The 72089-nt window shown below is 38.8% G+C and overlaps 4 protein-coding genes across 4 annotated transcripts in view; 1 reads left to right on the forward strand and 3 right to left on the reverse strand.

The window, feature by feature from the left end:
• Positions 1–431: 431 nt before the first annotated feature.
• Positions 432–22584, reverse strand: fbxl2 (F-box and leucine-rich repeat protein 2). Its single transcript, XM_028035992.1, has 14 exons — positions 21989–22584; positions 15552–15613; positions 8157–8211; positions 6894–6968; positions 6584–6678; positions 5213–5377; positions 4960–5086; positions 4361–4435; positions 4107–4237; positions 3878–3938; positions 3176–3220; positions 2862–2918; positions 2550–2762; positions 432–575 (listed from the first exon to the last, which is right to left on the reverse strand). The coding sequence occupies exons 1-14, from the start codon at positions 22016–22018 to the stop codon at positions 468–470; spliced, it is 1299 nt and encodes a 432-aa protein (XP_027891793.1). The 5' UTR covers positions 22019–22584; the 3' UTR covers positions 432–467.
• A 6446-nt stretch (positions 22585–29030) lies between these two features.
• LOC114155473 (uncharacterized) lies at positions 29031–32074 on the reverse strand. Its single transcript, XM_028035375.1, has 2 exons — positions 29878–32074; positions 29031–29337 (listed from the first exon to the last, which is right to left on the reverse strand). The coding sequence occupies exon 1, from the start codon at positions 31851–31853 to the stop codon at positions 30426–30428; it is 1428 nt and encodes a 475-aa protein (XP_027891176.1). The 5' UTR covers positions 31854–32074; the 3' UTR covers positions 29031–29337; positions 29878–30425.
• A 24266-nt stretch (positions 32075–56340) lies between these two features.
• On the forward strand, positions 56341–67881 carry susd5 (sushi domain containing 5). Its single transcript, XM_028035200.1, has 5 exons — positions 56341–56663; positions 58848–59016; positions 61086–61195; positions 61542–61730; positions 62864–67881. The coding sequence occupies exons 1-5, from the start codon at positions 56576–56578 to the stop codon at positions 64780–64782; spliced, it is 2475 nt and encodes an 824-aa protein (XP_027891001.1). The 5' UTR covers positions 56341–56575; the 3' UTR covers positions 64783–67881.
• A 1224-nt stretch (positions 67882–69105) lies between these two features.
• crtap (cartilage associated protein) overlaps positions 69106–72089 on the reverse strand; it is a 4622-nt gene continuing 1638 nt past the window's right edge. The window contains exons 4-8 of the mRNA XM_028036633.1: positions 71362–71533; positions 71140–71268; positions 70914–71059; positions 69834–69917; positions 69106–69395 (exon numbers count right to left, since the gene is read on the reverse strand). Of these exons, the coding sequence (XP_027892434.1) occupies positions 69348–69395; positions 69834–69917; positions 70914–71059; positions 71140–71268; positions 71362–71533 (579 nt within the window). The 3' untranslated portion in view covers positions 69106–69347. The remainder of the gene's footprint in view (positions 69396–69833; positions 69918–70913; positions 71060–71139; positions 71269–71361; positions 71534–72089) is intronic.

Genomic DNA, 72089 nt, shown 5'->3' on the forward strand with positions numbered 1-72089 from the left:
CTCTTTTTTTGTGTTTGAAAATAATGCATTTTATGCATGTTTTTGATGTTCCACTGCAGTCTGTTGCACCAAAAGGTTGGATATCACACGGTGCGTGATTCACTATGAAGTGGAGAACCTGTTTTTGTCTTTGGAGAATGAAGGAGAGAACAAGACAGAAATAAAGAAAGTCCTTCCAATCGTATCTATTTCCTTCAACCTCTCCAATCCCCCCGCGCTGCTGCAGTGCCGACTGGTGAGCAGGAAGAGAGAGGAGGGGCGGTTTAAACCGATCAGGGATCAGTGGAGATCAGTGCATGTATTGATCTATGATCAGGAGCAGTGAGTGGGTCCAGCCCCTCCCCTCTCCTACACCGCCTACCCTAGCCCCCCCTGTTCCTCCCTCCCTCCCACCCGCAACCCCTTTGGAGCCCATATCAAAGCAGCAGGACCTGTAGACAGAGGTGGCCCCCTCTGGCCCTCCATTGTCAGAGGATGATGCAGCAACGGCACAGACGCTGGCCTCCTCCATGCACAGAGGGGGGAGGCGTTACTGGGGCAAAGTATGCGTGCACTTTGATATCCGGAAGCTGGGCCTGTGAAATAAAGAAATACATTTATTAGTTTGGTCGCAAGTTTAAATCCACTTATCATAAATGTAATTTATTTGGAGCTTTTATTGTTGCCATGAGTTAAAAAGTCCTGCCCCTTTCTTCCAAAGTTTCTGAAATTCTGAAAACACTTTGAGTAGAATTTCCTTCCAGATGCTTTCTGTAATTGATTCGCCTAGTTCAGGGTCTTCATGATACCAATGAGCTTGAAGTGGCGTCATTACCTCGTTCTATCTTTTTCTGTTTCCTCACTGACCATGGATCAGTTATAAATTAATTACAGTTCTAACCTCAACTTGTTCTTAGAAAATTTGATCAGTACAATGGAAACCACATGCTCTATGCCCACCCACCTCATCATTAGATTTAGCTAATTTACACAGTGCATCGGCGGCTGCTTCCAATCATTACCCGTCAAGTCAACAGACTGACATATAACAGAAACAATACAAAGAGTTTATTTTTTTTACTTTTATTTTATTCTGATTGTACAATTTTAAAATGTGTGGACTATAATTATGTAGCCGCTCCTCTCTGCCCCAAAAGGTCCAGGGGCATGTGCCCAGATTGCCCATTTGGTAAATGGTAGGCAGTTTATTTTTATGTGAGGATGGCAGTTTGGGCAAGCTATCTGTACATAAATGGATGCTTCAACTTTATAACAATCCCAAACACACATTAGAACAGGTTTTACATGGCTTAAAGTAAGATAAAGGAGTGGCCAATCCCAATACCCAGTTTTAAACATGATACAAGGTTTCACCCAGAAAACTCGCTAAGCCCAATGGTTAGGTGCTAGGGCAGTCAACCACGGCCCGTCATGTTTTTGAGTTAAAAAATATTTAAAGTTGACATGAAATTTGAAAATATCACTTTATAATTATGCATATTTGAAAGATTGGAAGATTGATACCTGAACACCAACTATAAAGTCATTAAAAATGCAAACATTTAAAAAAAGACTTAAATAAATAATAGCACTTTTTAGTCTGGTGGGGGCACAAGTAAAGCCTGTAGACCCGCCAGGCTTATAAAAAATGTATGAGCTAGTCTGTGAGAACAAAACAAAAAACAGTCCAAATGAATTATACAAATTCTGCCTGTATGAGTGGAAAAACATCCAGCCAAAGACCTGACAAAGGCCGGTTAATGGCTAGAAAAAGTATGTGGTCAAGTATGAACTTGGTAAGAGAAAATTAGCCCAATAGCAGTGGGAGTGCAAGTATGCATTTCATTCCACATGTATACATTTTGACTTTGTGTGGAAGAAAATATCCATAATAAATTAAAATCTTGCAATGGCAGACATGCTCATAACCAATCTGAACGGTATTAGCAGAAAGTAGGAGCTTTACATAAGCTCACCTTTTACAATACTAACATATTTTTACAGTGCTTTCTGTAACATATACGCATTTCTACTGGGCAAGAATGATAAACAGCACAGGATGAGACTTGCTTGCATAGACAAAACACTCAGAAAGGACATTAACTGAATGATGTTGAAACGTGTTTATCTTCTGTAAGGAACTATCAGCCTTAATGCCCAATGTTAGAGTCAGTAAAGGGAGATAACCTCAAAATCCTCATGCAACATCGACCCACCAATAAGTTAACTGAAATGTTGACACATGTTAATAATTACCCCACTAAATCCAGATCTATAATTATGTTATTTCAGTTTGTCAAACTAAAGAAGTTTGATTTGCTAGTTGAAATTTATGCAAAGTTTGCCCTATTTACATTTATGAGCCTGTTTGTAAAATGTTGCACTTTGTTGATTTTGAAAAACTATTTTCCGCACAAAATTAGAAGCCATGTAAAAATCCTTCTCACCCAGAAAACAATGTTGAAAACAAACCAGGATTAATCTAATCAAAGAAAAATCCCTAAAGTGTAAATAAACTGCACCCTTTTCACAATAAGAAAAGCAAAAACATCTCTGTTTGTGCTGTTCACCCTGATGCGTTTGATGCCAGCCCTGGTGACTTGCTGGCAGTCGTAGAGTTCAATCCGTTCCAGACGGTGGCAGCTCTTGAGGTGCTCCAGGGTCACGTCAGTGATGAGGGGACAGTTGTCCAGCTCCACCACTGTGAGGCGCTCCTGGCCACAGGTGCTGTTGCTAAGAGCTCTGATGCCATCATCGGTAATCAGCTCACAGTGGGACAGGGACTGCCGGGGGCATGAGAGAACGGATGAAGACACATTGATATATAGCCAGGCTGAGAGGGTTCTGGTACAAATTCAGACATTGCAGGTCTAAATGTTTACCAATGCTTGCAGCCGTGGGCAGTGGATTGACAGTTGAACCAAGGTGTTATCGGTCACCTGTGGGGAGGAAAAGCTTGATTAGAAAATGTCTTCACATGTCTACACACAGCTTTGAGGCTGACATCTCAATGTGGAGTGATGTGCTGTAAGATAATGTGTTGCAGTGAATCTCTCTCTGTCCTGCTCGCTGTGTTTATATTTAACATAATTACATAAAATTTGTTAAGACAACAATAAATCAAAAACCTTATGATGATAGAAAATGTTTCACAATAAATGATAAGTGATACATTAAATGCCACACATTCACTTACCAGAATACATTCCTCTAAGTCCATTTTTTCAAGCTCATGACAGTTCTGTGAAAAAAATGGATGGGTTGTTCAGAAGTAAATTCAATTCAATTTAGAAATGGTAAGTGAAATGGATGGTTGGCTCAAGACCCTTCACATTGATGTAAGACCCCACCCTGGCATCAACAATCAGCCGGAACGTGGATGACTATTACTTATGAATGCAAAATGTATACATCATACTGTCAAGAAAAGGTTCAGGCAATGTTTTTAGCTGTGAGGACAAAGTATGAGGAGGAAAAGTCATGAGCAACAGGCTTTATACCACAACCACACAATACACCCATTGCAACTCATAAAAAAAACAGCTTGAGAGCATTGGTGTGATCAGATCAGTGATCAGGAGAAAATATACCAACTTTGAATGTTGTGCAATTCGATTAAACAACTTTTTGCACTCAGTAGTGCACAGTGTTCAACACATAAAGCCCTCCTAACCTTCTGCTGATAATCTGACAAATCAGTGGTGTTCATTTTCCTCACAGAGTAGCTACAACTAATGGTGGAGGCGCAGAAACCTACCATAAACACAGGTAAATTCCACACATTGAGAAGTAGTCATGTCCAGTAGTACTGTTGTCCAGAAGACCATGAGTATGTCTTAATCTGATGTGAAAGGGATCGCTAAAGGAGTGATCAGTAACACAAACTAGTAAAACTCACCCTTGCAAGAACTGTGAACCCCACATCAGTCACAAGTGAACATCGCGCAGCCTCAAGGATTCTTGCAAAACAGAAAAAGTTCCGATAAGCAATTGGAGGCGGGGCAAATATTTCCATTAAAGAAATCTGTGACAAGGAGGGGGTACTGAGACCAATCATAAGCTTCAAATTCAAATTACAATTTTATGCCTTTAGATAAGCCAGTTACGTTTAAAGTAATGCTACTTACTTGAGTTGAGGACAATTAAGTCCCAGTGCAGTCAGAGAGGCATCAGTGACATTACTGCAGCCAGATATGCAGAGGATCTGCAACTTGTGGCATCCCCGACACAAACTGACCAGGCCTTCATCTGTTATTTGCTGGTGGTGTCAGACACAGAAAAACAAGTTAGAAGAGCATTCAGTCACACAAACATTTCCCTCAGTTATCGCTAATAGTTAGTCCATTCAATAAAACAGCCCTTAGTGAAATGCTTGACTTACTGTGCAGGACTGCATATTGATGGTGGTCAGTTCAGGGCAGTGCTTCTGTAGGTTCTTCAGTGCGCCGTCGTCCAGCTGGATTATAGCAAACACATTATTAGTGAGATCTATTTCTATAATTTAGGTGTGCAATGAAATACTTAATGTCACATTTCTCAAAAGAAAAAAATATATAAAAATGTATATATTTTCCTAAAGAGATTAATAATTATCAGAAAGTGTGTAAAAAGGCACAAATCTTTCCAGCAGAATCTGTTATAATTTTTGTGAAGGGTGGAATTTCACTTAATCAAAAATTAGGAATTGTAGATAAAAAATGTAATTTTCAGTCAAAAAGTCCCAGATTTGTTTTTAGAAAAAAAAAAATCCTGGAAATTTGTGAGTTTGAAAAGTCAAAGAAATTGGACTTTTCAAACTCAGAAATTCTTTTGTTTTTTTTAAAGAAAATTTTAGATTTTTTGCCAGAAATTTGCTCCCTTTTTTTCTAACACTCCATAGTGGATATAAAATTTTATAAAGGTAATTCATACAAACAACTATATAATAATGAACTGCAAAAAGAAACACGGTAATAAAATTAAATAGGTTGTGTGTTTTACCTGTGTGCAGCCTCTGAGGAAAAGTGCTCGTAAACCAGTGCAACCTCTAGCCAGGGCCTCAATGCCGTCACGCGTGATCTGGTCACACCATGACAGATTCAACATCTCCAGCATTCTGCAGCCGTCGCTAAACAACATCAACATGAAAACAAAAAAGGTATGAAAATCAAGGCACTTTGACAAACAGCGTTTGCAAAACATTTAAGTGTGTAAGACCTGCAGAGGTAAAAGTAGGGCTAAAACTCAGAAATACCTCAGGGCCTTGAGGGAGTGGTTGGTGACGGAGACGCAGGAGGTGAGATCTAACTGTTTGAGCTTGGAGCAAAACTTGCTGAGGCTGAGGCAGGTGCTGTCTGTGATCTTGGTGCAGCCGTTCAGGTTCAGCACTTCGATGTTTCTACAGTTCTGAGCAAATGTCCTGGGAAGCAGGTTAAGTGTTAGAAAGGGAATTTCTCAAGAACTGTTTCTTTTTTTTTTTTTTTACTTAAAAGTCAGATTGTGGGAGTGTGTGGGAGCCAATTCACAGTCTAAATGGCACTCTTCTTTCACATGTTGCTCTTATTTGAAACTTTCAACCCTTAGCCACATATTTAACTTCTTTATAGTGCATTTCAAAGGTTTTTATACCCTTTGAAAGTGTTGTTACAAACTAATGTATTTCATTGGGACTTTATGTGATAAAGGAGAATAACTGAAAGCTTTAAGACTTTTTCTAACAAAAATCTGAAAAGTGTGCCATGCATTGTATTCACCCTGATATTTCTGAATAAAATCCAGAGCAGCTAGGAAAAGAAAATCTGTTTCTGCAGTTTTCAAAGATTAATGTAGGTTAGAGAGCAAACAGGCTGAAGAAGGCTGTTTGTTCAGATGGGACCAATATTGAACTTTTTTTGACCCTCGTCTGAAAGGCCATCCTAATGGCAAAACAGGGTGGTGGCAGCCTCATAATGTGGGTGTGCTTTTCTTCAGCAGGGAGAGCACAGCTGGCTAGATTTTATGTGGAGGTGTCTAAAGTGCATATTCACAAATTTCATTGTCCCATTCAAAGTCCAGATCTAGATCCAATTGAAAATCTGTGTCAAAACTAACATTTCTATTTACAATGTTCAAAACAATCTGAGCCATTTTGTGAAGAACAATGGCTGTACAAAGATGAACCACATTTTTTCTTATTATTTATAACACTTGGAAGATATACTTCTGTTGGTCTGCCACGTATGAAGTCTCAACAATCCTACAATTACATGACAAATAAATGAAATGCATGGCAAAATATGTGAGCAAATTTGAAAACGTTCAAGGAGTAGGAACATTTTTGTAAACCTGCTTTTTATAGGAGCAATAGAGCCCATCATACAAAAGAACTGTATAACAAGAGGTTGTTTTTCCTTCTTTTTTTTTAGTGCGTACAAAGTAAACTAGGATGAAACGTAAATAAAAGAGCTCCCAGTAAAATCCCCAAGGAATGAAGAAGTACAAGCTGCTTAAACTTATAATCACAGAGGCAATAGCAGCAAGTAAACAAGCCAACAAGAGAATGAGTTTTTCTTTTATTGAAAAAAAGATCAAAGCTGAAGTACACTCATCTAATCAGTGTGTGCCAGAGAGACAATGGGAATCTCACTTCATAGAAGCATCTCCAACGCTCAGGCAGCCCCTGAGGCTAAGCTGCCTCAGGAAACCTCCACAACGCTTCGAAATGTTTTCTACCACCCGGCCCTGAGGGACACAAGGCCAAACAGAGAGAGAGAGCAATGTGAGTGGGCAACAGGACAGTGGATCAGCTGAGACGTCACAGTCCACACCAAAGCCTACTGACCCAGAACTAAGCCTTCGACTGGGTAATGCTACTCAACCAATGTTCACATTTACACATGCAGCGAATACATTACTGTCCACTCTATCACCTTCACCATCAGAAACACAGGACTCACTTCTATGTCAGTCTGGAAGTTGAACAAGTCGATCTTCTGCCAGTTGCTGCCATCTAGAGCCAGGACGTTCCACGCCTGAGAGGGGGACACCAGAAACGGACAGGGAAGTGGGTCAGACAGAGGTGGAAAGGGGCGATAGACATTTCCTGTAGCATGAGGGAAGCTGGTAGAGAGCCAGCCTAATGGCAAACTCATGAAACTCAGCATTAATACATTAAATACAATTTACTAATAATCTTTATAAATGTGAATACTTCCATTCCTTTAATGGTCAATTTTACTCCCTTTGGATCCCCATATGGCCAAAGCAAATTACTATAAACAGCATTTTTTTAAAAATAAACTTGATAATTAAAATATCAAGTTTATTTATTTATTTATTAAAAGCTACATATGGGAAAATAAGCTAAAAAATAAACTGCAATAATAATTAAAAATATATAATTTTTTTATGTATAGATCAATCAAAATTATTACCATTTTATTAGCAAAAGTTTTTTTAAGATTAAATCCAATTTGTGTACCTAAACACATAATGTATATACATTTAAATCGATATCTATGTAAGTGATATCAATGATAAATTGAAAGTACCTTAAGAAAATGTAACTAGAATGTCCAAAAAACACTTTGTGATCTACATAACTTTTTCTAATTTTAGTTCCTCAGTAAATATCTCTCTAAACTCTGGGAAGGTCATTCTAAAAGCGCAGATGATGTTAATCATTCTTCACTAACTATGACAAGATGTCCAATACCCTGAATAATTGAACCACAATCAGTCCAAATAAGAATAAAAGGAAGTATGTTGGGACGAAAAGGCAGCATAAAGCTATGACACTGAGAAAAGTCTGTAGGTGTTGAGAAAATTGGTTTTCTCCCCGTTCTTATGACCTCTGAGTCAGGTTACCTTGTCACTTTGAGATCAGCAATAAAAGCAACGAGGACTGACTTATAATGTTACAAGAAAAACACCAGTAGCTCCAGAAAAAGAAATATATCCCTGTGCAGAATTGAACTTTAGTGTTTTTTTTTTTTTTTTAATAGATGATTCAGTTCTAAACAGTTTTTAGTTTTTAGTAGACTATGGCACTGTTAATTTGCTTAAGGCCAGCAGAGGGCACTATATTATTAACACTAAAAGGAAATTCAAGACTGGTCAAAGAGTTTAAATCGGATCAAAGAAGTCATTTAAAAAATATTTGCTGGAATCAGAAGTGCAAGTGGGTACATTTGCATAAAGTTTTGATAGATTGTGCTTACCTTTGACACCTGTGCACATCTGCAGAGTGTAACCACGTCTAAATAGGAAAATATTCTGGAAAGAGAAACAAAAACTTCATCTTAATTTTGACAATTTTCACAGCTGTTGCTATGGTTAAATGCATTTTCTCTTCTATGTCATTAAAACTCTTTTTTTTTTAATCCTCTCTAGTGGTACATTTTCTTCAGCTGACACATTTACTGGCGATATAATCATAGCTGGTTCTGATGTATGGATTTTATAACAATTTCATAAAATGCAAAGTTTTAAAGGAAAGCAAAAAACAAAAAGAAAAATTAAATATAATTTCTCCCCCATTGTATTGATGATATCACATGAGGCACAAGAATCAAGATTTGATCAGCAGTCATTACAAAACAATATGGCAAGTAAACAATTATGATTAGTCGCCTTATGCCTTTTGTGATGTCACCAGAGGAACTGGCATCTGGAAGCTTAGATTTAATCTTGAAAAAATAATCTCTTACAATATAAAAACAACAGAAATCAGAGATGTTCTATAGATACTAGCTTGACTTATTTCATATAAAAGTCTGACAAGTGGCTTTAAAATAAGGGGTAATCTGTTAGATTGGCAGCAGGAGAACCCAACATTGAGGCGGTGTTTGAGCCGAGGGCCGGTCAGCCACAAAGGGCCGCATGCAGCCGGGCTACTGGGTCAGCTCAATCCATTAATCTGCCAATGAGTAATCTCTGGCACTCAGACAAGCTGGGCCACAGACATCCAAACGTACAGTACATGCATATACATGAGGATCCAAATGAGCCCAAACACAAACATGAATGCGTTTGCCGCCCCAGTTGCCTGTAATGAAACTACTTGTTCCTTCTCAAAGAAGCTGTTTTATAGGAAGAACGTATAGAAAATATAGTTTTAAAAGATTGTCACGGTGCCAAGGTTTAAAGTACAGCTGTCGTGTGAATGTCCTTTAAAACCCTGTGAACATGAGCTGTCCATTGTTTTCCTCTCTTCACCCAGACAGAGGCTGTGTGTTTTGAGGTGTGTTGGGTTGGGACATGTTCAGACATGTCCGTGTAATCTATACCAGAGTTTTTTTGTCAGCAAAGTAGGACCACACAAACAGTATAGCATTGCTCCCAGTTCACAGACAGCACATGCACACTTCCACACACATACCACTGTACAGGAACACACAATCAGTCATCACTGCGGCTGGCCAATCAAGCTCCCGCTCATCGATCCCCCTTCTAATAACTGGTTAATGGCCATGACACTGATTATTGATAGAATGTCTGTTTTAATCAAATACAATCTAACTTTCTATTAAGTGTGTCAGAGAGGCGTTTTACCACCCACAGAATTCAGTTTCTAAACACTCAAATGAAAATCAATCAGATGCACAGAAAATTGCTTGTTGTCCCAGCCGTTCTAAGATGTGCAAAATAGAGAACATTTATGTGTAATTTAATATTATCTCAAAATTAATCCAGCAATCAGTCCAACATATTGAAGTATGTAACTGCAGAGCTGCACAATACTTCAGCTGCAGTTGTCATCACATCATCAGTTTGCAACAGATGATTATATTTTATGTACATGTAAGGCAATTGTGTCAAACTCATGGCCCGGGGGCCACATCTGGTCCACCACAGCTTTTTATGTGGCCCGCTCTAAAGGGATACATAAATAGAACCGACAAAATAATAGGGTGCTTAAATATTATTTTATCAATCAATTTAAAGCAGTTTTTATCAGTTCACTGCCAAATTGCATCAATCAGTCCCTACATTTTTTTGAGAAATATTGTGGAAATTTACGCAAAATCAACAAATCCTTTTGGACTTTTTTGCACCAATAAGTGTGAGTTTATTGCAGATTTTTCGCAAAAATTGTGAAAAACATTGGATCCTAGTGATGGTTTACTCCCACCTGCAGGTGGCAGTATTTTTTACTTCTACTAAACAGCTGCATCAGCCTTATGTTGAGTTATAATCCACAATGATACGGCAAGTAATAAAAAGTCACATTTACCATCATAGAGAAGTGCAAATATTTCTAAATTACTACCGCAAACACTTTTTTATTGCAAAAGAAAAATCAGAAAATCATGGAGGAACTGAAAAGATGTTCAATATTATGCAATTTTAACAAGTTATTTCTAGTTTAACAGTTTGAGTTTGATGGGTTTTATCAATACATTCTGGCACCACTGGCACTTAAAAAATATTCATGATCTCGATTTGGCCCAAAAGGAAAATGAATTTGACACCTCTGGTGTAAATCAGTTAGCATGTTTAGGGAGTTAAATTGATTTTTGACTTCCTTTAATGACCACTAGTTTGACATTATGGTGCATCATGTGACTATATAGATAAATAAAAAAACACAGCTGAAAAACGTGCGTAAAACAGAACCAATACTGTTGCAACTTTCAGAAGTTAAATGGCAATTTTATGTTGCACAAGCTACAACAAAATGCGAAAAATGTCAGCAGTTATACTGCATTGTGTGACAGTTACAATTTCATAAAGGAGACATGACAGAAAGGGTGGGGGGGGGGGGTCAAAAACATAGCACAGCTAAATTCAGAGGCATAACATCCCGACATCTTTAATAGGTTTTCCACCTGAATACACATAAGAAAGCCCTAATCCAGAGATTCAGTGCGAGAAATAAGCTAATAGTCTTTGATTGCTCTGTCAAATCCTTCCCTTTTTCTCCAGACAGGATCTTAATAGTTTACAGTGATGAAAAAAATTAACACCTGACCCTTGAAGCGTGGCAAGATAAGAGCTAGTCCAGCTTTCGGCACAGTTTGAGGCTGGTTGCTACAGTAACAGCTCAGACATAAATTTGGGTGCTGCTGGTGGGGAGCCTGCTGAGTCAGCCCTTCTGCGTAAGGAGACCCTGAACGGCTCCAAACTCTCTCTGTCAGACGTAGTTCTTGTATATCGCAGCTGTTTTTCACAGTTTATATGCACAGCGAGCCGGCCTACATAACAGCTGCTTATCATGCACCAGCTGAGAGGCAGAGGGACAAGAAAACAAAGCGGCGAACTCAGGAACATCCACAGAGATAGATTAAACATGAGCACAAACACCAAAAACAAGAGCAATTATACAGATTAACAAACTTGTAAGAAATTTTGGCACTACAGTTACCAAAATACAGCACATGAATGACATACTACAAACACAGTGTTTGTTATGAAGCAGCAAACTAATAAACCTCCCCTAACCCTAGCAGAGAGTTTTAATTCAGACCTGCTGCTGTGTCTTTATTAAATGATAGCCTGAAAACTGAAAGCTATTATTATAATCAAATTATTACCCAAGCCAATATTCAGGAAAAAGTACCCAATGTTCTGTGGAGATGTTGTTCCTCATATCATGAATAATGGGTTTTGGACTACTGACTAAAAAAAAAAAAGCGATGTGAATAATTTCCTCGCGTTACTAGGTGTTTTAAGGACAAAACAACAAAACCAAAAAAAGAAGCAGATTAAAAAAGAATCTTGTGTTTCCTAACAAATGCTTACAGATGATTAAACCCTTTAGCCCTCTAATTTAATTAGCATGACTCTAATTTAATTAGCATGAGTTATATTCCCTGGTTCATCATGCAGTTGATCTTGAAATGACACCCTTTGTGATGCTAAAAAGTGGAGTTTCCAATCCAGGTTTATTTATGAACAAATTAAATCGTCACACAGGACTAAAAGATAAATCAATCTAAAACCACCTTTAATATTCTTTACAACCCTACTTCTATAATTTTGGCTTTCAGTCTTCTTTCTTTTGAGTTTATTAGCATGTCACAAAGAATAGAATAGAATTCAACTTTATTGTCATTGCACATGTCACAAGTACAAATCAACAAAATGCAGTTTTGCATCCAAGTTTTTGTTTGTTTGATAATTCGATGTGTCTACCTAAGGAGGATCGGAGGTTTCCTTGCTAGACCATTACAGATCTTGAACTTTCTTCTGGGAGAACCAGTCTTTATTTGACTTAAATCAGAAGAAAAGTAACTATTTGTGTTCTTCTTGTGATTAATAGCGCTGCTTTTTTTTGTCAAATGCGATCTGTAAAACTGTGACATAAAAGTTTTAGTTTAGTTTCATTAGACCATCAACTTTCGCCCACAAGAAATTAACTTGTTTCTAAAATCCAAGTGAATCAGGCTTCTAATATAATTAATAACTGAGTTTCACTAGGTTATTTCCTATTTATGTTTTTTACAGACTGTTAGGGATTTGACTGAATAATTTTCTAGATGTATTCTTCCTTCTACAAGAGAAAATATTACCAAAGGAAAAGCACAAACCAAAGCGTCGAGCATGCTAACCGGCTACATACCTCACAGTTTGAACAATGATTTAATGAGACTACTCCCTGATGTCATTCAAAAATGCGTTTGTCCTTTGAAGCTAAAATATTTGACAGGGCCACATTCACAGATCACTGTCATGAATGTCATAGTTAACTAAGGAATTTGGAGCATTCCTTAGATAACTAAAACCTTGTTTTGTTTTACAGAGTGGAACTATGATAAAACAAACAACTTCAATGGATTAAAAAAAAAAAATAGAATTGGGCGCACAAGAATTTATAGTATGTGGATACACTCCCTCTAATTGGACAAACGTCCCTTTACAAATTACACATCATTAAACATCCTGTTGGATCGTTGTTTTAACAATGTGATCCAAGCTGTCACCCTCAAAGAAAGGAAAGCTGGTTAGAATAATAGGAAACAACAAAGGAACCACTAAGGCGCAAGCCTCTCATAAAGTGGAAGACACTCCAGCACCAGAGTCCACAGCAATTTTTACATCAAAATGGAGTCACTATAATAAAATAAACACCTTCAAGTTCAACTCAAATTTTCAGTAATCGATATGGACAAGGTAGGTGCCTTCTGGAGAAAGATTTTATGTCACAATGAGAAACACATTGAGATGTTTGATTAAACTGCATTTATGAACACTTTAGCAAAGTGTGTGGAATGGCCTCAACCCTTCTGTGAATTAATAGTCTATACAAGCTGCGTCTGTGCCAGGAAATCAATCGATTTAATTAATAACCTCTCATAGCAAATCCTGATAGAGAGAGCAGTCAAATATTCAAAGTCTGACATTAAAGTCTATGATGAGAAGAATTCATCTGAAGACTTTCACTAAACAGCAGAGGTTTGCACCACCATCTGATCTTCTGGACCTGTTCATGAACTCTTCCGTTCCTATCCTTATTTCCTAATTGTGTAACATAATGAGAAAAAAAAAATTCATACATCTCATTTGATATAAACTATCAGTCTTGTGGCTGATTTCCAATCACCTGTATTTTTAAAGTTCTGACTTTATGAAGCCATTTTCTCTTTGGACAGATTTCACACTGTTTTTTCCATGTCCTCATACCATGAGAGGTCATTAATTATTCATATTTGGAAAGGAGGGACACTATGCAGTGGACCAGTTAGTAGTAATGCTGCCTTGCAGCAAGAGGGTCCTGGGTTTGAAATTAGGTCAACTAGAGTTTTTAAATAGCTGCTAGGTTTGAATGTGTGTGGACATTGTGGTTTGTCTTTTGTGTTGTCCTATGATGGACTGGAGACATGTCCAGGGTGTACCTCTTGCACAGTGTACCCCACCTCTTGCTCAATGTCTGCTGCAGATGGGAACCAGGATGGATAGATGGATGTCAAACTGTCATTAGCATCCCATATAAGCAATTCACATTACAAACAGTACATGAAAAGTAAGGGAATGGTGAATTGTTTTGGTCTTTAAGGGCCGGTATTCTGTACATTAGTTGTCTCAAACGCCTGTCCTAAAGGGCTGTTGTCCTTCAACTTTTAGATATCCTTCTGCTGCAGCACACCTGGTTCCAGTACTACCTCATTAGCATGCAGTCGTGTAGCTCAACTGAAAGCTAGTAAGGCAGTTTTGCCATTTAATTCAAGTATGTAGGACAAGGGACACATCTACAAGTTACCAAACCTTGAGAACTGCAGTTTGAGACAACTACTGTACATTTCAGATATCTTCCTGCTGGATCATGCCTAAAAACAGATGATTTTGTCATTATCAGGCTCCTGTAAAAAGGCCTATAAAACACCTATAAAACACTAGAGCCTGTCCCTCAAGGACTAGCATTGCCCAGTTTTGCTGCATGTTTATAAGAGTATGAGGTTAAAAGCTCAAAAGGACAAAATTTGAGATTTCTTTCCTCAGTGAGAATGTTTACACCAAAGAGTGTTGTTATCAAAACAATCAGGTAATCCATACATATGATGAGTTCACTGTTTGGAAAAAGGTTATATTTTTGGTTTTCCATCATCCAGTGAATGCTCATCCTGCTCATTTTTTGTCATATTTCTAGCAAGAAAAGGGAGTCATGGTAATTTTTTACTTTAAATCTTTTATGCTTTCTTTTTTACTTTCTATCAGCAATTTAAAATTCATCGCCATAAATCAGTTGATTGAAAGTATGAAGCTTAGCTTGTGCTATAAACAAACTGTAAATCTTAAATAAAAAATTAAACATTAAATCTTACATTTTAAGTCTGATAACTTTTTCTTTTCATCATAAAAGAAACCATTTCAAGCTACTTTAGAAACTGTTTTAAGCACATGGACATCATAATGTCTTTCACTGAGAAACAAAATTATAAACGAGAAAAAAAAGAAGCTCCATCTAAACCACAATCCATGGTTTACAAACAAGATTTACTGCTGTCACAATGAGTCCCCCTCACAGCTGATGTTGTGCAACTGTCTTGATATGACACATGTGACAGTGGGTCATGTGTTGCAGCTGGAAAGCGCATTCTACCCTGTCCGACCAGTGAAAGTGTGATGGTGCTACTGGGTGGACTGGTAGCCTCTTTGGAGTGCAGATGGAACAGCAGAGGAACACAGCACTGCGGAATTCCCCACAAGCTAAGACAAACTATTTATAGCACACACTCACTCTCTCTCACACACACACACACACAGATATACAGCTTACACAGGCCTCAGGAGTGTTTCACACATGCACACGCAATCTAGCATCGCACAAGCACAAGCACAGAAATAACATCATGTATCAGAGGAGGTACCTGCAGCTGTGCCTCTTTCCAAGACATAAGCTAACCCATACGGCACATACAGATCACCCTGGGAAGATGAGCACGTGTGAGGCCGTGCATAATGCCAAATTTATGGAGCCTGTGCAGCTGGCGTGAAACAAAATATTGGTCTGTGGGTCACACATTTAAATATGTCAAGGTAAGGGGCTGATATACATCACACAGGCTATCGGCTGATTCAGCTAATGAATAACCCTGACCTAAGAGTTCAGTCAAGGGCAATTTGTGTCGTGTTGTGGGTGAGAGATTGAATTACTGCTGTGTTTTCAACCCTACCTGAGAAGAAGCTCTTTGGGGAGCTTCTTGTTAATTGGTGCTTCATCGCTGTTTGAGAACACCTGCAGAGACACAAGATAAATAGCAATAATGGTGAGAGGATTGTAAGTTTAACAAGCTCGTAAAAATGTGAGGGAATCTGTGTCCTACGAGTGTATAAACAGAGGCAGCAACCACAACCGTTTAAGGTTTTATTTATGTCAAACATGAGCAGAAACAGAGCCCTACAACTTGTTTACATTAGTCATCCAAAACTGAGCTAACACATCTTTAATTTATACTAATAAACACACCAGAGACACATTTGGCTTCTCATGTCCCCTCCCTGCAACATTATAATTCTGTCAGCCTGGTCAGCTTGTTGGCATGCTTATCTCAATTAGCCTACTCGCTGGATGTCTGGCCATCTGCTGAGCGGCACACACATACACACGTATGCTTAGACACACTCGTAGGTTATTAAAGCCTGACCGTTCTGGGTGAAGAACAGTTTCAGAACATTCCCAATCGAGCTGGGCCATGAATTCAGATTAGGACAAACACCCGCAATCAAACAGCATCTGCAGGCACACGCACATCCTGTCAGTGACACGCTTGGATCCTAAAGGAGTCAGCAAGTGTATCTAACGTGGAGGACTCCCTGCTGTGTCACATGCAAACAAGAAAACAAAGGGGAGGGGAGTGATCGCTGTGCAGGATGAGAAGACATAACCTCTTTGAAACAGAAAGCAGTCAAAAACAGCGAAGAGACAACTAAAAGGGGAAGTAAAGATCAGAAGACAGAAACTGAACTACCGTGAAAGACCAGAAAAGAAAACAAAAATAAAGATTATTTGTTAAAAATACATAAACGTAAAAGAAGAACCAGGAGACAAATAAGGAGACAGAGTTTAAGAGTTTGAGAGGTAGAAGAGACAAAGGAGAGAGAGATTTTCTGCAAAATATTAACCAAACTGGTTTGAATGTTAACGGCTCTGCTATGGCAACAGCAAACTAGACAAAGATGCTTGAAATGTGTAAGCGCACTTAAGGTGTTTCATCACAGCTCACACCCTTGCTACTCCATAAAGCTCTGTCGCATTTTTTATGACTAAAACACATCATTATATTGAATTTAAGCATCAACCACTGCAGTGTGCCAATTTAAAGCTTTTTAGATCACTTCAGGCTCCTCCCTTATAGAAAAGTTTGCTTGTTATCATGATGTTAGAAGTCTTTAGTTTAATTTGACTATAAAACACTGGAAAGGCAGAAATGTTCCTAAACTTTGATGTTTGAAACATTTAGTCAAGAGAAAGGCAAAAAATATATAAAAGTGTTTCTTTTCAGGGTTTTGTGACAGACCAAAACAAAGCATCACATAGCAGAAGTGAAAAGAAAATTATACACGTTTTTTAAAGGTCTTTGCATAAAGAAAATCAGACAAAAGTGGAATGTGTTCAGTACATTTCCTCGGTCACCCCTGAATAAAACTGCAGCTAAATGCAACTTTTAGATGTCACATTATTAATAAGCAAGGTCCAATGACGTGGACAGGAACACAGCAGGCAGGTATGTGAGAAAGTTGTGGAGAAGTTTGAAGCGGTGTTATGTTATAAAACAATATCCCAAACTTTAACACTTTACTGTCCGAATTCACTTATAATTATATGACAAAGTAGTTCATTTTTGACTGGGAAGCAGAGGCTATTCATATTAAATTAACTGGAATATAACCCATATAAAACTTAAAAATGACGCAAAGTAATTAATAAAATGAGCAATTAAATTGAATATCAAGAATCCAGTATCTAGATTACTTTATTGATGCCACCATTGCTATAACATGGCTTTAACAATCAATTACAACATGTGTCTGTACAATCACTCCACAGGTGTTTTGAGGAATTGAGTATTATTCTGTCAAATATCTGACCATGAAAAGAAAGTAGAAAAACTGCCTAATCCATTCACCTAAAGCTGGCATCCTGGGCAAGGTGAGCATCAATTTAAACAACCGGCCAAGAAACCCACAGTAACTCTGAATGAGCTGCCAAGAGCCACAACTCAGATGGGAGACTCTAATCTAATTTTGCACCAAAAAAATCTGTACTTTATCAAATAGTTGGAAGAAGAAAACCACTGCTGAAAGAAAGCTTTCATGCATCCTATTTTAAGTCTTCCACAAGCCATGTAGGGGAAACAGCAAATATGTGGAAGAAGGAGTACTCTGGGCAGATAAGACCAAAATTGATTTTTTTTTCTCCCCCATCTACATCTAAAAACAAACATTGCACATCGCCATAAACACACCATTTTTTCAGGAGCTGGCTGGAGTTTATGAGAAAAATAGATGGATGCAGGGCAATCGTGTAAGGAATACTGCAAAATATTAGAGACAAGCATACAGGTTCCAGCAGAAAAACAACCTCAAACATCAATCCAGCGCTAGAATGAAGGAGTTTACCATGGTTGAGGATCTGTGGCAAGACTTGAAAATTGATATTCACAAAAGCTCTTCATCCAGTCTGACTGATCTTGAACTATTTTGGAAAAGAAGAATAGGTGAGTACACTCGTTTTGTACTTGCAAAAACGAGTGTCTATGATGTATTGAATCGAGGGGATAGAATACAAAAGCATGCCACTCTTTTTGTAAAAATATTTGAAAACCCATGCATCACTTTCCTTCCACTTGGAGAATGTGGGCCAGTTTGTTTTAGCTCAATAAAACACATTGAGATCTGTGAAAGACACTGTACTTTACTTTTTGCAGTTGGTCTTGAAATGTTTTCAACAGCCTAAAAATCCTCCAGTGGAGATGATAAACAGAGCGCACACACAACTCTTTCCCTTAGGTCTTACAGATGACAAATGTCAAAATAGAAGCTAGAATCTTCAAGTGTTTTGACGATGGAGAGGATACTCTAAAATCTTTCAGGAATTGAAAGTCCCAAAAAGCACAGAAGCCATTGAAACATTTTGTAAAACAGAAAAGCAAACGCAGAATGGTCTATAAAAGGTCTAAATAATGAGATCCAGAGGGCCTTAATGGAAAATGAGTCAGACTTTTATGACACAGTTGCAAGACAAAAGTCATAAGATGATTAAAGGTTCATGACAGCCTGCTGAGAGGAAGCAAATTGCCTTCTGAACAACTCTTAGTGTAGTTAGGAGCAAACTCCCGTTGTCAGATTAAATAAAGATTAAACGATACGATCCCGTTTCCTCCAGCATCTGCAGAGGGATATGGGCTGCTCAGAACCACCTTATAATTACCATCTTTGCGGTCTGAAATGGTGTTGGCAGCATCCTGCTGTGGAGATCATTTTCTGCAGCAGGTACTTTGTGATTGGTCAGAACAGAAGAGAGAAAACGTTGGAAAAAAAACATCTGGGGGAAAAAAATTTTGATCTCTGACTGGAGACGAAGCTTTTTGGGGAAACGTCAGCAGTGATCCAGCCTTATTCTGGAACACCACAGTACTAAAGTGCACAGGAATGCATACTGCCACTTGCAACTAATCCACATATATTTTCAATAAACAACTCTATAAGTATTTTATAATCTAAAGAAGAAATTATGTTGTCCCTGCTACAAGTGTTTTACCTAAATGCTCCAAAAACAAAAGTAAATTGCGTTAAATAAGTTTTAAATCTTGTTTGTCATATGACAGAATGTGGAAATTGTGAATCTATTAAATAAAAAAGTCCTGAACCTCAACAGGGAACATAAAATATTGAGGTGATAAAATGTCTAAAAAAGAAGACTGGAGCTAAAACCACCTCTGAAACATGTCACTTATCTTTTACTTTAGCTTAGAAACTGAACATTTTATTGAGTTTATTTCATTTGTATACAACTAGTATGCAACAAATGACCTCTAAAAGCACTTAAACTAAAAAGATACCATTTATATACAGAAATGCACTGTAAAATCAGTCCAATCATGTAGAAAGGTTCAAATTTAATGACGTACATTCCAAGTTGATTCTAGACGGAAAACATTGCAGATAGTTTCTGTTTATTATGACAATAGATAAAATATTTCCATCTATTGAAATGCAACCAACTGTACTGAGGCACTAGCTTTGCAGCTGTCCGTCATACTGAACACACATGTGATAGCAGTGGAGAGGAAAGGCCACATGCGCTAAACAACAACGAGATAAGCAAAGAATTGGTCGATTTACAGACCTAACTACAAACTAAATTCTTCATGCGATGCGTCTCAATTTTAAAGGATTTAAGAGCAAATTCCTAAAATAAAACCAAAGAGAAACACAGAAAATCACAATGAATCAATGGACAAAAAAACAACAACTTGATGACGAGTTTTGGATGGAGACTTTAAAATCTGCATTCTAAGTTGATTATGGAGCAGATAAACCTCAGCAACTGGTTATTTTATTTATTATAACAGCAGTGCAGCTTCCCTAAGCGGTGATGTGGCGTTCCTGTTCCTAGAGAGCTTGCAGCAAATTTGGACAGCCTGGAATGTTCTTTTACCAAATAAAAACTGCTTTAAAGAAATTACAGTTGTACTACGTCAATAACGGAGCCTTTCTGTAAAACCGACTACAAAATATCTCAGGTTTCTAATAGTCAGCATGATCTTTTCTCCCACAGTTTGTTTGTTTTTTCCACAATACACTGGTTTTCATGCAAGAACACCAACAAGTTCTGATTCACTCCCACTGAGTATGTGAGCACACCCAACTGAGAAAGTCAAGTACCATCAAGTCAAACCCTAAAGAATCTCAGCAATGTGTGAACAGCACATCAGATAAACCGCGCTCAGCGCCTGTCGGACTGGGTGATATTAGGACTGAATCCGCTGTGAAATCAAATGTTGAGAGACCAAAGTGTTTTAGTGGGCCTGTTAGGAATAAAAGCTTGTGTTTTGAACCGCTTCCCTGTAACAGTGGATTTTGTGTAGCTAATCTAAAAAAACACTCAGTGTGTTTAATGAAGCGTATCATGGAGTCATTGTTCTTAAAGTCTGCAGCCAGCCGTGGATTTAACAAAGGAGTTTGTAAACTAGTTTAAAGATACCATTCGACTTCACACTGACATGTCATTGGCTGTGACGGCTCCTCTGTCGCGGCTTTTTTGCAGCAGACAGTGCTGAGACTGTAAATATCACTCATAAAATACTGAACCAAGATCAATGCTGATCAGGCCCAGAGTTTCCATAAAAACTCTCCCTTATCCGGCTAGCTTTTATGCTAACAGAGCTGCGCAGTTAGTCGCATGGTTGCCTCACACGAGAAGGTCCTGGGCTCAAATCCCAGGCTGGGATCTTTCTGCATGTAGTTGTATGTTCTCCACATTAATTGTAGGTTTAGACAATGGATAGATGTATAAACTGTGGAGGAAAAAAGTATTATATTTGTCTAACCTACTCATTTGGTCAGGTGACCATGCTTTTCAGTGTAGACATCTGGCGCAGTTCGAATGCATATGTGAATGCCGAGTGGACCGGAGTCTGCTCCAAATGTAGGAAGCGGACTAAAGCGCAGTGCGTTCTGGGTAAATACAACCAAAACAAACGGTAGCAGGAGAAATGCCTCCTGGTTTATTGCCAAACACACAAGAGAAATCCTACAACCACTAAAATGTGACACCGCTCTATTTTTGTTTTCATTTCATGAGGTAAGGCCCTTGTGCTCAGTGTCTTGATCATTTCCTTAAGTAGTTCTTGGTGCAGCGCCACTATAGGTGGTAAGCAGGCTTTTCAAAGTGTGTCGCTTGTTAAGACACTGTGCAAAGTAAAGTCAAGCCTCACAAGCTGAAAATGTAACAGATGTTGTCACTTTTGTCCCCAATCAAATTGAGTCTACCGTACCATCAGGTGTGAAAACACCCTAACAGATTTTTAAAAATCCAAATTAAACCTTAAATTTAAATGAAGTTTACATTTGTTTAAATAATCTATAATATATGAGAAATGAAGAGCTCTTGGGCCCCGTGCTGGCCTCAAGGGGTCATAAGCAGCAGCTTAGTTTGCTTATACTTTGGGCAGGCTCCGGCCCTCATGTGTAGTATGTCTTTTTTCTGGGAGGGGGCAGGGGGGGCTATTGGGGTAATCCAGCCCGTGACTTCTGCCCTATCAGAGTGAAAACTATATAAACGCTGCAGCTCTCTCTGAAAGCCTGTAACCTCAGGCGACAGACCCTGATATATTGACTGTACACTCAGCCACAGCCCTGCTGTCTGTCCAGCAGTCCCCAGCTCCGTGTTTTCACTGTCTGCTGCTGGTGCGGGAGGACAACAACAGGATTTCGGATTACCCTTGACCAACAAAACGCCTCAGCTCCTGACTGCGTGCACAAATTAGGAGCAAAGCCCCACGCACACACACGCACACACACTCAAACACAGTTTGCTTATACAAGACTCCCTACTGGAGACAAACAGTTTAACCGCTGGTGGTCCACTCCCTCCCTGTGTCATTACCTCGAACCGGCTCTTGGTGATACCGTTCATGTCTGCGGCGGCACCTTCCTGCTACAGACAGAACCAGTGGAGCCGCTTCTACGGCCGATTTCGTCGCCGTTTTATTTTCGGGAGCGTAGGAGCCGAGCTGAAGCTGGGTCTTCACAACCTCCTCCTCCTCCTCCTCCTCCTCCCCCCAGCCGCCAGCGAGGCTCCTGTCTCCGGGTCAGCGAGGAGGCGGCAGCGGCGGCGGTGATGGTGGTGGTAGCGAGGCGCGGTGTGGGCTCCGGAGCGGCCTGCGGTACCGTGAGCGCTCGCTGTCTCGGAGAGCGAACGGCTCCCCAGCACGTCTCATCACAGGGCTACCAAAATAACAATAATAACATGGACGGTTCTGTCAAGTGACTTCACTTCCGCCTCTCCCTTCATCGTCGCGTACCAGAACCAGTCAGCTGCGCGCACCGAAACCGTAAAGAAACACTCGGTGAATGGGGGGATTAACGCCCGTCGCTAACGCCCCATCGCTTATTTCTCACGTCGAGCTCCGTTAACGGCGGAAGACACGAGCGCTTTCCTCGCTCTTTTCTGTTTACTTGCTGGGGGGAAGAGGAGGGGCAACGTGACGTCATTGATGCGGGAAAAGCACGCGTGGTCGATTTGTTTTGATTGTGAGGACCTCCGGGGCCTGTTTCTTCACAGCGATAAGGGACACGGGACGAAAGTTGGGTGTAGCAGAGACGATCTGAGGGGAAAGAAGCAATGATGAATTTATGCTGTTTTACTTCTGGAGACATCCAGTTCAGAACTGGGTTTTTATGTCTGAAAAAGACAATGACCGCAAGTCCCTGAATGCAGTCGAAAGACAAAATTAACCCTATTAAATTTTCTTAAGCGCACAAGTAATTTTTGTTTTGCAATTTAAAACTGTTTCCTCGCAGTCAAAATGAATATTGAATATTACCTCGCGGAAAGTTGGAGTTGTCCTAGAAACAAGACAATTATATTCGTTGTTTTATACTTTACAGCCATAAAAAAACAAATAACTGTGGCTTTTATTTCATTAAGTATGCACAGAGCAGAACAAAAACCCTGAACGCTAAGCTAAAGCTACAATATAATGGTTGCTATCAACCTTATTCATGTGCTAGAAAAGCCCAGTCAAAGCTAAGAACTGAATCTTAGAGAAATCTTGTAGAGGCAAAAAAAAAAAAAAAATCAAAACTGTTTATACAGGCTCTCTTTATACAGGCTCTCCATCCAATCTGATATTTGAGCTTTTGCACAAGAAATATGTAAATCTACATGTGCAAAGCTGGTACAGACACACGAAAAGAGTGTAATTGTAGCTTTGACTACAGCAAACTAATGAGCACGGTGAACACACGATATATCAATTATTATAGCTACAAATCCATCCAACACTTTTCAGATTTAATAAAGAAAATGAAAAATTATGTAAACGCAACCTGCCATACATATTTTTTATGGCAGGTTGAAGATAAACAGACCTTTGGGAAAAACGAATCATGTGTTCTCCAGCTCTGTGGCTAGAGGGCGCTCTGACATAACCAGCCTTATCTGATAACCTTGCGACGTTTCAGCTGTGAAAGTAACGTGATTTAAACACTTGATTAGCAGCAAAAGATCAGGTGTGAATTGCTGTCTTTCTCGTACTCACCACGGCTCTCCTTCTGTTGTCAGACCTCCACCTCTCCAAAAATAACCAGAGTGCATGAGTCAGGGTCTCAACCTCACTGTTCTCCGTATCCTGACCTGTAAAGTGGACATGCATGGAAGTATGAGTGGTCTCTGACTGGTGGATGAAAGAAAAGTGGAACTGACATGCAGAGGTTTGAGTAATGCAGCTGTGGCTCTAGTGACACAGAAGAACCAATAAAACTCATGAAACTGAAATAAATGAGTAAGAGTGATACTTCATGAAGTTAGTGGAATATTCCTTTGCAACAATATTAATACTCTGGAAACTTTTCCTAATTTTGTGTCATTTGAGCCACAATTTTAATTAATATTAGTGCAATTTTATGTTGTGGATGAACACAAAGGGATGTAAACTTTGAAGTGGTGAATTACAGTCCTAGATTTCAAAATGTCTTGTTTGTTCAAAGAGGCTGTATTATGTAAAATATCATATTTATATCATATTAAAATGTTATTCAGTGATTTAAAATGTACCTTGAGTGTCACCTTGATTATTTTCTCAGGACCTTCTTGCTGAAAGGCAACGGTGCTATCAATTGTTCAACCATGCATAACCAAAAATCTCTCCAAAAACATGTAAAATCTTCCAACTATCAGGAAAAATTAAATGGATAAAAATGTTTACTCACTAAAATATTTACAGGCTCCACATGTGGCTCACTTTTGAGATCATTAATTGCAAATAAGTTGAAAACCAGGCATCATTTACCTCCCATGACACAATAAAGCACTTCTCATAAAAGCCTGATTAAAAAGCATTAAATGCATAAAACTTAGATTCACATGAGCGCTGGGTCAACAGATTATTACGAAAAGGTACATTTTAATTTGTTTAATAAAAGAATTTACAAAGGGAAACATCCAATATAGATTTCTCATCGTCAGTGGTATATTTCAATTATTTCTGCTTATGTGCTTAGATAAGATGCTTATGCCGTCTCTGTTTTAGGAGTGACATGACACAAAAACTATGACAGATGTAGTTGATGTCCAAATAAATAAATAAATTTATTGTACATGTTCTCAATTTTATGAGAACATGTACTTTGAGTTTCCATTAGCTGTAGACTTAATCCTCTAAAGTGTCAGATAAATTCTTGAAATATATCTATTTATGTTTAGTGAGTCTATATGGCAGTTTCCCCTTATAGCTTTTAAATACTGAAACAAATTAAATTTATTGAAATGTACCTTTGATGAAATATTCCTTTTCCACAAAATTCAAAGGAAACTACATTGTGTCAGATATTTTATTTTAATTTCCAAATATTTTATAAACAACAAATAAATCACATTATTATTATTATTAATAATAATGATGATAATAATTATTATAATTATTCTCAGAAAATTTTAAATCATATCAAAGTATTATAATAATAATATAATAATAATAATACTAATAATAATAATAATAATAATTATTATTATTATTATCTATCCATCTATTTTCTGTACACCCTGGTCCCTAGTGGGGTTGGGAGGTGCTGGTGTCCATCTCCAGCGAACGTTTCGGGCGAGAGGCGCGGTTCATCCTGGACAGGTCGCCAGTCTGTCGCAGGGCAACACAGAAACAGACAGGACACACAACCATACACACTCACACCTAGTGAAAATTTAGAAAGACGTATTAACCTAACAGTCATGCTTTTGGACAGTGGGAGGAAGCCGGAGTACCCGGAGAGAACCCATGCGTGCACAGAGAGAACATGCAAACTTATATCTTCGTGGCGCGGTCCATGCTAGCGAAATTAAGTTAATATGTTAACTTAAGTTCGGAAGCATGGCCACGTCCAGACCACACCTCTAATTAGAATATAATTATAATTATGTATTTATCTAATTTCATCCCTTTGTCCCATCCGTCCATTTTCTTACACCCTTATCCCATTGAGATCTGTGCTGGTGCCCATCTCCAGTGGTCAACTGGTGAGAGGCAGGGTACACCCTGGACAGGTCGCCAGTCCATCACAGAGACAAACAATCATATACACACAAACGCAGACCTAAGGAGAATTTAGAGAGACCAATTAACCTGAACACATTTCATGTTTTTGGACTGTGGGAGGAAGCCGGAGCACCCGGAGAGAACCCACGCCTGCACAGGGAGAACATGCTAACTCCATGCAGAAAAAAGGCCTGGAATTGAGCCCAGGACCTTCTTCCTGCAAGGCAACAGTGCTACCAACTGCGCCACTGTGCATCATGCCTTCTTTAATAAATCTTTAAACTTATCTCTTTGCGGTGTGGTCTGTGCTTGTGAAAGTCAACATGTTACCCCCACACTAAGTCTTCACTTCTTCACCTCCCTTGATCCCCTAATTCCCCCATCCTTTCATCCCTTCTTCAATAAATCTTTAAACTTCAATCTTTATGAGGTGGTCCTTCCAAGTGGATTGCAAATCTTCATCCATCCATACATCCATCCATTATGGTGAGAAGCTTCATGATCTTGGCCCCTAGCATAAACAAGCGTTACTCATTTTCTTCAGCAGGCTGCTTTCTCTTCCATTTTTCCGGTTTCTTCAAACCCAGAGCATGTCGAAGCTTTTTCAGAAAAGGCTTCTTTACCGGGAGGGGAGCCTGTGCTTCGGCAATTACCTCCTGATCCTTCCTTTTTAGCTCCTCAGAGAGCTTATAATTACGTGAAAGTTGGCGTTCTATTTCAGCTGTTGACGCATCCAGCTCTTTCCTGTATTTGACTTCATTTAAAAAGAGGTCGCGTTTAACTCCATCCAGCTCCTTCTGCAGCATGTTCTTCTCCGCGTGGAGGAATTTGGCCCTTTTTCCGTTACGTATCTCGACCTCTGCATGACGATATCTTTCATCTCTATGCTCCTGCTCCATTGTTTCTATTTCTTTTCTAAGGGCTAAAATTTCAACTTCAAACTTCTGGACCATTTCTAGACTTGCGTCTTTGGCTTGGTCCAGCTCTTTCTGGATGCATCTCTGTGCCTCTAGGGAATCGTCTTGAACTGAAGTCATTTTTTGATTAAGAATTGCATTCTCAGCTTGCAACTCTGAGTAAAGCATTTGGTTGATTTTCACTATCTCTGCATGAGATTCTCTGTCGTCGTGCAGCTCCCTCTCCAGTGAACATATCCGTTTCTTATGAGTTAAAACATCCATTTCAAATTTCTTTGTCATTTCCCGGTTTGCCTCTTTGGCTTGGTCCAGCTCTTCCTGGATGCATCTCTGTGTCTCTAGGGAAACGTCGTGCACTGCAGCGATTTTTTGACAAAGAATTGCATTCTCAGCTTGCAGCTCTGAGTAAAGCAGTTGGTTCATTTTCAGTATCTCTGCATGAGATTCTCTGTCGTCTTGCAGCTCCCTCTCCAGTGAACATATCCGGTTTTGATGAGTTAAAACATCCATTTCAAATTTCTTTGTCATTTCCCGGTTTTCCTCTTTGGCTTGGTCCAGCTTGCTCTGGAGACATGTCTTCAGTTCTGTACTCTGTCCTGTGTTTCCATCTTTTATCATCTTAAAAAACCTCTTGCTCATATTTGTTCGAGAGTTAGCTGTTCTTTCTACGTCCAGCTCTTCCTGTAAAGTTGCCACCTGTTCTGACAGATTAAAAATGTCAGTTTCTAGCTTAGCAAGGACTTCCTGATATAAGGCCGTACTTGACTGCATTTCTCGCTGTAAAAGTGCCTCTTTTTCTTGAGAAGATTGTAGCTGATATTGGAGGGCTTTATTTTCCATGAGGAGCTCAGAAAACACGATGTCCTCACTGGCATTGGATCCTTGTTTTGCTTCACGGCACACGCCAACGTCGTTTTCACTAAACTCGCATTTTTTTAGTTTGAGTTTCGCGTCATGCAGTTCTTTATCCAAGTTGTTTGCTCTTTGGCGTTCCTCATTGAATCTGGCTCTTTCTGAATTCAAGAGCATCTTTAGCCTGTTAATTTCCTCCTCCAAGGAATCACCGCTTTGGGTATCTTTGCCTTCAATCCAGGCATCCTGACTATGCTTGTTCTTCCGTCCATCTTCCTGGCATTGAATCTCCTCTTCAAAGAATTCCTTATTCTGAGTCTCCATTTTTCTCAAAAACTGTCTCAAAAATTATCCAAACAGGGTTTTCTGTAGAAGCAGTCGTCACTGGACCTTGTGCTTTCTGACAAGCACAAGAACTAATCACTGAACTTCAAGTGAAGTTCTGTGGTGACATCACAACATGTCTTGTGACATCATAGGATTGTCCAGGCTATGGTAACCTTTGACAGTGTTCTAGAATTCTGCACCTTGTTTATTTTTAAAAAATGAACCTGTAATGAAGAGATCTTCATTATTCTATTCATCTATTTTTACTTAAATCACTGTATAGCACTTTTAAAAGCACTTTTTGCACTTTGTTAACAAGCACTTTATTTAGCACTGCACTTTAAGCATAGATTTGCACATAAATAGCAATTTGCACACAAGAAGTCTTAATTGTATTTATTGAGCATTTTTAGAGATTAGCATGCAGCCTTTTGTTCTGGGCTCTGCACAGCTGCTCCTCATTGAGAGGTGAGGTGGTTGCCTGTGAAGGGAGGATAATTGTTATTCAGAGCAATGAGCTACTGGTGGGTAAAACTGAGCAAATGTTTGTGCGTAATCTGTTAAGTGTGGATTTCTAATATGAAGTGACTCACCTGTCTTGTCTTGTCCAGGGTGTTTGGACAAATACCGCCCCAGGGGTCCAGACACCACGTATAGTTTCCGGGAGCGGCCATTGAAAAGTGTGTGTGGGGGGAGGAGATTGTTTATGGGTTTGTGGCGTTTCATTATGGTGTACTGTAATGATAAAACATAAAATATTTATAAAAAGTGGAAATATTTGTATTTAGTAAAAGGTATTTTATTTAAATAGCTGGAGATTGGTGAATTGAGACTCCCCTGTGAATTAAAGGTGGTTTGGTCGGTCACAGCTGGGACTATTTAAGGCTGCAGTTTCACCTGTGAAGTGTTGTTGATGCTGTGTGAAGAATAAACCACTGCTGTTTCCACCTGACTGCCTGAGCTTTTCGTCCTCACTGTAAAATCCAACCGCAAAACGCCGCCTTGTTACAGAATGAAAATTAATAAAGAGTTCCAACCATGTTTTATACAAATAATGAAATGAAATGAAATCATCCAAAGTTTCTGTACTTTCTGTGCTTTTTATTCAAGAATATGATCTGATAACATTATCTTGAGTTGATTTTTACACTTTTATATCCTCATTATAAAGTAATTACTAACAGTCTGGTCTCGCTGAGAAGCAGCAGTCCTGCTCACCTCCCTCTGCCCACCCTGGACATTTTGAGCCGTGACGTATTTACTTTCGGGAGGACGTGATTTTTCACACAGGTGCTTTATCTGCTTGCCAGTGCGACTATTTGGGGAAGATAAGCTGCGCCTCTTCACTCCTGAGCCGTTTTATGTTTCTTCCTTCAGCATCCTCACTGGTTGACGCGCAGTTTTAGTCTGTGCAGCCAAAAAGAAAAAAGAGGAAACAAATTGCTACTTCTGCCTGCGAGTTTGTGAATAACTCTTGAGATTTTTAGGGCACCTTTTCCAAAGCAAAAAGATTTTAGACAGACAAGGGCTGAAAAAGATGCTTTATTGTTCTAACCAAATAGTTCACTCCTTGTTCTTTGGATGCCTGGCTTTTCCTGCTGTGACCTCTGTTGTGAACGCAGAAGGTAAGACAATATTTTAAACTTTTATTGCTAATGGAGTCATATTTTGGAGACTTTTTAAGGCAGTTTTCAAAACATCATTTTAGGTGCATGCCAAAACATAAAAAATAAAAATGTAAGCGATAAGAAATAGTGACGCACAAAACGTCCACTTTTGCACCCTGGTGAGCAATAGTTTGGTACACTGTAAAACACAAACTGTTGGGATAATAACAGTGACAAAAATGATCCAAGACATTTAAAATGGAATAGTTTCACTCATCACATTGAGGTGAAATTGCATAAATGTTACCCCAAAGGACCTCTAAGTTATTTCATTTATCAAATTTCAAAATGACAGAACAGGTTAAAATATAATTAGTATTAAAGATATAACTTGCTGTTTTCTCTTTTGCAGTAGAATCACAATTAAGAACAATTGTTTCTTTTATAATGTAATCTTGTGGTAAAAATGAACAGAAACGAAAGCTTGGTTTTTAGTTAATGTATGAAATATGACTGAAATAATACTGTCATGTCCTCAACCTCCAACGCCTTGCCGGAGTCGACACTCAGCTAAACTCCTCTCCAAAGGATCACACAGACTAGAGCGCTTGCGTTGAGTCTTTAATGAAGCCAGATGGAGTAGGTGTAAAACTATGAAATAAACATACAAACTTTGAATAATACACAGTAGCAGTTAATACAGCACCCACAAGTATACTCGGTCGCTACAACGAAAGTATTAGCTCAAAGCCGTAAGTTCTCACAAAGCGGTATTGCATTTACAAATGATTAACTTATGCTTAAATAACGAATATTAACATAACTCTTATACGTGCCGACAGTGCTTTCTAGGACCAACTGTATAGGAGTAGCCGTGTTACCGGAAAACCATGCGTTGCATTGTCCTGACTTGTCTGCTCTCTAATGACGTCATTAACGCCCGACTCTTAGAGTGATGTACATAAATTTCACCACTAGATGGCGACATTGAACGCTTAAATCTTATAACCTGTAGAATGTCAACTGACATAACATCACACTCCCCGTCTGAAACTACGAAATTTCACATAACACAAAATCAACAACCTTTACACTTGTGAAGCAATAAGCAAAACCACATCACATGCAGGTCTTAAGAACAGCTTAACACAGTCTACTTTCGGTACTTTAATTTGAACTTTCCGAACAAGTCCATCTTTACTGGGGAACACCTCAGTAATGATGCCCATAGGCCAGACATTACGTTTCACCGCATTGTCTCTTAGGAGCACAACATCTCCTGGTTTCAAACTTCTGTGCTCAGATGTCCACTTCTTGCGAGGTTGCAGAGTAGATAAATACTGCTTGCGCCATCTGTCCCAGAAGGTGTCAGACAGACTTTGCACTCTGCGCCATTGCTGTCGGGACAAGTCCTTGTCCTCCAAGTCTCTCACAGGAGCTGGACAAGGTCCCACTTTCTGCGTCAACAAAGTGGCAGGTGTAAGGATGAATGGATCCATAGGATCGTAGGAAACAGGAATCAACAGTCTGTTGTTGACGATAGCTGCGACCTCTGCCATGAAGGTCACGAGCACCTTGTGTGTGAGTTTGGAAGTTCCCATCTGAAGGAACATTGAATCCAAAATGCGGCGTGTGACACCAATCATCCGTTCCCACACTCCGCCCGTGTGAGAAGAATGAGGGCTGTTGAAGGTCCAAGTGCAGTCGTGATCTGAAAGAAATCTCTTCACAGATGTTTCATCAATATTTGAAGGAATTCCTAGGACTTTTGAAGCCCCGATAAAGTTAGTTCCCCTGTCAGAGCGGATGTGCTTCACTGGTCCTCGGACGGCCAGGAATCTTCTCAATCCGTTTATGAAACTGGAGGTATCCAAGGATTCAATGACCTTGATATGGATAGCTCTGACACTTAAACGTGTGAACAAAATAGCCCACCTCTTGCTCTCTGCATGACCTCCTCTTGTCCGTCGGGCAGATACAGACCATGGACCAAAAACATCTAGGCCGATATTAGAGAACGGTGGTTCCGTGCTGAGTCTGTCAGCCGGGAGATCTGCCATCTTTTGAACTTCACACTTTCCTCTGAGCCTTTTGCATGTGACACATTCAAAGATGAGTTTACTCACGCATCGTTTGCCACCCAGGATCCAAAAGCCTGCAGATCTGATAGCTCCTTCCGTGAAGTGCCTCCCTTGATGTTGAGCTCCTACATGGTAGTGACGAACTATCAGGGTGGTGACATGATGACGTCCAGGTAGAATTACCGGTCTTTTCTCTGCAGATCCTAAGTTCGCTTCCTGAAGACGACCTCCGACCCTTAGAACTCCTTTGCCGTCAATGAATGGATCCAACGACCACAACGGGCTGCTCTTTGGAATGCGTTGATTAGCAGCAATCAATTCCAGCTCTCCTCCAAAGACTTCCTGCTGAACAGATCTGAGAATTATTGTAGTACTGTCTTTGAGAATGTCCACTGAAAAGTGTGGTGAGCACAAATGCCAGCCTTTACACTCCATTGAAAGGTCATCTCGTCTCTTTTGGAAGCACTGAGTGATGTGAATCGATCCTCCAACTGTTCTAACAACTGCTCTCCAACATGAGAATCGCTCAAAACGATGAGAGCCGAGAGGCTGAGACACTACTGTTGTTAGAGTTGTCACCTTCTTTATGTCTGGATCGTATTCTGGATCCAAAAGCTCATATGTTTGCTTTACAACTGATGAGACTTCATGTTTGGATAGAAACATGCTTTGCCGTCAATGAATGGATCCACTGGTCCAGACCAGTGGTTCACTGGTCCAGACCAGTGAACCATATTGTGTTTCTCAACAGTTCTGCTGGAACAGGTCGTGTAGCAATGTCTGCAGGGTTGTGCTCTGTGTGCACATATTGCCATTGCTGAGGCCGTGTGCTGCGTCTGATTCCCTGGACTCGGTTGTGAACAAATACATGAAATCTCCTTTTTTCATTGTAAATGTACCCCAGGACAACTTTACTGTCCGTGTAAAAGGTAACTGATGTGAACTGAATGTCAATTTCTGAGACAATAACCTCAGACAAATGCACTGCCATGACTGCGGCACAAAGCTCTAGTCTAGGTATGGTATAGCCAGGCCTTGGTGCAAGTCTGACTTTACTTGCTATCAAGCCAGTGTGACATTTTCCATGTCCATCCACAGTCTTTAAATATGCAACTGCCGCCACTGCTCTTTCAGAGGCGTCTGCGGACACACAAAGTTCTCTGTGCTTTGCAGCAGATGGTGGTACATGTGTGTAAGATCTAGGGATCTTAAAATGCTGTAACTCTTTAAGAGTGCTTCTCCAACTCTCCCACCGCTTCTCCTTCTCTGGAGGAAGAGGCGCATCCCAGTCTGGGGAGTCTCTGGTGAGTTCTCGAAGAAGTGCTTTGCCCTGAATGGTGATTGGAGACACCAATCCAAGTGGGTCGTACAAGCTATTTACAGTGGAGAGGACTCCATGCCGAGTGAATGCTTTTCTCTCCTCCTGAACTTGGTAAATGAAACTGTCCGAATCCAAGTCCCACAGCAAACCTAAACTGCGCTGCATAGGCAGGTTGCCTGAATCTAGATCCAGGTCTTTCAGATTGGTAGCATAATCCTCACCAGGAAAAGCTTCCATTACACTTTTACTGTTAGAGGCCAGCTTATGTAGCCTTAGATTAGAACAAGCTAACATGTCTTTTGTTCTTTTTAACAGGCTGATGGCATCCTCTGACGAAGGAAGGGATTTTAGGCCATCATCCATATAGAAATCGCGGACGACAAACTGTTTAGCGTCCTCACCAAACTCCTTTTGGCCAGCTTCTGCTGCCCTCCTAAGGCAGTAAATAGCTACTGCAGGGGAAGGGCTGTTTCCAAAAACATGCATCTTCATGCGGTAATCTATTATCTCTCCTTCCGGCTCATTGTTCTTAAACCAGAGAAACCGGAGGAAATTGCGATCTGCTGGTTTCACTGTGAAACGATAAAACATTTGCTCTATGTCTACTGAAAAGGCTATCGGTTCCTTCCTGAACCTCAGAAAGACTCCGACGAGGCTATTATTGAGATCAGGCCCTGTTAAGAGTACCTGATTCAAGGAAAGTCCGTTATGTTGTGCACTAGAATCAAAGACAACTCTGATCTGAGATGGTTTTTTAGGATGAAAAACCCCAAATGAAGGTAAATACCAATGCTCCTCCCCTGGTCCCAGAGGGGGTGCCTCTTCTGCGTGCCCGTTTCTGAAGATCTTTTCCATGAAGTCGAAGAACTGTTGCTTCATCTCCGGCTTTCTCCTGAAGTTTTGCTGCAGTGAGTGAAGTCTCTGAAGTGCCTGTGAGCGGTTACCTGGAAGCTTTGGACGCCACATCCTGAAAGGCAAAGGAGCGATCCAGTTGTTCCTTTCATCCTGATGTACTTCTTTGTCCATCATTGTCAGGAATTGAATGTCCTCTATTGAAGGAGCCTCCAAATCATCCGTCTTTGTTTGGAGAAAGACATCCGCATCCAGACCTTCACTACTGCTGATGAAGCCTGTGTTGAAAGATGAAGCTGAGATGGAGTCATCACAACAGAATCTCTCTTTAACTGTGTAACTCCTTGGACACGGCTCAAATAGAGAGGGCCGTCCAGTTTTTAAGATGTCGGTGTAACAGGAGGTCACCGCAGATGGCTTATGAACATCTCCTAAACATACATCACCAACAATCACCCATCCCAAGTCCAGTTTTTGGGCGTATGGTGCATTGTGCGGGCCATTCACTTGTTTCCTAGCTTTGTGCACTCTAAGAATGTCTCTGCCTAATAAGAGTACAATAGGAGTTTGCTCCTCGAGCTCGGGAATGTACTTTGCAAGGTGTTTCAAATGGCTGTGGTTTAGTGCCACTTCTGGTGTCGGGATTTCCGACCGATTATTCGGGATCTCGTTGCACTCGATCAACGTTGGTAAAGCGAGCTGAATGCTGTCATCGTTCGCCTCGATCATGAAGCCACAAGCCTGTCTGCCTTGCGTTTCCATAGTTCCTGCACACGTTTTAAGGAAATACGGTGTGGCTGTCCCTGTTAAGTTGAACATATCAAAGAATTCAGTCCGTGCAAGTGATCTATTGCTTTGATCATCCAATATTGCATACACCTTCACTGCGGCATCTGGACGACCATCCGGATATACTTTCACCAGACTTATTTTAGAGCAGGAGCGTCCTGAGATTTCCTTGCCACAGATTTTGGTGCAAGTCGTGGAGACGGCTTCTTCCTTTTTCTCACTTGTTCCCTCTCCGCCGTTCTCTGATATCCGAGAATCTGGGGTGTTTACCCACGGTGTAGGTCCTGGGTGTAGAGCTGAGACATGTGTTACACTTCCACACTCTGTACAGACTGTTTCTTCTTCACAGTTTCTTGCCAGATGTACAGCTTTACAACATTTGTAGCATATTCCATATTTTTTTTTAGAATTGCCTTTCTTTCTTCAATGAGCATTCCTCTGAAGGTTCTACACTTTGAGAGAGGATGAGGTTTGTTGTGTAGCACACAATGTTTGGCTGGATCATCTGTTATGATGGGTCCACTTGCAGATTGCATACTGGTTTGAGCAGAGCCACATTGCTGTCCAGGTGACTTCTTAGTGAAAACCCCTGTCTTCATTACAGCGAGAGGTTTATGACTATCAGTTCTTAACCCTTTAACAACCACACCAAGAAAAAAACCTGTGAAAATTTTTTTCTTTGCATTTCTTTTACCCTAGGGTGACTCATATACACAATCAAAAATTTTTTTTCCAACAGACCCTGTGGTTTTTAAAATATTGATCTCTACCAAACAGTTGAGATGTCACTTGATGGTTTAAGTATATGACGTAATAAAAATACCAAGTACAGTAGATAAATTAAAATAAAATGCTAATTTATAAAGAAATAACCAACAAAAAATGTCTGGGGCATTGGATACAGTTTATTTCTGTCAAAATGCCACAAAACACTGGTTTTAATTTCAACCAAGGAAAACATTGCGTCAAACAAGGAAATATTGCATTTTTAATCTTCCCATCTTGACTGTATCTGTATTAAAGTGCCACAGCACAAAATTCTCACATTCAATCCACTTCTGATTATAGGTAACAGTGCAAAACATTTATTTTTACATTCAAAAAGGAAAAGAAAATACTGCAGAACAATAGAAACATTTGTTGCTTTTATATCTCAGCACACCTTTTCTGTTTTGGTGCAACAGCATGTATTTTGGGACACAAGTGTCACGTATCTGGAGGATTGACTGAACTAGTGTTACTTGTTTTCATTTAAACTTTGAAAAAACATGGCAAACACAGAAAAACATTACTAAACATATTAAAACATCACATTTCCAACCTTATCTATGTGTTTGCAAAACAGCATTCTTTTTGTGCATTAGATGCACTTTACCTCTGGTGATATAACTTAAAGCATTCCTGGTTTGCATTCAAACACAGGAAGACATTGCATTTCACACTCCCTTTGGACACAGACTGCATCTCCCTCATAAATGAATGTATCACCGTAACAGCTGGAATCTCCTCCTTGGCATGATGTCAGTGATCAGGTCGAAGCGTGATTCACGGTGCCAGTAGTCCTCCAGTGACGGGAAATTGAAAACACCCATAAAAAGAAGGATCACTAGGAAATGCTCTATCTTTTCAGGACTAGTCTTGATTGGATCACCCAACTCTTGAGCAGAGTACAAATTGGTGTGATGTGCGATATATTCAATCATCTCATCAGTGAAGAGCATTTTGAAATACTGGAAGGGTGAGGGCACAGCTTCAAGGGGTTCAAATCTTGAATTAAGAACCTGGAACTCATCAATGTCTTCCTGCTTCCAGATTCTTCTTGTTCTTTTGTTGGGGCCGGGGGTGTAACTTGGGTCGTCGTTGTCATTTGGCTGCTCCAAGGGAACAGTTTTTAGTGTGTGTTTCCCTTTCCTGCTCCTTTTACGAGGTGGCTGTGTAGAAGATCTGCTTTTTGAGAGAGCCTCCTCTTCATCCAGGGATTCAAAAGAGCTGTCTCCAGTATCATCTGCTTGTGTGGGCTGATAATCAGGATCTTCTACTTGGTCATCATCATTCAGATCACAATCAGATTCTTGAGGATTTTCTGGTACAAGGGTGAGAAGAGTGCGTGGCTTTGCACCATAGAAGGATTTAGTGTCCCTCTAGTGGTGGTTGAAAAGTTAAAATTAGTTAGTAGTTGTGAAAATTATGATTTCCCCACATTTATTCTAAAATTTTACCATATTTGGTAATATCAACTCAGAAAGGCACAAAAATTATTTTGTAAGATAATGATGTTATAATTATTCTTAGTGTATAACACTGTAATAACACTTATTGTTTCATATTTACACCAATAGATGAAAATTACTTTAGATTTTATAGCAAAAAAATTAAATGTTAACTACATTAGCTTAATTTGCAACATTTACCAGAAAGTGACAAATCAACCGTTTGGTCAAGCATATTTTAAAAAAATTATTAGACCTTTAATTTAGCTTTTTATGTGGTATCAAGTAACATAATTCTGTTTAGTAAGGTCTATAACACTATTATATGCCAGAAACCTATTTATACCTTTCAAAGTTTTACCACAACAAGTCGATATTTGTGACAGATTTTTGTGTTTCTGACTTCCTGGTTGGAGAGGGGAAGAAGAAGAATACTATTTAAAGAAACAGTGCCCTCTCGTGGATTTCTTTAGCATATCGTACCTCAACCAAGCGGCAGAGATGGCTCAATCAGGTTAAGCTAAGTTAGGCACTCCTCATATTGAGATATAGAGACTCAAAATGTGCTAAATCATATGGTCGAGTGGGCAGTTAAAGGGTTAAAGCTTGCCTTTGGTGCTCAGCTGAATCATTATTCGAAGTCGTTAGCATAAAACAGGGATCAGTTCTCATCTTTGCTTGGTTACAAAGTTCACAAAGAATCTGAATGGAGGGTAGAGAACCCTGTGTTCCTGCTTATACTGAAAGCCTGATGTTAGCCATTTTTCTTGCAAATAGAATGGCAACTTCTGTACAATAGGATTAATTCCACGTGGCGTGTCTAGATAACTCAGACCTAGTAGATCACCGTCCACCATAGCTGCTTCTATTTCCATTAACAAATCGCCAAGTTCTCTTAGTTTGCGGTGGTCTTTATTAGAGATCTTTGGAAAACTTTCCAACCTTTTGAACAAGGAACTCTCCACCACCTCTGAAACCCCGTAACATTCGTTTAGTCTATCCCAAACTGCCCTGAGGCCGTACTCAGGATAATTCACATGCACCGTTCTTAAACGTCGGGCATGTTCTGCTGAGTCTTTCCCTAACCATTTGACTAAAAGGTCAAGCTGTTCATTAGCTGAGAGGTTTAAATCTCTGATTACACTCAAAAAGGATGCTCTCCAGGCTCTAAAGCACTCAGGACGATCATTAAACTGTGTGAGTCCTGTGGAGACTAACTCCCGTCTTGCCATGAATCCGACAAGGTAGCATGCATTTTGTGGCAAAGGCAAATTGTCATTTCTGTCTCTATAGTCCGTTCTACAGAAGGAAATGTCCGTTGGATTATCCCAAGAACCTGTGTTTTGCTCCACTTTTGGCATACATTTTTCATTTAATCTTGTCTGTAGCGTGAAATGGTGATTGGATCCCACTGTCTTAGTAGGATTCTGAGCCTGCGTCGTTATGGCAGGTTCTGGTCTTGGCTGAACTGGCAACGCCATTACTGTTGCAGAGGTTCTTTGCTCCGAGTTAAATGTAGACCCATGTTGGGTTGCTCCCTCTACATAGTCTTTTGTGCGTGAATCTGGGTCCTCATTTGGGACGTCTGTTGCACTGAAAGTCTCATTATACTGTTCCACAGCTGATTCTAAGACTTCTGCTTTAGCTTCCGCGGCTGCAGCTCTTTTCTGCGAACGCACCTTATCCAAGGAAGCCTCTAAATGTGTTCTTTGAAGCTGTGTTGAAGCCTCTAGCTCTGCTTGTTGTAACCTCAGTTTAATTTCTTTCTCAACGAATGCTGCCTCAGCTTTAGCTGCTTCGGCTTCTGCACGTGCCAACGCTACTGCTACCTTGCTAGCTTCCGAACTCGTAGACTGATTAGACGAGCAAGAGATGCGTGATCTTGTTTTAGCAGATCCTGATATGGAACCTTTCCTTGACATGATGTAGGCTGAAGCGTGTTGCTTACTCTTTTGCTGAGCTGGATTTTCTCCGTTGATTAATTCGTTTACTTTTCACTGTTGAAGCTGGACCGCCGGAAAGTGTCGTTTTACTGTCATGTCCTCAACCTCCAACGCCTTGCCGGAGTCGACACTCAGCTAAACTCCTCTCCAAAGGATCACACAGACTAGAGCGCTTGCGTTGAGTCTTTAATGAAGCCAGATGGAGTAGGTGTAAAACTATGAAATAAACATACAAACTTTGAATAATACACAGTAGCAGTTAATACAGCACCCACAAGTATACTCGGTCGCTACAACGAAAGTATTAGCTCAAAGCCGTAAGTTCTCACAAAGCGGTATTGCATTTACAAATGATTAACTTATGCTTATATAACGAATATTAACATAACTCTTATACGTGCCGACAGTGCTTTCTAGGACCAACTGTATAGGAGTAGCCGTGTTACCGGGAAAACCATGCGTTGCATTGTCCTGACTTGTCTGCTCTCTAATGACGTCATTAACGCCCGACTCTTAAAGTGATGTACATAAATTTCACCACTAGATGGCGACACTGAACGCTTAAATCTTATAACCTGTAGAATGTCAACTGACATAACATCACAAATACTGATAATAAACCTTTTAAAATATATTCTAAGAAGGTGGCATATAACTTTTTAAAAAAGCGTTTGTGAAAGCACAGTTAGCTAGAACTGTCACTAAACTAGATAAAACTTAAGTTTTTGATCCATTCACCTTTCTTAACCAACAATCTTTAAAACTTTTGCTAGGCTATTTTGTTTATAATGCAACCCATACATAATGTGAAAAATGTTTACTCTGTTGACACCCTGAATAAATATGCAATGCACTTTTCAAGTAGTAATTTTATTTCTTAAGCTAAAAAATAACCCAGCCTGGGTCGCCAATAAAATATGGCTGCCCTTCATGTTAAATCATGAATTAAATCTTGCGGTTGTGCATTTGTGTGTGCCTGCGTGTTTACCTTCACAACCCATGAAATGGAAGCCTACTGGAAGCCCTGTGAGATTACACACCTGTGTGATGTCTGAATGAGCCTCTGTCTGCAGACAAACCCCCCAGGGGACACTTGCTGCAGGCATCATTTTCACCAGACTCCCTATGGGAGATCAGGTGTGAATTGCTGTCTTTCTCGTACTCGCCACGGCTCTCCTTCTGTTGTCAGACCTCCACCTCTCCAAAAATAACCAGAGTGCATGAGTCAGGGTCTCAACCTCACTGTTCTCCGTATCCTGACCTGTAAAGTGGACATGCATGGAAGTATGAGTGGTCTCTGACTGGTGGATGAAAGAAAAGTGGAACTGACATGCAGAGGTTTGAGTAATGCAGCTGTGGCTCTAGTGACACAGAAGAACCAATAAAACTCATGAAACTGAAATAAATGAGTAAGAGTGATACTTCATGAAGTTAGTGGAATATTCCTTTGCAACAATATTAATACTCTGGAAACTTTTCCTAATTTTGTGTCATTTGAGCCACAATTTTAATTAATATTAGTGCAATTTTATGTTGTGGATGAACACAAAGGGATGTAAACTTTGAAGTGGTGAATTACAGTCCTAGATTTCAAAATGTCTTGTTTGTTCAAAGAGGCTGTATTATGTAAAATATCATATTTATATCATATTAAAATGTTATTCAGTGATTTAAAATGTACCTTGAGTGTCACCTTGATTATTTTCTCAGGACCTTCTTGCTGAAAGGCAACGGTGCTATCAATTGTTCAACCATGCATAACCAAAAATCTCTCCAAAAACATGTAAAATCTTCCAACTATCAGGAAAAATTAAATGGATAAAAATGTTTACTCACTAAAATATTTACAGGCTCCACATGTGGCTCACTTTTGAGATCATTAATTGCAAATAAGTTGAAAACCAGGCATCATTTACCTCCCATGACACAATAAAGCACTTCTCATAAAAGCCTGATTAAAAAGCATTAAATGCATAAAACTTAGATTCACATGAGCGCTGGGTCAACAGATTATTACGAAAAGGTACATTTTAATTTGTTTAATAAAAGAATTTACAAAGGGAAACATCCAATATAGATTTCTCATCGTCAGCGGTATATTTCAATTATTTCTGCTTATGTGCTTAGATAAGATGCTTATGCCGTCTCTGTTTTAGGAATGACATGACACAAAAACTATGACAGATGTAGTTGATGTCCAAATAAATAAATAAATTTATTGTACATGTTCTCAATTTTATGAGAACATGTACTTTGAGTTTCCATTAGCTGTAGACTTAATCCTCTAAAGTGTCAGATAAATTCTTGAAATATATCTATTTATGTTTAGTGAGTCTATATGGCAGTTTCCCCTTATAGCTTTTAAATACTGAAACAAATTAAATTTATTGAAATGTACCTGTGATGAAATATTCCTTTTCCACAAAATTCAAAGGAAACTACATTGTGTCAGATATTTTATTTTAATTTCCAAATATTTTATAAACAACAAATAAATCACATTATTATTATTAATAATAATGATGATAATAATTATTATAATTATTCTCAGAAAATTTTAAATCATATCAAAGTATTATAATAATAATATAATAATAATAATAATAATAATAATAATAATAATAATTATTATTATTATTATCTATCCATCTATTTTCTGTACACCCTGGTCCCTAGTGGGGTTGGGAGGTGCTGGTGTCCATCTCCAGCGAACGTTTCGGGCGAGAGGCGCGGTTCATCCTGGACAGGTCGCCAGTCTGTCGCAGGGCAACACAGAAACAGACAGGACACACAACCATACACACTCACACCTAGTGAAAATTTAGAAAGACGTATTAACCTAACAGTCATGCTTTTGGACAGTGGGAGGAAGCCGGAGTACCCGGAGAGAACCCATGCGTGCACAGAGAGAACATGCAAACTTATATCTTCGTGGCGCGGTCCATGCTAGCGAAATTAAGTTAATATGTTAACTTAAGTTCGGAAGCATGGCCACGTCCAGACCACACCTCTAATTAGAATATAATTATAATTATGTATTTATCTAATTTCATCCCTTTGTCCCATCCGTCCATTTTCTTACACCCTTATCCCATTGAGATCTGTGCTGGTGCCCATCTCCAGTGGTCAACTGGTGAGAGGCAGGGTACACCCTGGACAGGTCGCCAGTCCATCACAGAGACAAACAATCATATACACACAAACGCAGACCTAAGGAGAATTTAGAGAGACCAATTAACCTGAACACATTTCATGTTTTTGGACTGTGGGAGGAAGCCGGAGCACCCGGAGAGAACCCACGCCTGCACAGGGAGAACATGCTAACTCCATGCAGAAAAAAGGCCTGGAATTGAGCCCAGGACCTTCTTCCTGCAAGGCAACAGTGCTACCAACTGCGCCACTGTGCATCATGCCTTCTTTAATAAATCTTTAAACTTATCTCTTTGCGGTGTGGTCTGTGCTTGTGAAAGTCAACATGTTACCCCCACACTAAGTCTTCACTTCTTCACCTCCCTTGATCCCCTAATTCCCCCATCCTTTCATCCCTTCTTCAATAAATCTTTAAACTTCAATCTTTATGAGGTGGTCCTTCCAAGTGGATTGCAAATCTTCATCCATCCATACATCCATCCATTATGGTGAGAAGCTTCATGATCTTGGCCCCTAGCATAAACAAGCGTTACTCATTTTCTTCAGCAGGCTGCTTTCTCTTCCATTTTTCCGGTTTCTTCAAACCCAGAGCATGTCGAAGCTTTTTCAGAAAAGGCTTCTTTACCGGGAGGGGAGCCTGTGCTTCGGCAATTACCTCCTGATCCTTCATTTTTAGCTCCTCAGAGAGCTTATAATTACGTGAAAGTTGGCGTTCTATTTCAGCTGTTGACGCATCCAGCTCTTTCCTGTATTTGACTTCATTTAAAAAGAGGTCGCGTTTAACTCCATCCAGCTCCTTCTGCAGCATGTTCTTCTCCGCGTGGAGGAATTTGGCCCTCTTTCCGTTACGTATCTCGACCTCTGCATGACGATATCTTTCATCTCTATGCTCCTGCTCCATTGTTTCTATTTCTTTTCTAAGGGCTAAAATTTCAACTTCAAACTTCTGGACCATTTCTAGACTTGCGTCTTTGGCTTGGTCCAGCTCTTTCTGGATGCATCTCTGTGCCTCTAGGGAATCGTCTTGCACTGCAGCCATTTTTTGACTAAGAATTGCATTCTCAGCTTGCAACTCTGAGTAAAGCATTTGATTGATTTTCACTATCTCAGCATGAGATTCCCTGTCGTCTTGCAGCTCCCTCTCCAGTGAACATATCCGTTTCTTATAAGTTAAAACATCCATTTCAAATTTCTTTGTCATTTCCCGGTTTGCCTCTTTGGCTTGGTCCAGCTCTTCCTGGATGCATCTCTGTGTCTCTAGGGAATCGTCGTGCACTGCAGCGATTTTTTGACAAAGAGTTGCATTCTCAGCTTGCAGCTCTGAGTAAAGCATTTGGTTCATTTTCACTATCTTTGCATGAGATTCTCTATCGTCTTGCAGCTCCCTCTCCAGTGAACATATCCGTGTCTTATGAGTTAAAACATCCTTTTCAAATTTCTTCGTCATTTCCCGGTTTGCCTCTTTGGCTTGGTCCAGCTCTTCCTGGATGCATCTCTGTGTCTCTAGGGAAACGTCGTGCACTGCAGCGATTTTTTGACAAAGAATTGCATTCTCTGCTTGCAGCTCTGAGTAAAGCAGTTGGTTCATTTTCAGTATCTCTGCATGAGATTCTCTGTCGTCTTGCAGCTCCCTCTCCAGTGAACATATCCGGTTTTGATGAGTTAAAACATCCATTTCAAATTTCTTTGTCATTTCCCGGTTTTCCTCTTTGGCTTGGTCCAGCTTGCTCTGGAGACATGTCTTCAGTTCTGTACTCTGTCCTGTGTTTCCATCTTTTATCATCTTAAAAAACCTCTTGCTCATATTTGTTCGAGAGTTAGCTGTTCTTTCTACGTCCAGCTCTTCCTGTAAAGTTGCCACCTGTTCTGACAGATTAAAAATGTCAGTTTCTAGCTTAGCAAGGACTTCCTGATATAAGGCCGTACTTGACTGCATTTCTCGCTGTAAAAGTGCCTCTTTTTCTTGAGAAGATTGTAGCTGATATTGGAGGGCTTTATTTTCCATGAGGAGCTCAGAAAACACGATGTCCTCACTGGCATTGGATCCTTGTTTTGCTTCACGGCACACGCCAACGTCGTTTTCACTAAACTCGCATTTTTTTAGTTTGAGTTTCGCGTCATGCAGTTCTTTATCCAAGTTGTTTGCTCTTTGGCGTTCCTCATTGAATCTGGCTCTTTCTGAATTCAAGAGCATCTTTAGCCTGTTAATTTCCTCCTCCAAGGAATCACCGCTTTGGGTATCTTTGCCTTCAGTCCAGGCATCCTGACTGTGCTTGTTTTTCCGTCCATCTTCCTGGCATTGAATCTCCTCTTCAAAGAATTCCTTATTCTGAGTCTCCATTTTTCTCAAAAACTGTCTCAAAAATTATCCAAACAGGGTTTTCTGTAGAAGCAGTCGTCACTGGACCTTGTGCTTTCTGACAAGCACAAGAACTAATCACTGAACTTCAAGTGAAGTTCTGTGGTGACATCACAACATGTCTTGTGACATCATAGGATTGTCCAGGCTATGGTAACCTTTGACAGTGTTCTAGAATTCTGCACCTTGTTTATTTTTAAAAAATGAATGTGTAATGAAGAGATCTTCATTATTCTATTCATCTATTTTTACTTAAATCACTGTATAGCACTTTTAAAAGCACTTTTTGCACTTTGTTAACAAGCACTTTATTTAGCACTGCACTTTAAGCATAGATTTGCACATAAATAGCAATTTGCACACAAGAAGTCTTAATTGTATTTATTGAGCATTTTTAGAGATTAGCATGCAGCCTTTTGTTCTGGGCTCTGCACAGCTGCTCCTCATTGAGAGGTGAGGTGGTTGCCTGTGAAGGGAGGATAATTGTTACTCAGAGCAATGAGCTACTGGTGGGTAAAACTGAGCAAATGTTTGTGCGTAATCTGTTAAGTGTGGATTTCTAATATGAAGTGACTCACCTGTCTTGTCTTGTCCAGGGTGTTTGGACAAATACCGCCCCAGGGGTCCAGACACCACGTATAGTTTCCGGGAGCGGCCATTGAAAAGTGTGTGTGGGGGGAGGAGATTGTTTATGGGTTTGTGGCGTTTCATTATGGTGTACTGTAATGATAAAACATAAAATATTTATAAAAAGTGGAAATATTTGTATTTAGTAAAAGGTATTTTATTTAAATAGCTGGAGATTGGTGAATTGAGACTCCCCTGTGAATTAAAGGTGGTTTGGTCGGTCACAGCTGGGACTATTTAAGGCTGCAGTTTCACCTGTGAAGTGTTGTTGATGCTGTGTGAAGAATAAACCACTGCTGTTTCCACCTGACTGCCTGAGCTTTTCGTCCTCACTGTAAAATCCAACCGCAAAACGCCGCCTTGTTACAGAATGAAAATGAATTAAGAGTTCCAACCATGTTTTATACAAATAATGAAATGAAATGATCCAAATTTTCTGTACTTTCTGTGCTTTTTCTTCAAGAATATGATCTGATAACATTATCTTGAGTTGATTTTTATTTCTACACTTTTATATCCTCATTATAAAGTAATTACTAACAGTCTGGTCTCGCTGAGAAGCAGCAGTCCTGCTCACCTCCCTCTGTCCACCCTGGACATTTTGAGCCGTGACGTATTGGAGGACGTGATTTTTCACACAGGTGCTTCATCTGCTTGCCAGTGCGACTATTTGGGGAAGATAAGCTGCGCCTCTTCACTCCTGAGCCATTTTATGTTTCTTCCTTCAGCATCCTCACTGGTTGACGCGCAGTTTTAGTCTGTGCAGCCAAAAAGAAAAAAGAGGAAACAAATTGCTACTTCTGCCTGCGAGTTTGTGAATAACTCTTGAGATTTTTAGGGCACCTTTTCCAAAGCAAAAAGATTTTAGACAGACAAGGGCTGAAAAAGATGCTTTATTGTTCTAACCAAATAGTTCACTCCTTGTTCTTTGGATGCCTGGCTTTTCCTGCTGTGACCTCTGTTGTGAACGCAGAAGGTAAGACAATATTTTAAACTTTTATTGCTAATGGAGTCATATTTTGGAGACTTTTTAAGGCAGTTTTCAAAACATCATTTTAGGTGCATGCCAAAACATAAAAAATAAAAATGTAAGCGATAAGAAATAGTGACGCACAAAACGTCCACTTTTGCACCCTGGTGAGCAATAGTTTGGTACACTGTAAAACACAAACTGTTGGGATAATAACAGTGACAAAAATGATCCAAGACATTTAAAATGGAATAGTTTCACTCATCACATTGAGGTGAAATTGCATAAATGTTACCCCAAAGGACCTCTAAGTTATTTCATTTATCAAATTTCAAAATGACAGAACAGGTTAAAATATAATTAGTATTAAAGATATAACTTGCTGTTTTCTCTTTTGCAGTAGAATCACAATTAAGAACAATTGTTTCTTTTATAATGTAATCTTGTGGTAAAAATGAACAGAAACGAAAGCTTGGTTTTTAGTTAATGTATGAAATATGACTGAAATAATACTGTCATGTCCTCAACCTCCAACGCCTTGCCGGAGTCGACACTCAGCTAAACTCCTCTCCAAAGGATCACACAGACTAGAGCGCTTGCGTTGAGTCTTTAATGAAGCCAGATGGAGTAGGTGTAAAACTATTAAATAAACATACAAACTTTGAATAATACACAGTAGCAGTTAATACAGCACCCACAAGTATACTCGGTCGCTACAACGAAAGTATTAGCTCAAAGCCGTAAGTTCTCACAAAGCGGTATTGCATTTACAAATGATTAACTTATGCTTAAATAACGAATATTAACATAACTCTTATACGTGCCGACAGTGCTTTCTAGGACCAACTGTATAGGAGTAGCCGTGTTACCGGGAAAACCATGCGTTGCATTGTCCTGACTTGTCTGCTCTCTAATGACGTCATTAACGCCCGACTCTTAAAGTGATGTACATAAATTTCACCACTAGATGGCGACACTGAACGCTTAAATCTTATAACCTGTAGAATGTCAACTGACATAACATCAGAAATACTGATAATAAACCTTTTAAAATATATTCTAAGAAGGTGGCATATAACTTTTTAAAAAAGCGTTTGTGAAAGCACAGTTAGCTAGAACTGTCACTAAACTAGATAAAACTTAAGTTTTTGATCCATTCACCTTTCTTAATCAACAATCTTTAAAACTTTTGCTAGGCTATTTTGTTTATAATGCAACCCATACATAATGTGAAAAATGTTTACTCTGTTGACACCCTGAATAAATATGCAATGCACTTTTCAAGTAGTAATTTTATTTCTTAAGCTAAAAAATAACCCAACCTGGCTCGCCAATAAAATATGGCTGCCCTTCATGCTAAATCATGAATTAAATGTGACAACCATATTTTTGGTTCAGTTCCTCTGATTCCTACTAGATTTGAAGAATTAACAACCACTTAAATAAAACCTAAAAATAGGATGTATTAACATTTGTTTGATAATCTGAAATATCTAAGTGTCACAAATAAGTGGAAAAACTGAAAATGTCTGTTAGGAGATATTAACAAATCAGTCAATTTGGTTCATGTGATGAAAAAGACTGATCAAAAATCTTCTTTTGAATTTCAAATATTTTGGCTTGACTTGCTAAAGAGAATAAACATTATTGTTGTTAGAACATAACCAGAATTGAACAATGCCTTTAGAAATTGCCATGTGTTATTTAAAACTCTATAAATTCAATAACAGCCATTTTATTGCCAAAATATCTGCTTTTAGGCATGTTGACTTTTCTGTAGGGTTTGCTCTGGTTTTCTCGTCTCATTCAACCTTCTGTTATATTTAATTACAGCCTGTTTCTTCACAGCGATAAGGGACACGGGACGAAAGTTGGGTGTAGCAGAGACGATCTGAGGGGAAAGAAGCAATGATGAATTTATGCTGTTTTACTTCTGGAGACATCCAGTTCAGAACTGGGTTTTTATGTCTGAAAAAGACAATGACCGCAAGTCCATGAATGCAGTCGAAAGACAAAATTAACCCTATTAAATTTCCTTAAGCGCACAAGTAATTTTTGTTTTGCAATTTAAAACTGTTTCCTCGCAGTCAAAATGAATATTGAATATTACCTCGCGGAAAGTTGGAGTTGTCCTAGAAACAAGACAATTATATTCGTTGTTTTATACTTTACAGCCATAAAAAAACAAATAACTGTGGCTTTTATTTCATTAAGTATGCACAGAGCAGAACAAAAACCCTGAACGCTAAGCTAAAGCTACAATATAATGGTTGCTATCAACCTTATTCATGTGCTAGAAAAGCCCAGTCAAAGCTAAGAACTGAATCTTAGAGAAATCTTGTAGAGGCAAAAAACATCAAAACTGTTTATACAGGCTCTCTTTATACAGGCTCTCCATCCAATCTGATATTTGAGCTTTTGCACAAGAAATATGTAAATCTACATGTGCAAAGCTGGTACAGACACACGAAAAGAGTGTAATTGTAGCTTTGACTACAGCAAACTAATGAGCACGGTGAACACACGATATATCAATTATTATAGCTACAAATCCATCCAACACTTTTCAGATTTAATAAAGAAAATGAAAAATTATGTAAACGCAACCTGCCATACATATTTTTTATGGCAGGTTGAAGATAAACAGACCTTTGGGAAAAACGAATCATGTGTTCTCCAGCTCTGTGGCTAGAGGGCGCTCTGACATAACCAGCCTTATCTGATAACCTTGCGACGTTTCAGCTGTGAAAGTAACGTGATTTAAACACTTGATTAGCAGCAAAACGTTATAGAAAGAATGTTCTGTGCTCATACTTTCTAAATTGTTCTCAATTTAGGGAATTTTATACTTCTACTGCACAATTGCATCAAGTCAGTCAACACAGTCAGCTGGATTTCGTTTGTTTAAGACTTCTGGAGTAAAACTTTTTTTTTTTTCATTTTCAGTATTGACAACATACTGTATATTTCCTTTGGCTGTGTAGTAACTGTGCAGTTTTTATTCTGCTCAGCGTCTTAATAGTCTTAAATGGCTCCAGCCATTGAGGTGCTAATTAAAAGAAAACCTTATGAACGTTTCATGAACTCACTAGATTTACTGTTACACTTTACAATCTGCCCTTTAAGTTGCTGCCACAACATTTTTTATTTTGCTTATGTTCTTTCATCTCTACCAACCCTGATTTGAATTAAAGCATGCCCGACAACAATTTGTGTTACAGTTTAAAATAACAGAGTAAAGATCAAATAATTCAAAAAAGACCAGGAAGTTCACTAAAAATAACACAATTATTCATATTAAGACATAAACTGACTAAAAAGATAACAAATAAACAAGAAAACCAACCAAAAATTAGTCAAAAAGTGAAACAAAATGATAGCAAAATTAGGTTAAATGAAAACCCAGACATGCAAAACAAGCATAATTAAGCAGCAAACATAAACATGAAAATTAATTTTAAAAAATGTCTAAGAAATAATAATGGGTATGATTAGCATTATCCTCAGACAAAAAAAATGTAACAAAAAAACAAGCGCAAGTAAAAACCGTGCCAAAGAACTATATCATAATTTAATGTAAAAGTAGCAAATGATTTACCAGAGAAAACTGCAGCATACTGATATTATATTTGAAAGATGTAGAACTGACAACACAGCCCAGGAGCAAATAACTTAGAGAGTTTGTCTTTTTACACAGTTTGTCAAAAATAGTCATCAGAAAGCTTCAGTTTCCAGACAGAAACTAAAGTTTTCCCTCTGGTCAATTAGCACATCAAGAAACATCTCGTCTAGAGAGACAAAACTCATGCAGGCACAACAAATCCTAAATATTTCTGCATTTTTCTGGAAATGACGTTCACGCAGCACAGGTCATTCCTGTACATCAGAGAGTAATTAACAATCTCCCATCAAATGAATTAGCTCAGTCCTTTGAATAGCTGCTCTCATCACTCATCATGACTCAGCTGAGCCTGGCAGCTCAGTGTAGAATGTGTCCTAACGATCGCAGTGCGTGGAGCAACGTCAGCCAGGGTCAACCGTCACGCACACGAGTCTTCAACACAGGCTGACAAATTGCTGAAAGTGTTGATGCAGGGTGCATATAAATTTGACATGGGAGTGACAGTGCTGAGCTTTTGTGTATTATTCACACGGAGAATAGAGAAGATATGAGACGTTCTTCTCCCAATTGGCTTGTTTAGTCCTTTCTTACTGATATATTTTCTATTTCTACCTAGCCCTTGTTTTTTTGTTTTCCTGATCAATTAACAGAATATATCAAATAAGTGGGTAACACTTTATTTGATGGGTTGTGAATAAGACTGTCATGACACCATCATAAACATGACATAACAGCTGTCATGAACATGAGTAAGTCTTCATGAATATTTATGACTGATGTCATAAAGTGTCATTCGGTAAATCATGACACTTTTAACACAAAGTTGACATCATTCAAAATGTCTTTGTCATGGCAACTTGACATTAACCAAGAAATCATGACTTGACATAAATTTGTTATAAAAGTATTACTGATTAAACTTTAGCTTTAATAACATAAAGCTACATCATTTTTAAAGTTTAATCAGTAATACTTTTTTAGCTACAGGATTTTGACATCAAGGTGATACAAGTGCAGGAGGAAACACTGCAAGTTGCTCCCGAAACCACATTTCCTGCTTGCTGCCTCATCTATAAGCGTTCACAGTGTTTCCTGTTTGTGTGAACCTCAACCTTTACTGTGTATCTCATGGTGGCCCCCTGCTCCACCATTATGACCAGTAACTTCCTGTGAGTCAGCCAGTCGGCAGCCCAGCTCCTCCTGACAGGACATACGTTCACATGGGAAGTCGCGGGTCTCACACAGACGACAAGTAATCTTGCGGTTGTGCATTTGTGTGTGCCTGCGTGTTTACCTTCACAACCCATGAAATGGAAGCCTACTGGAAGCCCTGTGAGATTACACACCTGTGTGATGTCTGAATGAGCCTCTGTCTGCAGACAAACCCCCCAGGGGACACTTGCTGCAGGCATCATTTTCACCAGACTCCCTATGGGAGATCAGGTGTGAATTGCTGTCTTTCTCGTACTCACCACGGCTCTCCTTCTGTTGTCAGACCTCCACCTCTCCAAAAATAACCAGAGTGCATGAGTCAGGGTCTCAACCTCACTGTTCTCCGTATCCTGACCTGTAAAGTGGACATGCATGGAAGTATGAGTGGTCTCTGACTGGTGGATGAAAGAAAAGTGGAACTGACATGCAGAGGTTTGAGTAATGCAGCTGTGGCTCTAGTGACACAGAAGAACCAATAAAACTCATGAAACTGAAATAAATGAGTAAGAGTGATACTTCATGAAGTTAGTGGAATATTCCTTTGCAACAATATTAATACTCTGGAAACTTTTCCTAATTTTGTGTCATTTGAGCCACAATTTTAATTAATATTAGTGCAATTTTATGTTGTGGATGAACACAAAGGGATGTAAACTTTGAAGTGGTGAATAACAGTCCTAGATTTCAAAATGTCTTGTTTGTTCAAAGAGGCTGTATTATGTAAAATATCATATTTATATCATATTAAAATGTTATTCAGTGATTTAAAATGTACCTTGAGTGTCACCTTGATTATTTTCTCAGGACCTTCTTGCTGAAAGGCAACGGTGCTATCAATTGTTCAACCATGCATAACCAAAAATCTCTCCAAAAACATGTAAAATCTTCCAACTATCAGGAAAAATTAAATGGATAAAAATGTTTACTCACTAAAATATTTACAGGCTCCACATGTGGCTCACTTTTGAGATCATTAATTGCAAATAAGTTGAAAACCAGGCATCATTTACCTCCCATGACACAATAAAGCACTTCTCATAAAAGCCTGATTAAAAAGCATTAAATGCATAAAACTTAGATTCACATGAGCGCTGGGTCAACAGATTATTACGAAAAGGTACATTTTAATTTGTTTAATAAAAGAATTTACAAAGGGAAACATCCAATATAGATTTCTCATCGTCAGTGGTATATTTAAATTATTTCTGCTTATGTGCTTAGATAAGATGCTTATGCCGTCTCTGTTTTAGGAGTGACATGACACAAAAACTATGACAGATGTAGTTGATGTCCAAATAAATAAATAAATTTATTGTACATGTTCTCAATTTTATGAGAACATGTACTTTGAGTTTCCATTAGCTGTAGACTTAATCCTCTAAAGTGTCAGATAAATTCTTGAAATATATCTATTTATGTTTAGTGAGTCTATATGGCAGTTTCCCCTTATAGCTTTTAAATACTGAAACAAATTAAATTTATTGAAATGTACCTGTGATGAAATATTCCTTTTCCACAAAATTCAAAGGGAAATACATTGTGTCAGATATTTTATTTTAATTTCCAAATATTTTATAAAAAACAAATAAATCACATTATTATTATTAATAATAATAATTATTATTATTATTCTCAGAAAATTTTAAATCATATCAAAGTATTATAATAATAATAATACTAATAATAATAATAATAATAATTATTATTATTATCTATCCATCTATTTTCTGTACACCCTGGTCCCTAGTGGGGTTGGGAGGTGCTGGTGTCCATCTCCAGCGAACGTTTCGGGCGAGAGGCGCGGTTCATCCTGGACAGGTCGCCAGTCTGTCGCAGGGCAACACAGAAACAGACAGGACACACAACCATACACACTCACACCTAGTGAAAATTTAGAAAGACGTATTAACCTAACAGTCATGCTTTTGGACAGTGGGAGGAAGCCGGAGTACCCGGAGAGAACCCATGCGTGCACAGAGAGAACATGCAAACTTATATCTTTGTGGCGCGGTCCATGCTAGCGAAATTAAGTTAATATGTTAACTTAAGTTCGGAAGCATGGCCACGTCCAGACCACACCTCTAATTAGAATATAATTATAATTATGTATTTATCTAATTTCATCCCTTTGTCCCATCCGTCCATTTTCTTACACCCTTATCCCATTGAGATCTGTGCTGGTGCCCATCTCCAGTGGTCAACTGGTGAGAGGCAGGGTACACCCTGGACAGGTCGCCAGTCCATCACAGAGACAAACAATCATATACACACAAACGCAGACCTAAGGAGAATTTAGAGAGACCAATTAACCTGAACACATTTCATGTTTTTGGACTGTGGGAGGAAGCCGGAGCACCCGGAGAGAACCCACGCCTGCACAGGGAGAACATGCTAACTCCATGCAGAAAAAAGGCCTGGAATTGAGCCCAGGACCTTCTTCCTGCAAGGCAACAGTGCTACCAACTGCGCCACTGTGCATCATGCCTTCTTTAATAAATCTTTAAACTTATCTCTTTGCGGTGTGGTCTGTGCTTGTGAAAGTCAACATGTTACCCCCACACTAAGTCTTCACTTCTTCATCTCCCTTGATCCCCTCATTCCCCCATCCTTTCATCCCTTCTTCAATAAATCTTTAAACTTCAATCTTTATGAGGTGGTCCTTCCAAGTGGATTGCAAATCTTCATCCATCCATACATCCATCCATTATGGTGAGAAGCTTCATGATCTTGGCCCCTAGCATAAACAAGCGTTACTCATTTTCTTCAGCAGGCTGCTTTCTCTTCCATTTTTCCGGTTTCTTCAAACCCAGAGCATGTCGAAGCTTTTTCAGAAAAGGCTTCTTTACCGGGAGGGGAGCCTGTGCTTCGGCAATTACCTCCTGATCCTTCATTTTTAGCTCCTCAGAGAGCTTATAATTACGTGAAAGTTGGCGTTCTATTTCAGCTGTTGACGCATCCAGCTCTTTCCTGTATTTGACTTCATTTAAAAAGAGGTCGCGTTTAACTCCATCCAGCTCCTTCTGCAGCATGTTCTTCTCGGCGTGGAGGAATTTGGCCCTCTTTCCGTTACGTATCTCGACCTCTGCATGACGATATCTTTCATCTCTATGCTCCTGCTCCATTGTTTCTATTTCTTTTCTAAGGGCTAAAATTTCAACTTCAAACTTCTGGACCATTTCTAGACTTGCGTCTTTGGCTTGGTCCAGCTCTTTCTGGATGCATCTCTGTGCCTCTAGGGAATCGTCTTGCACTGCAGCCATTTTTTGACTAAGAGTTGCATTCTCAGCTTGCAACTCTGAGTAAAGCATTTGGTTGATTTTCACTATCTCTGCATGAGATTCTCTGTCGTCGTGCAGCTCCCTCTCCAGTGAACATATCCGTTTCTTATGAGTTAAAACATCCATTTCAAATTTCTTTGTCATTTCCTGGTTTGCCTCTTTGGCTTGGTCCAGCTCTTCCTGGATGCACCTCTGTGTCTCTAGGGAATCGTTGTGCACGGCAGCGATTTTCTGACAAAGAGTTGCATTCTCAGCATGCAGCTCTGAGTAAAGCATTTGGTTCATTTTCACTATCTCTGCATGAGATTCTCTGTCGTCTTGCAGCTCCCTCTCCAGTGAACATATCCGTGTCTTATGAGTTAAAACATCCTTTTCAAATTTCTTCGTCATTTCCCGGTTTTCCTCTTTGGCTTGGTCCAGCTCTTCCTGGATGCATCTCTGTGTCTCTAGGGAAACGTCGTGCACTGCAGCGATTTTTTGGCAAAGAATTGCATTCTCAGCTTGCAGCTCTGAGTAAAGCAGTTGGTTCATTTTCAGTATCTCTGCATGAGATTCTCTGTCGTCTTGCAGCTCCCTCTCCAGTGAACATATCCGGTTTTGATGAGTTAAAACATCCATTTCAAATTTCTTTGTCATTTCCCGGTTTTCCTCTTTGGCTTGGTCCAGCTTGCTCTGGAGACATGTCTTCAGTTCTGTACTCTGTCCTGTGTTTCCATCTTTTATCATCTTAAAAAACCTCTTGCTCATATTTGTTCGAGAGTTAGCTGTTCTTTCTACGTCCAGCTCTTCCTGTAAAGTTGCCACCTGTTCTGACAGATTAAAAATGTCAGTTTCTAGCTTAGCAAGGACTTCCTGATATAAGGCCGTACTTGACTGCATTTCTCGCTGTAAAAGTGCCTCTTTTTCTTGAGAAGATTGTAGCTGATATTGGAGGGCTTTATTTTCCATGAGGAGCTCAGAAAACACGATGTCCTCACTGGCATTGGATCCTTGTTTTGCTTCACGGCACACGCCAACGTCGTTTTCACTAAACTCGCATTTTTTTAGTTTGAGTTTCGCGTCATGCAGTTCTTTATCCAAGTTGTTTGCTCTTTGGCGTTCCTCATTGAATCTGGCTCTTTCTGAATTCAAGAGCATCTTTAGCCTGTTAATTTCCTCCTCCAAGGAATCACCGCTTTGGGTATCTTTGCCTTCAATCCAGGCATCCTGACTGTGCTTGTTTTTCCGTCCATCTTCCTGGCATTGAATCTCCTCTTCAAAGAATTCCTTATTCTGAGTCTCCATTTTTCTCAAAAACTGTCTCAAAAATTATCCAAACAGGGTTTTCTGTAGAAGCAGTCGTCACTGGACCTTGTGCTTTCTGACAAGCACAAGAACTAATCACTGAACTTCAAGTGAAGTTCTGTGGTGACATCACAACATGTCTTGTGACATCATAGGATTGTCCAGGCTATGGTAACCTTTGACAGTGTTCTAGAATTCTGCACCTTGTTTATTTTTAAAAAATGAACCTGTAATGAAGAGATCTTCTTTATTCTATTCATCTATTTTTACTTAAATCACTGTATAGCACTTTTAAAAGCACTTTTTGCACTTTGTTAACAAGCACTTTATTTAGCACTGCACTTTAAGCATAGATTTGCACATAAATAGCAATTTGCACACAAGAAGTCTTAATTGTATTTATTGAGCATTTTTAGAGATTAGCATGCAGCCTTTTGTTCTGGGCTCTGCACAGCTGCTCCTCATTGAGAGGTGAGGTGGTTGCCTGTGAAGGGAGGATAATTGTTACTCAGAGCAATGAGCTACTGGTGGGTAAAACTGAGCAAATGTTTGTGCGTAATCTGTTAAGTGTGGATTTCTAATATGAAGTGACTCACCTGTCTTGTCTTGTCCAGGGTGTTTGGACAAATACCGCCCCAGGGGTCCAGACACCACGTATAGTTTCCGGGAGCGGCCATTGAAAAGTGTGTGTGGGGGGAGGAGATTGTTTATGGGTTTGTGGCGTTTCATTATGGTGTACTGTAATGATAAAACATAAAATATTTATAAAAAGTGGAAATATTTGTATTTAGTAAAAGGTATTTTATTTAAATAGCTGGAGATTGGTGAATTGAGACTCCCCTGTGAATTAAAGGTGGTTTGGTCGGTCACAGCTGGGACTATTTAAGGCTGCAGTTTCACCTGTGAAGTGTTGTTGATGCTGTGTGAAGAATAAACCACTGCTGTTTCCACCTGACTGCCTGAGCTTTTCGTCCTCACTGTAAAATCCAACCGCAAAACGCCGCCTTGTTACAGAATGAAAATTAATAAAGAGTTCCAACCATGTTTTATACAAATAATGAAATGAAATGAAATCATCCAAAGTTTCTGTACTTTCTGTGCTTTTTATTCAAGAATATGATCTGATAACATTATCTTGAGTTGATTTTTACACTTTTATATCCTCATTATAAAGTAATTACTAACAGTCTGGTCTCGCTGAGAAGCAGCAGTCCTGCTCACCTCCCTCTGTCCACCCTGGACATTTTGAGCCGTGACGTATTTACTTTCGGGAGGACGTGATTTTTCACACAGGTGCTTTATCTGCTTGCCAGTGCAACTATTTGGGGAAGATAAGCTGCGCCTCTTCACTCCTGAGCCGTTTTATGTTTCTTCCTTCAGCATCCTCACTGGTTGACGCGCAGTTTTAGTCTGTGCAGCCAAAAAGAAAAAAGAGGAAACAAATTGCTACTTCTGCCTGCGAGTTTGTGAATAACTCTTGAGATTTTTAGGGCACCTTTTCCAAAGCAAAAAGATTTTAGACAGACAAGGGCTGAAAAAGATGCTTTATTGTTCTAACCAAATAGTTCACTCCTTGTTCTTTGGATGCCTGGCTTTTCTTGCTGTGACCTCTGTTGTGAACGCAGAAGGTAAGACAATATTTTAAACTTTTATTGCTAATGGAGTCATATTTTGGAGACTTTTTAAGGCAGTTTTCAAAACATCATTTTAGGTGCATGCCAAAACATAAAAAATAAAAATGTAAGCGATAAGAGATAGTGACGCACAAAACGTCCGCTTTTGTACCCTGGTGAGCAATAGTTTGGTACACTGTAAAACACAAACTGTTGGGATAATAACAGTGACAAAAATGATCCAAGACATTTAAAATGGAATAGTTTCACTCATCACATTGAGGTGAAATTGCATAAATGTTACCCCAAAGGACCTCTAAGTTATTTCATTTATCAACTTTCAAAATGACAGAACAGGTTAAAATATAATTAGTATTAAAGATATAACTTGCTGTTTTCTCTTTTGCAGTAGAATCACAATTAAGAACAATTGTTTCTTTTATAATGTAATCTTGTGGTAAAAATTAACAGAAAAGAAAGCTTGGTTTTTAGCTAATGTATGAAATATGACTGAAATAATACTGATAATAAAGCTTTTAAAATATATTCTAAGAAGGTGGCATATAACTTTTTAAAAAAGCGTTTGTGAAAGCACAGTTAGTTAGAACTGTCACTAAACTAGATAAAACTTAAGTTTTTGATCCATTCACCTTTCTTAATCAACAATCTTTAAAACTTTTGCTAGGCTATTTTGTTTATAATGCAACCCATACATAATGTGAAAAATGTTTACTCTGTTGACACCCTGAATAAATATGCAATGCACTTTTCAAGTAGTAATTTTATTTCTTAAGCTAAAAAATAACCCAACCTGGCTCGCCAATAAAATATGGCTGCCCTTCATGCTAAATCATGAATTAAATGTGACAACCATATTTTTGGTTCAGTTCCTCTGATTCCTACTAGATTTGAAGAATTAACAACCACTTAAATAAAACCTAAAAATAGGATGTATTAACATTTGTTTGATAATCTGAAATATCTAAGTGTCACAAATAAGTGAAAAAACTGAAAATGTCTGTTAGGAGATATTAACAAATCAGTCAATTTGGTTCATGTGATGAAAAAGACTGATCAAAAATCTTCTTTTGAATTTCAAATATTTTGGCTTGACTTGCTAAAGAGAATAAACATTATTGTTGTTAGAACATAACCAGAATTGAACAATGCCTTTAGAAATTGCCATGTGTTATTTAAAACTCTATAAATTCAATAACAGCCATTTTATTGCCAAAATATCTGCTTTTAGGCATGTTGACTTTTCTGTAGGGTTTGCTCTGGTTTTCTCGTCTCATTCAACCTTCTGTTATATTTAATTACTGCAGCGGTAATTTGAAAATCCCACAATATATCTTCTTTTGCAAAAAACATTCAGAGTCCGTTGCTTTGCATGCTGACAAGTTGAAGGGATGCTCTGATGTTCATTATAAAAGGGGAAAAACCAATTAGGTTGGAGCTCGTCTTCACTTGCCATATAAAAGTGATTTTGTACTTTAGCAAGATCTTTAACACATGGTGTCACATTTGTCTCAGTTTTATTACATATGTAAACATTGGGAGCAACATGGAGGAGACTATTATCTATGATTGGTTTTCCAAAGGTAATGTTTTTTTTTCTTCCTAAGATATTACTACAGTAACATTGAGAACTGAGCATACATACTTGTTAGGTATAGAATTAACTTTGTCACATGTGTTTTATTTTGGTTTATTTGTCTGTTTTGTTAGAATACAAATCACCTCTGTTCAGACAAATTACATAGCAATACTTTCACTAAATGGAGTCTACTGTTTCTCAGCTGAATACATTTCATTTAGTGTATTCTCACAGTTACTATCTGTGACTACCTTCTTTTGTTAATAACAGAAAGTAATCACATACATCACATAAAGATAGTCAGAAGGTCTCAATTGATTTGATCCAACTATTAAATATTAGCAGAGTAATAACACTGCAAAACATCTCAGACTACACAAGTTTCATTAAGTTGAAGGATTTATCTAGATGTTTTTTAATACATATTTGAATTCTGTACAGAAACAATCTTGAACTCCATCTTATGATAAAAGTGTAATAAATCCCCTGCAATTGCTTAAGTCTCTCAGCCATGGGTTGATGAATAAATTATTATTATTATTATTATTATTAATGCACTGTTGTCAGAAAACTTTCTGACCCGTCGTGTCGTCTCTCCACAGGTCGTGTGTTTGTTTTAGACCCGAGGAGCTTGCAGGGCTTCGGAGAACCAGAGCAGGCGTGTGCCTCACAAAATGCCCGCTTGGCGTCAGCGGAAGAGCTCCGTCAAGCCGTGGTGGAGTGCTTCTTCTCTCACTGCACCCGTGGGTGGCTCTATGGCGGCACGGTGGGGTAAGAAAATAAGCATTTACCTTCCCCGCCTTTGAGGGGATGAGCAGGGAGATTTCTGGAGATGATCAAAGCGCCCATAAGTGTGTGCGCCGCCTGTGCGTGTGAGGGAGGTTACAGGAATGGGTGAAAGAGGAAAGGAAGCAGAGGGAGCGCTGTCTGTTTTAGCAAGTGTGGGAAGACACATTTCAGGGAGGAGAGAAAAAGCAGGGAGCAAAAGACGGAGAAAGGCTCCTCTGTCTCCTCCTGAGGGATGAGGGAATTCTGAGCCGGGGTGTCATGTCGACAACTGCCTCCATTTACGCCCCACATCTCCACAGCAACGTGAGATGCTGCTTTCATCCCCCCGAGAGACAGAAGCAGATGCACGTTTGATTTAGGAGGGAGACAGGTACAGTGATAGATGGCTGACAGCACGCACAGGAACTTAGGTGGGAAGAGGAGATCCAAACTCTTACAGTAGGTTTTGGGTTATTTGGTTCAAATGTAGAGAAAAGTGACAAAACTCATGTAGAAAGATGGAAGCAATCATGATGTATCACTACAGCGGTGACAGATGTTTTAATTTCAGAAATGATCTACTATTAAAAGTTGTTTTCTGGGTGTGATGGGTGGTTGAATCCCATTTATTAGAGTCATCAAAAGATGGATTTTTGTGCAAAGACATTTGTTTTATTCATCTATTTTCCTTCAAGGTTAGATTTACACCTTTTTGTGAGTTAGTTAAACGATCACTGCTCTCGAGTTGTTATGTTTTTTTTGTCTTCCTAACTTTTTCTGTCAGTGGTGTGAACTTTCTGGGGTTTTTTCTCCTCGGATCCATCACTATTATCTTACAGTCTTCACTGAAACATTGTCAGAGGTTTTTCTGGTGTGTTGCTGTAAACAAATACCATTCATCCTAACTCCCATACATTAACATCGTCTTCTTACTTCTCCATCACTGCAGGTCACTGCAGGTCACTGCTGTGTGTTGCTCCTACAACACTATATTTCATACATACAAATGTAGACCTTTTGGTTTCACGTGTAGCATAAAGGTAATAATTTGACAAGTAGCTCTTCTTTTATGTGACAAATGTTACTTTCTTTAACAGATGCTTGCAGGTTTAAAGGTCAAGGTTTTACCAGTCTGTGTTTTTCTTTTCTGTATCTATTCTCTCTTTTCTGTCACCTAATGCTGATGAAGCATGAGCCATGAGTAACACTTCTTCTCCAGACACATTTTTCCCAATCGTTTGGTTAGTTCAGTTGTACTAAGACTCATATATGTCAATATCAACACCTACTTACTTCTACGTTTTCGTTTTCACTTGTATTCAGGCTGGTAGCCCATGACAGTTACGTTAATTTCCATGTCCAAAAGCAGAAAATATCCCCTGAAAATGATTGAAATACTGAAACTTGCTTAAACGTAAAGAGAGCATTCATAATCAGACTGAGAATGCAGTCAAAAGCTGCTGAGGAGTTAGAATGTTACACGTAAAATACCTAAACGAGGGATCAGGGAAAGATGCAGTGACCAACAAAAGATGGCAAAGATTTTAGTTCAAATTTGCATGGAAGTGCCTTTAAGTTTTAGAAGAGCATGATGTATCTAGCATAACAAGTACAAGTTTTGTAAATTAACTTTATTTTTATTTTTATGTCTGGTTGGTGCCTTACACAACTGTGAAAACAACGCATAATTTCCCTTCCTCTTCACAACTATGAATTACTTTGTTGTATCACAAAAAGTCTGATTAAAATACACCTGATGTTTTGGTTCTAGTGTATGGAGAGCCATGTCAGCCAAAATTAAATAAATAAATGAATGAATATTTTTAAAATGACTTATTTGTAAATAAATGTACAAATAAATATAATAATAATAAATAAATAAATAAATGAAAATAAGGCAAAGGTGATTAAATTAAGAAGCCAATTAATTATATGCTTATTTATTTATTTATTTAATCAATGAATTTGGGCTGAAATAGGCTCCATAGTAATGTGACGCCATTTTTAAAGGTTAGATAAGAGTAAATACTTCTGAAAGTCTGTTGTCGTACCATTTCTGTGTTTGTCTGCAGGACGACAGTTTGTAGTGTTGAGGGGAGTTCACTGAAGGCTGTTAACGTGAAGACAGAAAATGCTACGGAGGACACTGCACACCTGAGTGCCTTCTGCATGAAAGACAAAAGTCAGTGGTGTAAAGGTTTTTATAATGATACACCAAAACCGTAAATAAACACTGGTTCCATTCAACTCTCTTTGTGATATTTTCTTTTTGGGTGTATGTATTTGTTCGGGTAAAGCTAATGAGTGTTTCTGATCAAACTTCAGCCATAAAGGAATATAAGTATCACTTAACATGAACAACAATGCAGATACTTTTTGACTTTAATATTTTATACACATTTTCACAAAACAAACTACTTTTTAATTCATCCTAATATTGACTTGAGTGAAACGTAGCATCATTTATATTACTTTGAAGAGAGTAATCTGTATTTTACACCATCCGTGTCATTTTTTGATGTTGGTAGCTGTGACCTGTGGGGATCCTCCATCGTTCCCCAACGCCCGTCTGCAGGATCACTCAGGGTTTGAGATGGGAGACGAGCTGCTGTACACGTGCACGCCTGGTTACGTGATGCCCAGCGGTCACTCTGCCTTCAGCCTGCTGTGTGACAGCTGCGGAGAGTGGTACGGGACCGTGCAGATTTGTATTAAAGGTAAAACAAAATTTACATTTTAAATGTCTCATGGAAGGTTTTAAAATATTAAGGAGCAAAACCAAACAAAAAATGTGAATAAAGGGAAGGGTTTCATGTTTTGTTTCTTCAAAGTTTTAAGGCACTTGTATCTTGGCTACAAATGTTCTGATGTGAATTGTGAAAATGTCTGCTTTGACTCTCTATAATATGGCCATGTTAATTTTATTTTATTTTTTTAAAGTCTGCTGGTTTTACCTTCAACCAGCTCTGAGCAGACTGTTGGGTCTGTCATGTTTATGGCTTTGGTTTTTAAATGGTTTCAAACATGAGGATTTACAAGGTGGTTTATGAATGACAAACCTGTTCCAGGCCTGTTGCATCTGATATTAGTTCTGCAGACTGTTGTGGATGGATTTTTTTCTTTAACAAAGAGTGAGGAAAAACTGTTTTAAAACCCAAATGAAACTGTCCTCACCCGATGATGCAAGTTATTAAGGTTCTTATGGATCCGGTCGGTCGCAGTCGCAGGGACGAGACCTCAGACTCCCCTCGTTCAATTTGGAGGTGGACTGAAGACGAACTCCTCAGATTGGTCAATGCATCTGATCTCTCATCGCCCTCGACCTCTCCAACTCACCGGATCCTGTTCGTGACGGCAAACTGTTGTGGAAATTTTTCTTTAACAAAGAGTGAGGAAAAACTGTTTCAAAACCCAAAGAACCAGAGAAAGAATATATTAATTGGCATTTATTCAAAGGTTCTATAGAGTTCAAAGTCTTTGCTCACTGATCGCAGTCAGGAGAAAGAGCCTCGAACAGAACACAGCTTACAGTTTTATATTGAGTTTTATATTTCATTCACATAGTTTGATAATCTATTTGGTTACAGAACAGATAGCAAGCACAAATATCTTCTTTCATTAGGGGAGTCAAACACGTCATGAGGGTACATAGAAGAAACAATTTAATAACTTTATTGAATTACCACGGCCAGAAGAATCATTATACTGTTATGCATTGTTGTACTTATAATCATGTGGTGATCTTAAAATTTTCTACTACAAGACTCATGCAGACAATCTTAATATGAAACATATAATTTAATACGATGTAGTTCTAAATTTGATTAATGTCTTGTCATTTTACCTTTAGGTGGAACTGAAACCCATGTAGACTATGAAGACAAGCTTGAAGATTCCTATGAAGAAACGGATCGTGATCGTGACAGTCAAGAAGACATATTCAGAGATACTTCTCAAAATGGGAAGGGGATTCTACAGCAGCAAGAAACAAAATTTTGGGTCAATGTAGAAGAGGAGCACCAGGATGGCCATGAAGTGCACGGTATTGGAGTAAAGGTGATTAATAGCAGTAGAACCTTTGGAGGAACTGTGGATGAAGTAGCAATGAGAGAGGAAGATGCTTTCACGGTCCATCCCAGGTTTGAGCAGGACAGTACCAAGTTGGTCCGGACTGGTGCAGCTCCAGCCACAAAAGAGCCGTTTTCTCTTCTCTCTCAAAAACACATGTTCTGGTTCCCCTCTGAGACTTTCCAGGAGGAGGTACTGCCCATCTCCAGCAACTCAGTCACACAAGCAACACAAAGAGCTTCTGGTGCCCGGTCTGAGGAGAGCAAAGAACACGAGAGCCAAGAAAGGCTGGAAAGCACCGACTCTGTCGATCAAGATGATCATGATGGTGATGGTGATGATGATGATGATAAGAAAGACAGAAATAAAGATAAAGATGATCAAATATATGAGGATCCTGGTGATGACAGAGATGATAATGATGATCATGATGACAACCTCCGTGATGACCTGGACGTCCATGAAGACGACCGTACCGATGATCACAATGATCATGATGATCACGATGATCATCGTGATCACGATGATCACGATGATCCTGACAGTCGCCAGGAAGAGGATTTTGATGACAATGTAAAGCAACCGACTCGCTACGACGACTCGGACAGATCTGATCGGAACAGAGACGACGATGATCATGATGACCATTATGACATGGGTGAGCACGAAGACGGCAGTGATCGCACCAAAGAATACGATGATCGTGATGATGCGTATGACAATCACCCAAGTCAGGAGGATCATGATGATGATCACAGGGACAATGATGGAGAACATCCTGATAATTCAGAAGAACATCCAACAATTGACGATCATGATGATGGAGAGGAACATTATGATCACAATGAAGACGACATTCACGATGATCGTGATGACAAAGATGAGGAGAGCTATGACGATCATGATAGTCATGAAGACGATGATCATCACCCACATCTTATCATTTCTGTAGCCAATGAGCGGTGGCCAAACATCACCCAGAGGGAAGCAGGAAGTAAGAACTCTAAAGATAATACTTGGCTTGATGGATATCCTGTTGATCTATTTGACACAGAAAATAGTGATTCCACAAAAGGGCAGATGGGAACCAGAATGGCAAAGACAACAGACAAACCCAACAATGTGGAAGTACGTAAACGGGTTCCTCACATCAGTTTGTCAGACGGAGATGTATCCTTCACTGTGGCACCTAAATCTGACCAAGGGAGGGAGAAAAAGAACTGGCCTGGCTCCAGGACTCCAGCTACCTCATCTGACCATTCAGAGCTTTCAAACTCCGACACCCTGGATTACGCAACACAACAAGTTGCTCCCACCCACTCCTGGCTGGACGACCTCACCAATCACCCCTTCCTCGATCACGGCCCAGCTCCCCCGGTGCATGATGGGAACACGTTTCCTGGAGTGATAGAGGAACACACTGTGGACAATCTGCCAGGTATGATGGGTGAGATGGAGGGAGAGAAGAGGAAGACGATCTGTGTGGGTGAGGACTGTCCTCCCCACCCTCCAAGCTCAACCATCCAAGGGGCGAAGGTGGCAGCCATCATTGTGGCGGTGTGTGCCGTGGCCACCGCAGTCATCATCGGAGTTTGGTGTTACAGACGGAAACAGCAGAAAAGTTCGCTGTACGAGATGAACGGAAAAGGTCAAAGCCAGAGCAGACAGGGCCAACAGATAGAGATGCAGCAGAAAGTGTAGGAATGGAGAATGAGGACGTTAATGAAGAGCAGAGACATTTAAAGATAGAAGAATTAAGATAAACAAGAGGAACGAACTTCCCTACACCATGTTAGACACTACTGCAGGTGTGAACACTTTGGGTTTGATAACTAGCTGCATTTCTGCTTCAATGAAAAAAGCCTTGCTGAATTAGCTATAAATATACCCTCATATTATTACGTTAAAACTTCTGCATGTAGCTGGATGCAAATGGGCTGTGCCTAAAACAAAGAAACTAGTAAATACAGGGAAGCTATTCCTCCATGATTATATCAACTGGGACTTCCAACTTTAAATGTTTTCATCATTTTAGTGATGCTTGTTTGTATTTCTTTGGGTTTCTGCTGTTTCTTAAACTGTTTTGAATACCTTGATACATTGATGTAAATCAAGAATGTCAACCCTTGGAATCCATTGTCATAAAAGCTTTAGATCTGTTGCGTCTTCAACACGCCTGATTTACTTAAATGCTTTTAACAGGTATCTGCACAACTTGATCATATTCTCCAGTTGTTTGAATCAGGTGTGTTGTACAGGGTCATGTAAAAACATAAACCCCAACTAACATGTGGCTAAATCTCTCTTTGCTCCTTGAAGACAAGCTTTTTGTAGCCATCAGCAAACTTCTGACCACTCTTTTGGGAGAGTTAATTTAAACTGGTAGGTTTTCTGGCGTGGTGCACCAATTTTCAACAGGATTTAAGATGAGGTTTTGCTTTGCTAACTCTATGCTAACAAGATTTAGCCATTCCAAAACCAGTGTTGATTTACAATGGAGGTCAATGTTTTGTTTGCACCATGTGGACGGAAAGCAGCGTTTGATAATTATTTATTCCACAACAAACACCCATCTGACCAAAACTATCACTCTCAAATGACAGATTGTCCTATTTTACTGAGCTATTCATTTTTTTAAGTTTAAAATATGCACTTTATTCCAAGTTATTTACCTATATAACATTACTGCTATGACTAGGCAGCAAAACATAATCCACCAGTCATTTTACTTCATTTCTTTGGGTTGCATTACTCGTTTGGTAATGCAAAACAAGTTACAGTAATGCAGATATGCACGATAATGCAAAAATAATCAAAAAAGGACAAAATAAGAGTGGTGCTGGGTCGGCTGGTGAATTTGACCTCAGTTGGCCCCCCAAATGAAACTCTGCTTAGGAACTGCTTTAAATATGGTCTGGGTCTGATCAGCATCACTGTTCACAGTGAAACCAGTTTTACTTTACCATCAACTGAGAGGACGATGGCAAAGACATTTTCAAATGTTTCTGCTTTGAGATGACATATGTTGTGAAATGGCGCTATGTAAACAAATTGAATGGAATGGAATGAAATTGAATTGAATTTGATTTTCAGCTGACCAAACAAATGCCTTCTGCAGAAAGTTTTATCGGGCAAAGTTTGAACTTTTTGGCCCAAATGCAAAGATGTATGTTTGGCAGAGTCAACGTAATAACACTCAACCAAGTGTCAAGTATGGTGGAGGCAGCATCATGCTGTGAGGCTTTTCTTTACTGCCAGAAGTACAAAAACTGATCACGTCACGTTTCCAGACTGTTGGAAGACGACTCAGAGCGAAATCATGAATGCATTTAAAGTTTTCTCCATGTAAACTTCGTGCAGAAAGACCTTAGGCTGGGATTTGAACGCAGTACTAATGTCCTGCAACACAAATGAGAAAATACAATTTTGTGCAAACATTTTTTCTTCATCCGAGTTCCTCCATGTTTTGACTTAGCCCTTGAAAGAGACATCAGTGAAGATATTAATTCATTTTTCTACCACTACAGAAAATAAAACTGTCCCAGATGAATTATGTGTAATATTAAAAAAGTATGAACCCTGTCCCCTCAACACACATACTCTAAATACAAACTTCCTCTGAAATCTTCCCTGGAGAAGATATCTGGAGATGTGTTCAGTACAGGCTGGTTGAAAATGACTAAGATTGATTAATTTGGTCAAGTTAGCTAAATGAGTACAACTGTGTTTATGTGTGCACTGTAAATGTGGCATTTAGTTGTTCTTCTGTCTACCCTGTGACAAATGCCAAATAGAAGATGTACTTTTAAATGTTAAAATGTAAACACATTTAAGTACTTAAAGGAGTTTATATATACAAATATATCAGTTTTTCTAGTTTGGTAAGCAAGTTAGCATTTGAAACAGACATTATATAAAATTAGTGTAAATGTTGTTAATGAGGTGAGACGCTTTGGCATTGTTGTCCATGGCGGTTTCTTGTGTAATTCACTTTAGCTCCATACAAATTATGTTTAAACTGCTGTTATTTCAGGATTGCTGGTGAAGAAAAAGAGTAGTTGGATCTGGCAGCTCTTTGTTTGCCTGATTTACTTCCTAAACTTTGAAAAAAATCGAGGAGTTATTTTCCAGACTTTGAAGATTGAAAGATTAAAGCGATGACAGGATGGACAAGACATTGAATTTCTCTTCATGTGAGTTTGTTTTATCTGCACATGTATGGCAAATATTATGCCTTCTTTATAAAGAAAAAGTATTTGTGTCAACTTGAGTCAATAATATTGTTTTCTTAGTTTGTTCTACTGTAGTCAGGAAATAAAAAATAATTTCACACTATTTTTGGTAAACAATTATTATTATAGTCATTATTAATTAACAATAAAAGAAAAGCATGATAATAATATTAGAAATACAACATTTCAAGTAATTATTTTGGTTATATATGCAGTGACTAAAAACACTTTTAACGTTTCTGTTGATCTCAAAGTGTAAAGATTAGTCCAGAAGTACATCTAAAGTTCACTGTGAAGGTAAAACATGTTTGTACATGTGCTTTCTTGCTCTTAATAAACATATAAGATGTGTTTCTGTAATTTTGATTGAAATATTCTATAGTTAGGATGAAATGCAGATATTATCCTGCATGGAAAGAGTAATATATTCATAACCACTTTTTCACATTTTGTCATGTAACAGCCACAAACTATGTATTTTATCAAGATTTCATTTGATAGATTGTAAAGTGGAAAAAACTGATTGATGGTTTTAAAAATCTTTCTAAATAAAAACCTGTAAAGTGTGGCATGCTTTTATGTTCAATCCTCTCAAGTCAGCACTTTGTACATTTATAAAAAGAGAATGTGTGATCCAAATTAAATTACTTCAATTAGTTATAAATGACTGAATTACATTTATCCAAATTAATTCATTAAGTTTATTGAGTTACATCAAGTCAAAGTTCAATTGTTAAATTACTCGGAACCAATTGAAGTAATTTATTTAAGTTGGAAGTTTTGATTAACTTATTTAAAGTATTGCCACAAATTCTCAAATGGATTTAGGTTCAACCTTTGACTGTGCCATTGATTTTCTATAAATAACTTAATTACAGTTTACTTTTTGCAACATGTTTTGCTACATTGTCTTATGGTTAATTTAATTGTTGGTCTATAATATTCACAAACAAACCTCCAACACATTCACAAAAAGCTGGATTCATCCTGAGATTAAGTCTGAGGATTTAGGTTAGAGGTGACGGGGGCTGAAAATCAGATTTTTGTTTATTACGTATTATTTAGTTTGTTTGTCAGAAAAGATCCCAATAAATTACGCAAATGTTTGATCTTAAAATATTTTATAAATACTTTATTAAGGCACTGTTAACTCTGCTTCCTGACGCCTTGCTTTCTGATAATCACGCTTGCATCTGTTCGTGACACAACAGGTGTGATCATTTGCAGTCAACTTTTTCTAATTAATCACAACTGCTCAGTGCAATAAAAAAGGCACAGGGTTAGGGGGTGAAATGTGGTCAGTGGTGAAAGAAAGGCAGTAAAAGAGACAGAAGAGAGTGAGAATGCAGACAGGCGCTAACACAGGGGGGATGTTCCCCAGTGGGTTTCTAACACCATTGTGAGACAAACTGCACAGAGACTCAATGTTCACACGTTAATAACCAACTCAGTGTTTTCTCTGAATGCCTCTGCTCAGCTCTTTATTACGTTCTCCACAGCTCTTTTGTGACTTTTTCCTTTTTAATTAAAGCTCAAGTGAAAAATGAATCTCTGGACTGCAACGGAGAATTAGTTAATTAATTAATCAACCAAGGTAATTATTTTAAGCATGGACACTAAAAATAATTCATCAGACTTTGTCTAAATATATTCTGGATTTCTTATTTCGATTTGAATGAGGATCTATTTGAGCTTTTTCTTCCTTTTAATAGACAAAGCAAAGAATATATCAAAGAAAATATCAACATCCTTACGACTAACATCTAAACATGGAAGTGATGGAAGAAAAAAACTCCGGAAACTTTGTTTATTGTCATAAAAAAAATAACACCATTCACAGTATTGAATGAATTCAGAAGATGGTAAAATTGGATATTTGCTACACAAAATTACAAATTACAAACACAACTAGTGCTTTAGAGGTGGAGGTAAAACCAAAATATTAAATAAAAAAAACGCAGTATTCAAATAAATACAGACTGTTGGAGTGTTTAGTCATTTCTAATTGAGTATTTTGGAGTGTTTCCATGTGTGCTATTGGTCCTCGTCCAGAAACTCGTCTATAAACTCCACCACTTCTCCCTGTGAACACAAATACAGCAGATCAAATTAAAAGGTTCTGTTTCATTTCAAACCAGAAACTCTCATATATTTTATTGCTAAGGAGATTAATGTCTAGAACTGAATTTGACTTACAACATAAAACATATAAAATTTACACTTATTGAGATTCTTCAAAATACCACAAGTTAGATTAGGGTCATGCTGCCCTCACATGTCTGTCGGTGGTATTGCAGCCTGGTGAACCATGTGACCTGACTCAATTATCCAATTTCTTCTTATAACACTTTGATGGAAACTATGAGAGAAACCAACAACCTAGTCCTAGATGTTTACATTTTATTAAGCATATTTAATATGAAATACATATAATGCTCCTTTTATTTGTCCCCAAATGTCCAGAAACGAGGGATCCCGTAATGCACAAACACCCACAAATATGTAAGCACAGACACACACCTCATCGTCGCTCACAAGGCGTTGCTTCGCAAACTCCAACATCTGCAGCTGCAGGGTGGTTTGATTGTAGTATCGCACTGCCTCCTGCAGCACACACACAGAAACAAATATGTTCACAAAACCACTGAGAAGAACTTTTTAAAAAAATTTCAGCTGCTTAAAATCATATATTTTTATTTTTCAAACAGTCACAAGAAACTCCACGTACTATATAGCTAAAAGATTTTTTTTAATGTGTTATTATGCAAATTTACAGTTTATTTACTACTAAACCTTGTAAGTGTAGTTATAAGTCATAAATAAATAGTAAAACTTATCCTTGCATAAAATATAGTTATTAAATATCACTGTAGAATATTAACCCAAAACTGAATTTTTGATCAGATATGTCACCTTTAGCTTCATATTAACGCCATTTAAATTAGCTCAAACAATGTAATGATGAATTATTCATAACTTTAAAAAGACGGGTAAAAATAAACTTTAAAATATTATTTTTGTAATTTCACCTTTTCCTGGAAAACTCAAATAAAAAACTCAAACTGGAAAATAATTTTCTTTATTTTCTTCCATTTTTAATGTACAATTCAAATTATATGCTAGATTGCCTTCCAGCTCTTTTTGTATAAATAGTTGAGATATTTGAATAAGAGTAGGTAATGTATACATAAAGTATGCAAACTGTAACATTTATTTATTTTTAGTTTCTTCACTGTTAGACTGTTCAAATAGTTTGTGTTTGATTAGTTTGGGCAACCTCCTTCACTAACATTGTGTCAACAAACTATTTCTTTGCAAGTCTAGAGTTTTTTTATCCACATGTGAGCAACAGGTTTTCTTTTGCTTTAAAAAAAGTTTCTAGAACCGTCAAACTCAAACCAGAAAATAATTTTCCGAATCCTAACAAAGGCCTAACTTTTCACATAAATAGGAGAAAGGTTCTCCATGCAAAAACAAAAAAATAGTAGAAATTCATTCACATTTTATTCTTTTTTTTCTGCTTGTGAACATTTCAGATGCAAGCATAGATTTTACATGTGGAATAAAATGTGGAATAAAAGAAAAGGGATGTTAACTCACTACTCTGGGGAGGAAGTCCTCCTCCGTCAGCCCCCACTTGTTTCTGTGGTACTTGTAGTAGGCCACGTTGTTGTTCATGACCTCATCGTTGGGGTCAAACAGAACGTAGCTGGTTGCACACGGCACCGCGTTCTTCAGGTCATTCACTGAGGAAAACAAGAAAATTATCAGCTGCAGGGATTAATTCTCGTAAATGCTGTAAACCCTGGATGCTGGTTCTGCTCACGTTTATAATAGGCAAACTGCAGGTAGTGATACATCGTCGCCACGAACTTGTCAACGACGAAGCCTCCGACTACGGGTGTCAGGTCACTTTCGCACATCACTTTTCTCTCAAGGACTTCAGTGTAGTGATCTAAAAAAAACCAACAAAAAACAAATTCATATTTAAGGTGGTGACGTCTGAATGTGCTCAGAAACCAGCTCTGACAGACTAAGATGAACCAACCAGCTATGGAGGCGTAGAAATCTTTAAACTCTTTGACGTGTCTCGGACCCTCGGACGCAGCCAGGCACTCGTCGTAGACCTTGAAGAAGTCCCTCAGTGCCAGCTCCATGTCTGACACCGATGTCCGGAAGTTATCACCGTTATACGCCTTCACGGAGCGCACAAATAAAGTCTGGGTAAAAACAAAACGCATAGTCATGATGCAATGCTGCTGCATTATTTACAAGTATTTCATGCATTTATGAGTCCCTTCGTTGCTTCTAAGGAGTAAAATTAAACGAAGCCTCCACTGAGCTGTGTATTTAGCAGGCTATTGAAGCTCACAACACCAGGGAGGCCCATTTGGCCTGAAAACCACAGGCTGCAAACCCACAGAGCCAGTAATAGGACTCGTGGGTTTGGGCTGGACGCACCTCCAGCGATCAGACGGCTTCGTGTTTAAACAGCCTTTCTGTTTAATAGTTATGCTCCAAATGGCTGACATTCAATACCAGAAAATACAGTTACTTGTTCAACTCATTTGTCTGGTTCAAGAGGTATACATTTATTTTTATGTCTGTGATTTAGTCTCTTTCACTCTTATTAGTAAAGTTAAAAGCCCTAAACAAAGCCATTTTTTATTGAAGTAGCCCTTTTAATAACAAATACCACACCCTTCATATTTTCTCTAAAATTAATGTACTTGTACTATTTTATTATTTATACTTTACTTTTCAAGTGAGTAACCA

This window comes from Xiphophorus couchianus, chromosome 13, assembly GCF_001444195.1.
Source record: "Xiphophorus couchianus chromosome 13, X_couchianus-1.0, whole genome shotgun sequence".
Classification (NCBI taxonomy): domain Eukaryota; kingdom Metazoa; phylum Chordata; class Actinopteri; order Cyprinodontiformes; family Poeciliidae; genus Xiphophorus; species Xiphophorus couchianus.

Bases quoted from the DNA above. Each gene is read 5' to 3' on its own strand.
- fbxl2 (XM_028035992.1), bottom strand. From the start codon at position 22,018: ATGAACGGTATCACCAAGAGCCGGTTCGAG. The intron at 4,238-4,360 runs GTAAGTCAAGCA...TGACACCACCAG, and splicing joins TCAATATGCAGTCCTGCACA to CAAATAACAGATGAAGGCCT. The intron at 2,919-3,175 runs GTAAGTGAATGT...TCCTCCCCACAG, and splicing joins ACTTAGAGGAATGTATTCTG to GTGACCGATAACACCTTGGT.
- LOC114155473 (XM_028035375.1), bottom strand. From the start codon at position 31,853: ATGGAGTGTAAAGGCTGGCATTTGTGCTCACCACACTTTTCAGTGGAC.
- susd5 (XM_028035200.1), top strand. From the start codon at position 56,576: ATGCTTTATTGTTCTAACCAAATAGTTCACTCCTTGTTCTTTGGATGC. The intron at 59,017-61,085 runs GTAAGAAAATAA...GTTTGTCTGCAG, and splicing joins CTCTATGGCGGCACGGTGGG to GACGACAGTTTGTAGTGTTG. The intron at 61,731-62,863 runs GTAAAACAAAAT...TTTTACCTTTAG, and splicing joins CGTGCAGATTTGTATTAAAG to GTGGAACTGAAACCCATGTA.